This window comes from Pan troglodytes, chromosome 21 (genome assembly GCF_028858775.2).
Source record: "Pan troglodytes isolate AG18354 chromosome 21, NHGRI_mPanTro3-v2.0_pri, whole genome shotgun sequence".
NCBI classification, from domain to species: Eukaryota; Metazoa; Chordata; class Mammalia; order Primates; family Hominidae; genus Pan; species Pan troglodytes.
This window is the reverse complement of record NC_072419.2, coordinates 11872783-11944871: the sequence shown is the minus strand read 5'-3', so window position 1 is coordinate 11944871 and position 72089 is coordinate 11872783. Positions and strand designations below refer to the sequence as shown.

The window sequence follows — 72089 nt, the reverse complement described above, 5'->3', positions numbered from 1 at the left end:
AGCCCGGAATTTGAACCAAGGCACCCTCAACCCCAATGCACACATATTCCACCTCCCCCCACAGCAATAGCAGGGACCACAGCTCATCATCAATGTGTCCAGTCATTCATTTTGTATTTTTCCTCTGCAAGTTTCACTCAACTGATAAAAGACTCAGAATGTTGAGAAAAAAGTCTGGCTCTATGTTGAGGGAAAGGCACTTGTCTTGGAAAGCCATGGGGTTGAACAATTACCACCCTGGGAAAGTTGAGATCATGTCAGCTTCCTGGTGGTTTGAATGATACGGTATTTCGGAAGGTCATAAATGTTTTTAAAATAGATTAGGGAGGATCAGGTGTGCCATTTAGGGAGTGGGATTGCAATTTTAAATGGGATGATCAGGACAGGCCTTATTTAAAAAGTGACATTTGAGCAAAGATTTGAGGGAGGTGAGGAAGTTAATCCAGGGCCACCCAAGGTAAAGGTGTTCAAGAGCAGGGGCCACCAGTACAAATGCTCAGGTGCAGTGTGCCCAGCATGAACAACAAGCAGCAGGGGCTCAGTGCAGCCAGGAGCAGAGCCAGCAGGGCTGAGCGGTCAGGGAGGTCAGAGCCCACTGTAAGGACTTTGGCTTTTACTCTGAGTGACCAGGAGAGAGTTTGAAAGACGTCGAAAAAACTACATTTATGTTTTGCAGGATCACTTTGGATGCTGTGTTAAAAGCATAGGATAGAAGCCAGGAGACAAGCTCTGAAGCTAATATCAAAATTCAAGTGAGAGGTGGTGGTGGTTCAGACCAGGGAGCTAGCTGTGGAGGTGATGGCAAGTGAACAAATTCTGGATAGATTGTGTGTGTGTGTGTGTGTGTGTGTGTGTGTGTGTGTGTATTTTTAAGATAAGGTCTTACTCTGTCACCCAGGCTAGAGTGCAGTGGCACAATCATGGCTCACTGTAGCCTCAACCTCCTGGGTTCAAGCAATCCTCCCGCCTCAGCTTCCCAAGTAGCTGGGACTACAGGCATGCACCACCACACCTAGCTAATTTTTTATTTTTTGTAGAGATGAGGGTCTTGCTATGTTGCTCAGGCTGCTCTCAGACACCTGGCCTCAAGTGATCCTACAGCCTCAGCCTCCCAAAGTGCTGGGATTATAGGTGTGAGCCACTACCCCGGCCCTGGATAGAGACTTTAAATGGGGGCCCAAAAGGGTGCTCTTACAATAGGAAGTGGAATGTGAAAGGAAGACAGTAGACTCCAATTTTCAGGAATCTGAGGAAGTGGAAGGTTGAAATTGCCATCAACTGAGAAGGAAAAGTTTATGGATAAAGTAAGTTTTGGGGGGAAGATCAAGAGTTCAGTTTTGGACATACTGACCTTGAGATGCCCATAAAACATCCAAGCAGAGAGGCCCAGCAGGGCAGCTGGGTGTATCAGACTCAAGAGAGAGTTCTACCTGGAGATGGCAAATGTAGCCATGTCACCGAGGGAGGTGTAGGAGTAGAAGGGGTGCAATATCTTTTCTCCCCATCATAAAGATCACAGCTGACACTTTTATAACAAAAGACAGGTTAACAAGAAGAAAGAAAAACAGACTTTTTAAATCAAAATGTTACATGATACGGGGGCCTTCAGAATGAAGACCCAAAGACTCAAGGAAAAACTCCATTTTTATGATTGGACAAAAAAGGTATGATCTAATGGTAGATTGATGTGGGGAAAACCAGCAAAGCCTGTCTATTCAGATTCTTCTTGGCGCTCCTTGCAGCATTTCTTCTTCCAGGGTATGGGGCAGGACCCCACCTCGAATGAGGATCTTATGACCTACTATCAGACAAGGGTAGGTCAGAGAATTTCTTTATGGCCAGCTCTTACACAGAAAGGTGGGGGACAGTTAGAGTAATAATTCTAGTTGCTGTGGCTGACTTTGGGGAAAAAGCGTTCTAGTTTTTATGATATTCCTTGAGGAAAAAGAATTCTGATTTCTATGGCTTGCTTCCAGGAAGAATGAGGGGCAGGAGGGCAAGAGAAGGTCAGAGAGACTCTGGTTCTGAGGCTGCTTCTGATGTCTTCCAATGTCCTTTAGTTCAAAGTACTCAGCATGCCCAGGCACCATACTTTGGGGTGTCGTTTTTTTGAGCCCCAAACAAAGGAAAAAAAAAGATCAGGTCTAGCTTACAAGTGAAGAATTTGGAGGAGCTGGCCAGCTTATCTGCAGTGACAGGAGGGAAGTGAGATTACGAGGGTGGTGGGAGGGTGGGGGCACTGCTTGTGGAAATCTTTGGATTATCTCTGACTGCTTTCATTTTCTCATTGCAGTAGGAAACAAGGTCATGAGCTGAGTGAGAGTGAGAATGGGGTGGAGGTGATGGAGGTTATACAATGCTGTAACTTTCAAGTCTCACTCCTGTATCTTAATTTTGTTTTCCATGTCTTTCCCTATGCAGAAGTCCTTCATTTTTATAAAGTCATTTATGTTAACAATTTCCTTTATGGCTTTAGGATTTCAGTCTTATTTAGGAGGTCCTCCCTCAGACAAAGATTATAAAATTATTCTCCTGTATTTTCATCTGGTACTATTAGAAATCATCTAGATCTCTAATTATTCCTTAATTTAATTTTGTGCATGAGATACGGTAGAAACTGACTTTCTTTCCCTCACAGGAATGGTAAATTATCTAATGCCATTGGTTGAATGGCCCATCATTTTTCCATTGATTTGAAATATTAACTTTATCAGTTACTAGATTTCTATATATAATTTGGTCTATTTCTGAATTCTAACCTATTCTACTATTCAATCTGTATATTCTTAATCCAATACTATAACATTTTAATTATTGTATCTTTACAGGATGCATTAGTCTGTTTCTATGCTGCTGATAAAGATATACCTGAGACTGGGTAATTTATACAGGAAAAAAAGTTTAATGGACTTTCATTTCCATGTGGCTGGGGAGGCCTCACAATCACGGTGGAAGGTGAAAGTCATGTCTCACATGGCGGCAGACAAGAGAAGAGAGAACTTATACAGGGGAACTCCTCTGTATAAAACCATCAGATCTCATGAGACTTATTCACTATCACGAGAACAACATGGGAAAGACTTGCTCCCATGATTCAATTACCTCCCACCAGGGAAACTTGTGAAGTTTCATAAAGAACCTTGGAATGTGTATTAGTATAGCATTGAATTTAATATTAAATTTAGGAAAAGGGACAATTTTACAAAACAGGGTTTTCTCACCAACAAATATGCTAATATTCTCCAACTTTAAATGTCCTTTCTATGTTCATCTGAAAATTGTATAAACTTTTAATTGATCGAGACACAAAGGATTGCCAGCCCCAAACAGACTCCTTCACTCTCCTTTTTAGTCACTGCTCCCCCAAGCATAAACATGATTCTCCATTAGTAAATTTTAATAATTGCATTTAGTTAGAACTGGAATATTTTGTTCACATTTATTTTCAAGTAGTTTATAGATTTTTGTACATCTGGCAATTGAGATTTGTAAAAAATTAATTGCTATAATTGCTATGATGTATGGGAAAATCATTTTTTCAATTTTTAGTTTATATTTGACAAATATAATAAACTTTCTCAAAAGTTCTAACCATTACTGTTGCTGTTGTTGAAGTTATTGGTAGACCATCATGTTATCTGCAGACAGTGACAGTTTCAGCTCTTTGGTTCCTGAACAAAGCTCTCTGCTCACCAAACTTTACCCAGGCTCCTCTGAGCTCCCTTCTCAACTAAGCCCCCACATTGACACCTCTCCTGTCTTCAGCCTGCCTAGCCCATTTTTAGCAAGAATCCTGCTAATTCCGTTTAGAGAAAATCCCTCACCCTTGATAATTGATTATTCTGGCCTGTCTTTGGCAAGAATCTTGTTAAGTTGGTTCAGCAAGAATCCCCCCACCCTTGATGTCTCCTCTTAGTAATTTCCCATCTACTGACTCCTTCATGGTGCTCATCAGCTATAAATCCCCCTCTGTCTTTGCTGTATGTGGAGCTGAGCATCTCTCTCCCTGATTGGAGTAGTCTTAAATGAAGCATTTCTTAACATTTTAACAAGTGTCAGAATACTTTTTTCTTTAACATCCCTCATTTTATTTCACTAGCTAGACTGCCCAGTGAAAGCACCTTTGCAAAGATTATGGCAATGCAAGAAGTCTAGCATGGCTAACCCCATCTTGCCTCTAACCTCACAAGCTGGCTGTTTTCACTCATTACTGGGTGTAGGCCAAGTTAACTGTGGGAGGAATTTAGCTGATACTTTAACTTGAAAGCAAGGATGGTAATAATAGCCCCTCCCTAGAACTAACCCCCTTCTTGCTCAAGGACCTAAAACAGCCTTTGTAAGACTAATGAAAAGCCATAAGATTATGATTATGGAAAGGGCCTGAATTCTGCTAAAATGTAGGTATAATTTCTATAATCCCTAACTGCTCAGAAGTTATGTAGCCAGAGGTCACAAGATTTGTGACTTCCTCAGTTGTTCCTATAGATAACATCACTGCTGTAGACCTACAATTGGTCTTTTGAGATGTTTTTCAGATTTTTGCACTCTGGCAACCCCACCTGGATTCACATAACTCATGATTCAACTGGTCTTGTGGCCACCCCACCACCACCCAGAAGTGGGCTCAGTGCACAAGGACTGTTTTCCACACCCCTATCATTGAATTCCTAGCCAATCAGCAGCACCCATTCCCTATTTCCCCACCCACCAAACTATCCTTGAAAAACCCTAACTTGGAGATTTTGGGGAGACTGATTTGAGTGATAACTCCAGTTCTTCTACATGGCTGTCCTCACATTAATTAAACTGTTTCTTTACTGCAATTCTACAGTCTCAGTGAATTGGTTTTTTCTGTGCAGTGGGCAGGAACACCCCATCAGGCAATTACATCAGCATATTGATGAGCAGGGTCTGTGGACAGTGAGGTCCTTGTCTTATCATTACCTTTGATGGGGATAGCGCTACTGTTTCACTAGCATATGTCTAGGCTTGTTTCTTTTTCCTGATATTTCCATTTCTCATTTCCTCAGGTTGTGGGCTCTTTTTTTCTCCTCCTTTTGTCTTTCTTTCCTTCTTGCTGCTTGTCCTCCTAAAAATCCTACTTAAAGAATATAGAGGGGCTGGGCGTGGTGGCTCACACCTGTAATCCCAGCACTTTGGGAGGCCGAGGTGGGCAGATCATGAGGTCAGGAGTTTGAGACCAGCCTGGCCAGCATGGTGAAACTCCATCTCTACCAAAAAAAAAAAAAATTAGCCGGGCATGGTGGCACGTGCCTGTAGTCCCAGCTACTCAGGAGGCTGATACAGGAGAATTGCTTGAACCCAGCAGGTGGAGGTTGCAGTGAGCCGAGATGGTGCCACTGCACTCCAGCCTGGGTGACAAAATGAGACTCCATCTCAAAAAAAAAGAATATAGAGCTCCCATATTTAACACCCATATCCTTAAGCTTTCCCTCATATTTTCTTCCTTTTTTCTGGTTTATTGGTGAAGTTTATTTCTCATCCATTTTAAAAAAAATTTTAGCAACTGTATTTTTAATTAAAAAAAAAACCCTTTTTCTTATTCTCTGGTTGCTTTTTTCACAGTGGTTCTTTTTATATGAAATTATTTTATAGCAATAATTTCTCAAAATGTTCCCCAGGTAATTATGTGAATATTTTTTGTTTTGTTTTGCTGCATTCTTGAATAAACAGCGTGAGGTTAAACTAAGGCAGACAGGAAGAGTGGAAAGGAGATAAAGGATTTGAGAAAAACTAGGAAACTAGAATTAATGGTACTGAGGGAGGGATTGAGGTGAAGAGTGAAGAAACAGGGAAAGACAGTAAAGTTAGGGTTGAGGTTTTTTGTCTAAGCTATTGCTGGAATTCAGGACATGTGGCCCCCAAATATGACTGTAGGAGACCAGAATATGCCACCCCAAATATTCCTCTTCTGCATGAGGATTATTTTGAGTGGATTATTTTGAGAAACTACAGAACTACTATGAAAACAAGAACAGAAGTGTCACCCTTTTGTTAGAGATATTTACATGTATAAAGGAAATCTCCATTTATAATGGTGTCTCCCTCTCTGAACCAAGAAGAAAGGAATGATTCTAATTCCCTCGGAGCTCTCATCAGTGGAGAAGGCATGAGCTTAACTCCACATAACAAGCCTTGTTCATGTTTACTGAACTTTTCCTGGTCACCTCATCTTAACAAGGCTTTCCCCACACCCTTCTTTCTTTATTTCAGCAAATGATAGTATTTAAGGCTGGAAGTCAAAGCCACCTCTCTAGGTTCTACTTTAAAGATTTGCTAATGTTTCCCTGGGTATCTCCCATGGGAACATGTTATTCCATTCTGTTTGTTTTTCTTTTGTTACAAATAAAGGGAATAACTATTTTTCCTCCCTTATTCTATTTAGTTATTTATTTAATAGCTCCTGAAAGTAAGGTCTGAAAATTAGCTAACAATGTTTAGAAACAATTTTTTTACTCTCTGTTGTTTTGCTTTGATAAGAAAAAAAGTTTTCACAGATTTAGTGTAAAGATCAAATTGGCTATTATTAGGGATTCATGAACTAGGCAGCGTCTCATCTAAATATTTAGAAAGGGCACTCTATTGGGCATGGAAGAACAGTCAGTTTGCAACTGTCCAACACGTTCTTCCTGCCTGCTGCACAAATAAAGACCACGGCGTTGCAGTGAAGAAAGAGTTTCATTGACACAAGGCTGGCCATGCCACATGGGAGAAGTTATTACCCGACTCATCTCCCCAAAAATTCAGGGATCAGAGTTTTTAAGGATAATTTGGTGGGTAGTGGGTGGGAAAGTGGGGAGTGTTGATTGGTCAGCTTGAAGATGAAATCAGAGACAGCTGAAGCTGTCCTCTTGCACTGAGTCATTTCCTGAGTGGGGGCTACAAGACAAGATGAGTCAGTTTATTGATCTGGGTGGCATCAGCTGGTGCATCAGAATGCAGGGTCTGTAAACTATCTCAAGCACTGATCTCAAGTTTTACAACAGTGACTCTCAAACCTTAATTTTGAATCTTGTGACCAATTTGTTAGCCCTGCAAAGGCAGTCTAGTCCCCAGACAAAAATGAGATTTCTTTTGGTAAAGGGCTGTTATCATCTTTGTTTCAAAGTTAAACTATAAATTAAGTTTCTCCCAAAGGTATTTTGGAAGAAATACCTTTGTTTTTGATCTCTCTATTCTCTCTCTCTCTCTCTCCTGATTTCTTAAAAGGTCAGATGAACAAGTGACTTTTGGTTTGGCGGTATAGAACTTTAGCATGAGTGACTACATTTTGGTTTAATCTATTCTGTTGGAGCCTTGTGCAGGAGCTCAGTCCAAAAGAGTGAGCTCTCACAAATTTCACTGAACAATTTAAAAATATTTTTTAGCAGGGCAAAGCACTAAGGTATTGACTTCCTCGGTGAGGAACCTTAAGAATGAGGATGTCTGTGGCAGACAGCCTGTTTGTTTCATGTTGATGGCCGCTCAGTGCCCCCAAGCTTTGTCACACATTTCACACTAGAAATAAAAATAAAATCCTGAGCCCCCAGCAGACTGAAACAACCCCCTCTTGGCCAAGTGGACCCAAGAGAAACCTTGAAAGCTGAGTTCCTGGCCATGATAGGATGGGAGGTCAGACACATCTCATTATATTCTCACCTTTACTAACCACCATTAGTCTTTCTTTCCTAAGGGCTAAACAGAAACCAGCCCTTTGCAAAGACTTGCTCCACCTCTAATATCAACCAACTACCTGATGCTTCCCCTCCCCTTTGAGGTTACAATACAACAACCAACCAGCATTCCTTCCTGATAAGAAACCCCTGACCGCAGGGTGGTTCTAGCCAGTCTATGGAGAATGTGCAGTGAGGGTTTTCATATCCTCTGCTTCACCTTTTGATGTCAAAAGCCTGAAAACTGCATCCTTGGATCATGCTAATGCCACCATTTTTTGAACAGGGGACCCATGAAGATGCATGAAGCTCAATTGCGCATGTGCACGTTTCTACTTTCATAAATATTCATGACTCCTAAAGCTTATTAAATATGTATATTCAGGCACATCACTCAGTATAAATTCCTATTCCCTTTGTCTCTCCCTTGAAATGCTTGTTTCTGGCTTCTGGCTGGAGGCTACGATTCTCAGCCTGACACAATGGCCACTCTGCAGGCTGCAGCACTTTATGCAAAATAAAGCTCACCTTTCCAAATTTATGAACCTTGTCATCCTTCAGTTGACAACACTGTGGGAAGATCGAGTATTACAACATCAAGTTGGACACTTAAATTTGTTAAGAGAGTAAGTCTCGTGTGGTTTTTACCACAATTAAAAAAAAATACTCAGTCAATTGCTTTTTTTTTTGTTTTAAGCTGGGGTCTCACTATATTGCCCAGGCTGGTCTAAAACCCCTGGGCTCAAGCAATCCTCCTGACTCTGCAGGCGTGAACCACCTCACCCAGCCAGACAATTGCTTTTAAAAAAATCTGTGAACAGCCTCTATGTTTTTATAAACCAAAACTCATAATCTAAGGGAATCTTCATGGTATTGTGGAAAAGACACCAGGGGCTTGGTTTTGCTTCTAACCTTCTCCTTTGGCAAATTTTTTAACGACTGTGCTCAATTTTCTTATCTGCAAGATAGAGATCAAAGAATGCCCTTCACAGGATTATAAGTGAGGACTGATATAAGTATAACACTGATATACAGGCAAATATTAGTTATTATTTCAGTTATCTTGTAATTCTTGACAATAATTTCCTAGTCACGCTTTATTATTTCCATTTCTCAGTTTTTTTCTCATGTGGAATTCTCAGCCTAGTGTTTCTGTGAATTAACAAGCACTCTCAACAATAGAAAAAAAAACTAAAGGAAAAAAGGGCTCTTGAGAATTCTTTCTATTCCCTGAATTCTCTCATTAAGCCTTATAACAACTGGAGCATTTACCAAAATTGCTAGTTGACTCTAATTTAATATGCCTGCATGAACACAAATTCTTAATAATTTTGTGTTTGATTCCTGCTTCTCTTGGTAGTCTCAGGTGCTGGCTGAGAGCAATATTTCACAGGAGCACCAGAAAGCATCTGAAATGACACATCACTGAGCTCACAAGAGAGTCCAGTTCAAGGTTACTGAAGTCTGTCTAGACAAATAATTGCAGATGGTATCAGGAAATCAACTTTCCCCTCACCTTCTGCTGAAAAAAGGAACTATGAAAACAAGAGGATTGTTCATTGGGTGTGGTAGAAATGCTACATAGAATGACCATGGAAAGCTAAATATTATTATAATAATAATAGTATTGTAATACTATTACAGCTTGAGGTTGCAAAGCACCTTCCTTCAGACCGAAGTCTGCCTCTGATGGGAACAAATCTTTAGCATAACAAAGCACCAAATTTATGTACCCTCCAGTGGAGAATCAAGCATAGAATCAAGAACTACCTCACCATCTCCACCTCCCTGACACCAGATACCCCCTGGATGGAGCTAGGACCCTGGGGGAAGAGGGTTAGGAAAGAGAAGAGGTAGGGAAACCAGAGTCAAAAGGGACTATGGGTGCCATATGAGGCTCATAATTCTGTGAGTTCAGAGGGAAACCCAATGGGAAGAATAAGGAAATGTCTCCTGCCATCCTCCATATGCTCTGTGCTGTCATGACTGACTACCAATAGGATTGATTTATTCCTAATAAAGAAATCTATCATCCCACTAGGTATTCAAGGGATAACAATGGGATAATCGTATCAACAGTCACCATTTATGTATGCTTTCTCTGCCCAGACAGTAGATTAAGACTTCTACATTCCGTATATCATTTAATCCATTAAATTATGTATTAGTTATCTATTGCTACATAACACGCTACCCCAATAGTTAGCAGCTTAAAACAATAAACATTTATTGTCCAACACACAATTTCTGGAGGTCAAGAATGTGAGAATGGCTTGGCTGGTGGTGGCTCAGACTCAGAGGCTCTCGTAAGGTTCTAGTTAAGATATCAGCCAAGGATACTGTCATCAAAAGGCTTTACTAGGGTTCATGGATCTTCTTTGTATGCCTGGCAAGGTAGCACTGTTAGCAGGAGATCTCATTTCCCTGCCATGTGGGCTGTTTGAGTGTGGGGCTGCTTGAGTGCCCTCACAACATGGCAGCTGGCTTCCCCCACAGCAAGAGTCAAGAGAGAGCAAGTCAACATATGTTTTATGACCTAGCCTCAGAAGTCACATTCTGTCATTTCCATAACATCCTACTGCTTACACAGGTCAGCTGTATTCTGTGTGAGAGGGGACCACATGAAAGCATGAATACCAGGATGGGTGATCACTGGGGAACACTTTGGGGTCTGGTGACCTTGGGAGAGTGTGATTATTCCCATTTCACAGTAGAGCAAAGTGAGGCAAAGAAAGGTAAGTCCGTTTGCCCAAAACACACAGCTGGTGTGTGGCGGAGCTGGGATTTGAATCCCGGTCTCAGTGACTCCAACACCATGCAGAGGCAACACTGAAGCCTGAACTGTGGTTAAGTGAGAAGTCGGGTTGGGGCTTTAATACCATCAGGGCATGATGAGCATATGGGTTTCATGTATTGGCCTGGCAGTTCAACCTCCACTTGCAACATTGATTCCATGACAAAATAAACTCTAAATCCCAGATACACAACCTGCACATTTTGGAACCCAACCTGCTATGCTAGTAAAATGAGAATTGCCTGTGTCATCAATTTCCAAGCATTCATCTGCAGTAAATAGTTATAATGTGCACTTAAATGTAGAGCAGGTATCTCACTGATATATATCCACCAAATTGCTAACGGGTCAATTATGAATGTTATATTTTGGAGGAATAACTATGCCTGTCATTCTCTATTTATCAATAACGTCTAAAGTTTCTTCCAACTCTAAAATGTCCTGATTCTTTGATCACAAGAAATTAAGCTATTTTATTTATTCTCTACTTTTTAGTTTCCTATAAATATGCAAAACTACTCATTATCAAGAGAACTACTTGAGGACATTAAAACTGGAACTGTAAAAGCCCGAGAGAAGCTCATTTTATTCATTAAAATTCAGAACCTTATTAAATGCTCCTTGATTTTGGCATAAATACTTCATGTAATGGTTTATATGTCTTTTGTTGCATCTGCCAGCCTTTTCCAGTCTGCATTCTGAACACAATAAAAACTAATTTTTCTGCCATTCTGTTTATCTAGAGGAACACTTTCACATCTCTAAGGCAGTGGTAATTTGCATTCATAAGAAAGATTCCGGCTGGGTGCGGTGGCTCACACCTGTAATCCCAGCTCTTTGGGAGGCCAAGGCGGGCGGATCACGAGGTCAGGAGATCGAGACCATCCTGACTAACAGGGTGAAACCCCATCTCTACCAAAAATTCAAAAAATTAGCCGGACGTAGTGGCGGGCGCCTGTAGTCCCAGCTACTTGGGAGGCTGAGGCAGGAGAATGGCCGGAACCCGGGAGGCGGAGCGTGCAGTGAACCGAGATCGCGCCACTGCACTCCAGCCTGGGCAACAGAGTGAAACTCTGTCTCAAAAAAAAAAAAAAAAGAAAGATTCCAAGTTGTACAGAATCCTGAAGTGACTTCTAATTTGCCAATGGAAAAATAGTTATGTAACAATGTCAAGGTGACTTTGGTGTAGACAATAATTACTTAGTAACTTTAATCCAAATGCTCCATTCTTTACTTAGGCTAGACAATGGAAAATTTGTCATTTAAAAGGAAAATTAAGATTGTAAAATGTAAGTGACTCTCTCATCTACTTTCTCAAAGAATGACTTTAAATGATCAATTTATTATTCCATTTTCTGTTTTACTATATACCTCCTAACATTTAACCTTCTTGTTTGTGATTACTTTCCACTTTAAAAAGTAGGTAGATTTATAAAGGACAATTGCTTACTAGAGATTAATTAGTCAGAAAATGAGAACAGCTGAGTTTTCAACCAATTTCATAAATGCTGAAAGTTACAATAAAATGTGTTGGTGAGTGAGGAAGGTGAATTAATCCATCAGTCAAGAAGCAACTGTGATACTCTTACCATGGGCTAGGTCCTACATGAACCTTTCATAAATTCTGAGAGTCTGGAAGCCCTGGGGGCATGGCGGTCAACCAGGCCTCTTTTACTGCCATCATCCCTACATTTTAGAACATTTTTGGGCCATTGGTCTTCAACTTTTTTATTGTAAGCTCACCAAAGAATTTTGAAAATCTCTGTCTCTTCCTGGTATGATCAGAATGTGTGCGCCCCCCAAAATTCATATGTTGAAACTTAATTCCCAATGTCATGGTATTAAGAAGTGGGGCCTTTGGAGAGGTGATTAAGTCATGACGGTGGAGCCCTCATTAATAGGATTAGTGCCCTCACAAAAAAGGCCTAAGAGCTTGTTGCCCCTTCCACCATATGAGAACACCACAAGAAGGCACCATCTATGAAGCAAAGAGTAAGCCCTCTCTAGAGCTGGTGCCTGGAACTTGGACTTCCCAGCCTCTAGAATTGTAAGAAATAAATTTCTGTTCTTTATAAGTTACCTAGTCTAAACTCTTCTGTTATAGCAGCCCAAATAGACTAAGACACAAACCCACCCAAATATTGTTAAGTTGACAGACATCTCAATATTTTCATCCTAAGTTTAAATGGTTGAAAAACAATATAATTTCTGGCATATTGAAAATACGGATAGTTAAATAAAAGTGTTATACTTTTATAACCAATATCTATCTGTTCTTTTCTTTTCTTTTTTTTTTTTTTGAGATGGAGTCTCTCTGTGTCGCCCAGGCTGGAGTGCAGTGGTACGATCTTGGCTCACTGCAAGCTCCGCCTCCCAGGTTCATGCCATTCTCCTGCCTCAGCCTCCTGAGTAGATGGGACTACAGGCACCCGCCACCACACCTGGCTAATTTTTTTGTATTTTTAGTAGAGTCAGGGTTTCACTGTGTTAGCCAGGATGGTCTCAATCTCCTGACCTCGCGATCTGTCCGCCTCAGCCTCCCAAAGTGCTGGGATTACAAGCATGAGCCACCACGCCCGGCCTACCTATCTGTTCTTTAATCCATCCACTGCCTTGTCTGTCCTTTGATTAAAACATCACTTGCCATCCTCTAAAGAACTCACCTCTCTCTGCCAAGCTATCTTGTAAGAAATAACTACACACATGAGTAGATAAATATTTGCTCTTTATCTGAAGCCACACTTTGTGTCTTCTGATACACTCCCCTTCACTCACAATCAAAAAAACATTTGGCAGTCCATTGATAATGTATTCACATTGATGTCAGTCCATGACTATGCTTCTGAAACCTCTACCAGTACATTTCGAGCATTTTGGACATGTTGTGAAGTGCTCATTCAATTCTTTGCCCAATTTTCTGTTTGGGTGCCCAGTGTTTTCTTATCAATTTGCAGACGTTCTTTCTGTATCCTGGCTATGAGTTATTTGACAGACATGAATATTGCAAATATTATTTTCCACTATGAGGCTCAACTTTTCACTCTCTAAATAGTCTTTTGGTAAACAGAAATTCTGAATTTCAACGCAGTCCAAATTTTCAATTAGTATCCTCTTTAAGAAAGCTTTTCTAACCCCAAGGATATAAAGACAAAGACATTCTCCTACATTTTCTCCTACAAATTTTATTGCTTTAATCTTCCACATTTAGATCAACAATTTACCTGAAATTGATCTTTGCGTAAGGTGCAGAAGGTAAAATGTAATCACCTTCCACCTGAGTGTGATGGTGCAAATCAATGCCTATTGTTACACATGATTGCTAGCGATACAACTGGGTTGACACAGCACTCTGCTCCTCTCCTGATTAGGTGTACACTGGGTATTTCAGAGCTAGAACAAGCCATAGAGGACGTCTGTGAGTTTTTCTTTATTTGTCAGTTTCTAAAAGGAGAAACTGAGCATTGTGTAGGGGTAAGAGCCAGAAAAGGAGAACCTATTCATGGCACAACTCACCCACTTCCTAGTTTCAGCCCCAACTCTGTGAAATATAAGCTTTGCAATTAATGAGAGCAGTTCCCTTCAGAGGGGCAATTTAGTCACCATCAGTGACCAATGTAGCAGTGATTGGCCACATCTCTAACCTAAGTTATTTATGTACAGACCCCCAAGCCTCACAAGAGACCCAGCCATCTCAACAATGCATGCAGCACCACCATTTTCCCTCCTTCCTCACCATTGCACTGGCAAGGACTGGAGGGATGCTCCTCTCAACTATTCTTAGGAAAAACTATAAACTTATAAATAGGATAAATTAAGAGAGCTGATGAGGGAGGAAGAGGAGTTCTAGCTTGTGAATCAGGAGACCTTGATTCTAGCCCTGCTAGCTCAATACCAGTTCTGAAACTGTAGGCAAGTCACAAGCTCCCTGAGCCTCAGCATTCTTCACTGCAAAACAAAGGACTGGGCAGAAAATCTTAATGATCACTTCAATCTTGTGTGATTCTGTGAAACTCAAAATAACACTGAAGTCAAGCACAATGAAAAAAATTGTCTAAAAGGAAAGTAGGCTTTTTTATTTTTATATTTTTTCTTTATTCTCAGACCATTCTCCATAACAATTCAAAATAGGTTTTGAAGCACATCCCAAGTATTATGTATTATAATGCTGTTTCTCAAACCAGCAATCCACTTCCTATACACAATTAAAATAATAAAATTGGAGAACCACAAGGAATACCAAACTCAGTGTTTCTTTTTGATGACAAAGAAACACAGATTCGGAGAAATCATGAGCTAATTCTTGGTTGAGCCTAAGTCCTTTGACTCTGCCCCGTGCTCTTCGAACTAACCCAGCTGCCTTTATTAAACTGTATTTTCCAAATGGGCAAACAGGATGACAAAAATGTCACGTTTAAAGTTCTCTAGCTGTGTTCTGACATTTAATGAAAGGAAAGGATGATGTGAACTATGGTGTTTTTAGTCATTTTTGTGTGTGTGTCACCATGGTATTCCTGAATGCCAGAGAGTAGCATTAGCTCTGTAGCCTCCATAGCACTTCCTAGAAGAAGCCAAAGAAAATAACTTGCTGGTGGGTTTGTGGAGCCCTTCCCCAGGCCAGACTTGGAACCCACCAAAGGGTTGGGGACATGTTTCCTCAAAGGTAGACTTAGAGTGAAAAGATTCACCTTGTCACCTTTTACTGGTAAAAGCTCTGGTGGGATGCTAAGGACTGTTTTAAAGAATTTTCCAGGGAAATTGGGGTGGTATACAGCCACTGGCCACATATGTCAGTGAATTTCTCAGAGTGAAGGTAAGTGGTCTTATTGCAGGAAACACTGGTTTATGTCTAAAGCAATCAAGGAAAGAAATTTTGGCAGCTCACTCAGCAGAGCCATTTCTCATTGTATTAGTTTCCTATTGCTTCTGTAATAAATTACCAGACACTTACCAACTTAAAACAACATGCATTTACTCTGTTAGGGTTCTGGAGGTCAGAAATCCAAAATGATTCTTGCAAGGCTAAAATTAAGTTGTCTTCAGGGTTGTATTCCTTCTGGGAACTTCAGGGAAGGATTTGTCTCCTTGCCTTTTCTAGATTCCAGAGGTTTCCTGCACTCCTTAGCCCATGGCCTCTTTCCCCATCTTCAAATTGCGTCACTCCAACCTTGGGTCCCATCATCTACCTCCTTCTGACTTTTGACCCCCTCCCTCTTATAAGGACCCTTGTGATTACAATGGGTCCACCTGGATTATGCAGGATAATATTCCCATATCAAAATCCTTAATTTAATCACATCAGCAAATCTTTTTTTTAACCACACTTTTGCGTGGTTAACATTCACAGGCTCCAGGGATTAGGATGTAGACATTTTTGGGAGGAGGGTCGTTATTCTGTCTACTACACCCACTATACAGTCTCAGTCTTTAGAGGAAAATGAAATATGCCACAGAAAGTCACTACAATTACTCATGTGCTTTGGAAAGTTACTCCCTCCTCTCTCAGGCTCCATTGACCCATCTGTGCAATGGGCAAGTGGTAGAAGCTGCTTCTAAGGTCTCTTCTAGTTCCAGTGCTCTATGGTTCTAGGCCTGTGCTCTCCAGGACAGTAGCCACCAGCCACATGTAGCTATTGAGCACTTGAAATGCAGCTAGTGCCACATGTTGAAATAATAATATTTGGGGCATATTGAATTAAATAAAGGATATTATTAAAGTTAATTTTACTATCTTGTTTTTACTTTTTAAATATAGCTACTAAAAAGTGTAAAGTGCATGTGTGACCCACTTTATACGTCCATTGAACAGCACTGTTGCAGACCACCTGACCCAACCTTTATGACAGGAGTTTGAACATCTCGCCCAAGGGTAACAAACACATCATGTAGGGCACAACTCCCCCTCCGCTTCTGTGGCAGACAACACTTATCAACCCTACTCTTCCCCGCGTATCTGGATATGGCCTTTGGAATGCTCCTCAACACAGTGCTGGGGATAGTCACTAGCAATTAATTGGAATTAACACTCATATTATTTAAGACTCATTTTGTTGCTCTAACAGAAAACCCAACCCAAGGAAAAAATTTGGCTCATGTTATAAGAATTCTGAGTGGATCTGGCTTCAGGCACACACAGACCAGGCTTGCCCTCCTTCACTGACATCTTCCATGTCAGCTTCATTCTCAAGTTTCACTTGAGGGTTCCTGGCTACTCCTGGACCCCATTCTTATGACACCAAATCCCTCAAAAGACAGTCTGTTTTCTCCATGGCTCAAACAAAAGTCCTGGGTTGGATCTGGTTGGCTGCCCTGCTTGACCTGATTTGGGTTACTCTTTGGTTGTAGGGGTGGGGGAAAGTGAACCAGTCACTGTGGCCGGGGTGATAGCATTTACCAGTCAAATTACCCTCTGGATTTGAAAGTGGAGTGAACTTTCCAGAAAACACACGGCCTGAGAGTGGGGAAGGGAAGCCCCAAACAAAAGCTTGTAAGTGCTGTTGGTACAGGAAGCGGTAGTGGATGTCCATGTTGAAATCTCATTGCTGCTTCCTTCACACTCAGAGGCCAGTTATTCATGAAATGGAGTATGATGTTGCTAGATAACTCTGTTAGAAAAATCTTCCTTATCTTGAACCAAAGTCCACAACCCTATAAAAATGGCACACTCACCTTTGTCTACACATAGAACAATGTGGAATATGTTTATGTCCCCTGAATGTTCCTCCAGTAATACATTCCACAGCTATTTACTGAATGTCTACTCTTGAGGGCTTAGGGATCCAGAGGCAGACAACAGATGAAGTTCCTGTTGTTGAAGAGGTTATACCCCAGAGGCAAGAGAGAGAAAATGAACAAGCAAGGACAAAAATAAGCAAGAAAACAAACCACTGTTGGCTGCATTCCCAATTTGTATATTCCTATATTGTACAGTCTTGATATAAGGGTGTTTCCCAGTGCTGGCCTCCTCTGCCTCCTTCTGCATAGACAGGGTCCAGTATGTACCCTTAGACAGTAGGATGCTTACTTGTCTAGGACTTGAGCAAGTACCACAAACATGGAGGGGATATTGGGAGACCTTGGTGGCATTTGTAGGAGGCATTTCTTGGGTCCTGACCATGCCTACACTTCCCTTACTTTCTACCCAATCTTCCACCCCAGTCTCTAACTTTAACCTCTACTTGTGAAAGCCCAAATTCCCTTTCAATTAATGTCACTTTGGCTTAAGACAGCCAGCAGTAGTTTCTGCTGGTTGAAGTAAAATTCCCTGACTGGTACAATAAAATTATTTCCTGTGTGAGTCACCTTTTCTCTAGACTATACTGTGTTAGTGTGGTCAGACTTTCCTTGAATGAGTTGTTTTCCAAATCACTCTCCATCTCACCTTCTGGTCATTATATTGTGGATATAACTCACAAACAGCCCCCACACTTCTCCTCTTTGGTTATAGGGGTGGGGAAAAGATATGAACACAGAATTTTAAATTAAAATTTTTTTTAATTTAATTAAATTTAATTTTAATTTTTTAAATTTAATTAAATTTTAATTTAAAATTCTGTGTTCATATCTTCCCCCACCACTACAAAAGTAAGCAATTAACTTATTTGCTTATTATATAAGCAATTAATTAATTTAATTTAATTTACATTTAAATTTTAAATTCTGTGTTTGTGTCTTCCCCCACCCTACAACCAAAGAGGGGAAATGTGGGGGCCGTTTCTGAGTTATATCCACATTATAATGATCAGAGGGTGAGGTGGAGAATGATCTGGAAAACAACTGATTCAAAGAAAGGCTGAAGACACTAACAGTACAGTCTAGAGAAAAGGTGACTCACACAGGAAATATTTTATTTTTCTACTATTTGTTCTGGAACATATGCATTATGCAGGCAATAGGAAAGTGTTTATATTTTACTTTTTTAAAAATGATATTTTAATCAATCTATACTCAGTGATTCTATCCTATTCCGATAGAAACATGGAAAAGTGGGGCTAAGCCTCTTTGAGGACAGCAACAGATTTTAAAATTTTCCTTGTATTTCTCTGATAAACCACTGCATAATAATTGTGTTTTGGCTACACTTGTCTCCTGAAATATGTTTAGTGTGGTTTGAAAAAGATTAGACACAAAAAAATTATTAGCTCATAGACCTAGGGTTGAGCAGTTCAGATCCTGAGGGATGAAGATGCAGAGGCCTCCTTGACAGTGACACTATGTCTCTGGAATCCAAGCTTTGCACATCATACTTTATTTTCTGGGACATTGTCCCCAGCCCAGCATGTCCCCTGCTAAAGCCACCTCCTCCTGCCATTCCTGGCTTAGCTGGATCTTTCTCTGTAGCTTCAGTACCCTGCTACATACCTCTCAACGCCATGCATTTCCCCTTCAAGATGATTTATTCAATATCTGTCCTTGTTCATCACCATGAGAGTAGAGACAGTGTTGATCACAGCCAAATCCCCAACATCTAGCTATGTGCCTGGCAAGTGGCAGGCTCTCAAAACCTAGTGCACTGAGTTGAATTGGTAGAGAAAGATGTAAAGAAGAAAATCCACAGATTTTTCCAGAACATATGCATTATGCAAGCAATAGGTATGTCTTTATATTTTACTTTTTAAAAAATTATATTTTAGGCTGGGCGCAGTGGCTCACACCTGATATCTCAGCACTTTGGGAGGCCGAGGCGGGCGGATCACGAGGTCAGGACATCGAGACCATCCTGGCTAACACGGTGAAACCCCGTCTCTACTAAAAATACAAAAAAAAAATTAGCCAGGCATGGTGGCAGGCGACTGTAGTCCCAGCTACTTGGGAGGCTGAGGCAGGAGAATGGCGTGAACCCAGGAGGTGGAGCTTGCAGTGAGCCGAAATCGCGCCACTGCACTCCAGCCTGGGCGACAGAGCAAGACTCCGTCTCAAATAATAATAATAATAATAATAATAATAATAATAATAATAATAAAATGATATTTTAATCAAACTCTACTCGATATGATTTCGCTCTGTGTCCTCACCCAAATCTCATCTTGAATTGTACTCCCATAATTCCCACGTGTTATGGGAGGGACCTGATGAGACATAATTTGAATCATGGGGGCAGTTTCCTCCATACTGTTCTCGTGGTAGTGAATAAGTCTCATGAGATCTGATGGTTTTATCAGGGGTTTCCACCTTTGCATCTTCCTCATTTTTCTCTTGCTGCCCCCATGTAAAAGTGCCTTTCACCTCCCGCCATGATTCTGAGGCCTCCACAGCCATGTGGAACTATAAGTCCAATTAAACCTCTTTTTCTTCCTAGTCTCGGGTATGTCTTCATCAGCAGCGTGAAAATGGACTAATACAATACTCCAGTCTGAATATGCTGTAGGAGAAACAGTGAAGGAGGCCAGATTGGAATGCTCGAGCTTTCCAGTGTGAGCCTACCTCGCTTTGGAAAACAGCTTGAGCTGCTTTAGGTCCTCAGGCTCCCATCACTTCCCGACCCTCTCCACGGAGACCAGCTCTCTGCTAGACTTTCACCTTGTCCCTGGAAAAAGCCCAGAACTCCAAGTTCACAGCCAAGCTTTTTCACTAACCCAGCATACAGCTTTGGGGAGGTCACTTTAGCCTCTGTGGGCTTCATTTCACTTACCGTCAAATAGGCAGATTGTACAAAAGGACCTTGAATATTCCTCTCATCCCAAAACGCAGGAATCTAATTAGGATAGAGTTGCAGTGGGATTTTCCCATTAAACCCCAATCCGTGTAATGAAAATAAGACCAGGCCCTGCAACTGTCAGAGGGGAGCATTATTCTTTCCTAAACTACCCTGTCAATTATAACAGCAGAGGGGCTGCACCATGCCATGTGGGGTTTGAATAAATGCTGATCATGTTGGGTTTTTCTGTTGTTGTTTCTCCTTTGTGTTACTTATCTAAAATTCAGGTTAAGCCAGGCATATGTAATTAGTATTTGTGCTTTCTGGAAAGAAGCTGTAATGATTTGTGAATGTCTTCGTTATAAGTTTAAAGCATCTCCTAGAGGCTCATTTTACTCAATAAAATCACTTCCTCTAAAAGCTCTGCCCATGTATTTACCACCTTATGGAGAACAAATAATCACACAGACATTTTCTCTTTTATGAAATTCCAAACATGATTTAAGAGGGTCCTCTAGGGGAAAAAAAATGGTGAAACCAGTATTTTTTTAAAAAACAATCTGGGGAAGTCATTCATTAATTAAAAACTAAATTACACTGACAAAACTTTACCCTAAAACACTACCAAGATGTATTTTAAAGCACTTCATAAACTCCTAATCATTTGCAACTGTTAGCACTCTGTTCCAAGTGAGGTTTTAGAAATTAATCCACACAACCACATGGGTCACTAACGTTCCTCATCTCATGCACTGAAAGCAAGAGATGGACCAAAACCTCAAATTATAGGCTGTAAAAAAAATGCTGTAGGAAAATCACATCAGGATTCAAACACTTTACAACACCCACCAATACTTTTAAAAATTTGTATGGAAGTATAATAGCATACAGACAGAAAAGTGCAAAAATGGTAAGCTTACAGCTTGATACGTTTTTTACAAAAAGAACACACCACTATCATAAGCATTCACAGCAAGCAACAGAACATTACAAATGCCCGCTACACCCCCCATCTGTCTCCTTCCAGGAAGTACCCTCTCCTGTGTGACTTCTCAACAAGGTGATAGAGAAAGATTCTGAAAAAGCACATCTAAGGCCAGGCGCAGTGGTTCATGCCTGTAATCCCAACACTTTGGGAGGCTGAGGCAGGCAGATCACTTGAGGTCAGGAGTTCAAGACCAGCCTGGCCATCATAGTGAAAATCTGTCTCTACTGAAAATACAAAAAAAAAAAAAAAAATAGCCGGGCACTGTGGCGTGTGCCTATAATCCCAGTTACTAGGGAGGCTGAGGCAGGAGAATCGTTTCAACGCGGGAGGTGGAGGTTGCAGTGAGCCGAGCCACTGCGTTCCAGCCTGGGCAACAGAAAGAGACTCCATCTCCAAAAAAAAAAAAAAAAAAAAAAAAAGTACATCTAAGCTGAGAATGGCAGGGTGATTGGAAATCTAGACAGGGAAGAGCTGAGGGGACAGGGTGGAGAGGGGGAAATATCCCAGGGAGACGCAGCAACATGTGGAAAGCCTGACTTCTCAAAACATAGGTTATTTTTGCCTGTTTTTATATTTTATAGAAATGAAATCATACAGCATGAACTCGTTTGTGTCTGGCTTCTTTCATTCAACATTGGGTCTGCAGCTGTAAATCATTCATCTCCCTTGCTATCTTCCAGTGTGTGAATGTACCACAATTTGTTTATCCATTCTGCTGTTGTGGGCATACGGGTCATTTTCAGTTTGGAATCGTTACAAATAGAGCATCCCCACCAGTGTTATTACCAAAAGATTAGAATGACATGCCCAGGTCCTTTGCCCAGTAGTTCTGAAGATGAGAATCAATAGCGTAAAAACAACAGAGAAGGGCAGCGGTTCTCAGATGTTAGTGGGCACCAGACCCATCTGCTGGGTTTGTTGCAGTACAGATTGCCGGGCCTCGAGAGAATCTGATTTGGCAGGTCTACAGTGGGGTCTGAGTATTTGCATTTCTAACAAGCTTCCCGGAGATGCTGAAGCTGCTTGTGCAGACACCACACTCTGAGAACCACTGAACCAGAGATATTTGCAAAGCTTTGCCTTGGTGGTACCAACTATTACTGAAATCATACCAACTATGATGAATGGCACAGGTAGCCTCCAGCAATCCCTAACACCCAGACTCATTTTCAAAATATCTCCAGCTTCACAGAGCTCTTACACAGAAAATTATTTCTGCCTTCCATCAGGGAAGATCATTCAGGCTGCAAGAAACAGAGACCCCCGTCTCCTTCAGGTTCCCTCAAGTGATTCAACTTGTATAAGGATAAACAGGAGTAAGGAAGCTCAGGAAATGACACTGGAGCTACTCAGCCAGGCCTTAGACAGTTGTGCTTGTCAAACTTAGTGAGCAAATGAATCATCTGGGGATCTGGAGTCAGGAGGTGGAAGGCAGGGCCTAATATTCTGCATTTCTAATGAGCTCCCAGGTGATGCTAATGCTGCCAGTCCACAGATCACACAGTGTAACAAGGTTGTAGAGAATGGAGTAACCTTCATCCCTGTTGCTGACACCGCAGCAGCACCGGGTCTCTGTTGGTCCCTTTGAGGATCCTATAGCAACCCAAGAAGTCTTCCAGGCTCAGACTGAACACCTGCATTTCTGCTTTTCTCCGTAGCTCCCCCCCACTTCCCCACCACTGACTTCTCTGCCCCAGACCTCGCTCTCACCCATGGCTTCTCCTCCTTTGGGCTTTTCCCCACTGCCTTCTCTCCATTTCTCTGCCCCTCAACTGTCTGCTAATATTGTATGATACTTTACATTCTAATTTTCCAATACAGAAGATCTGATTGAGTCACGTTGGGCACAGTTATTGAACTGTAAAGGCGGGTCATACCTACCTTTGGGTTACGTGCCAATCACTGGCCTCATTAGGTGTAGCCTGGGAAAGGTGGGTCTGGGGTACAAGAATAATGACCTGTATCAATGGTTCACAGCCTTGGCTACACATTAGAATTACCCGAGGGCATTAAAAAATGCCCAGCCCAAGGCTGAAACCATGGAAATTTGATTTCTGTTCATCTAGGATGGAGGCCCAGGCATTGGTATTTTCCAAGAGCTCCTCGAGTATTTCTAAGTAATAGCCAGTGTCACTGACTGTATTAGGTTCCAAAGGCTGCTGCAACAAAGTACCACTAACTGGGTGGCTTAAAACAACCGAAATTTATTCTCCTGGTTCTGGAGGCTAGAAGTCCAAAATCAAGGTGTTAGCAGGGTCATGCTCCCTCCAAAGCCGCTGTAGGAGGAGACTTCCTTGCCTCGTCCAGCTACTGGTAGCTCCAGGCATTCTTTGTTTGTGGCCATACAACTCCAATCTGTCTCTATCTTCACTTGGCCATCTGCCCTCTGTGTATGTACCTGTGTCCAAATTTCCCTCTTCTTATAAGAACACAGTCATATTGGATTAGGGCCCACTCTGGTGATCTTATTTTAACTTGATTACACCTGCAAAGACCTTACTTCCAAGTAAGACCACATTCACGGGTACTGGAGGTTAGGACTTCAGCATATCTTTTGGGGGTACACACTTCAATCTACTGATCTTCATGTGGGAACCTTTCAGGAGGGGGCTATGGCTTAGGTGGTCATGTCAAGAGTGTTCTAAAGGGGACCGTGTAGGAGACCATCACCTTGCATGACCCTCCCACATGATTCCTTCCCACATTTCCTCTGACCTACCCCAAAAATTATGCTACCTTGGGAACTGGTAGTCTTAGTTTTCCTGCCCAATTTTGAGAGAGTCACTCATTCCACCCACAGTAACCTCAATGCTCAAGAAAACAAAACTCATAACCTTGGCATCCACATTTGGAAGGTGGTTACTCCCACCACCCTAATTTATTCTCAGACCTATTTACAAAATTGCAAAGAGACAGCATTTTGCTATCGTATAATTAACATCACAGAGTCTGTAAGAAAATCACAACTCTTTGAAATACCAGAAAAAATAGATCAAGCCAAAACAAAATTGTTATGACCAGAAAAACCTGGCAGGTTTGTCGGGTTTGTTCCATAAATGACAGGACTTTACAGTTCGTGGGGGATTGCGTGCTCCCTCCACTAATATAAAAACATAAACATGGGCAAATTCTTCATGTCATTGACACTTCGATATTGACATTCAAGGCATTTGTAAATTATCTGAGAGGTAAAAGAATGTTCAGATATTCTCTGAGGACTGCATGAATAATACTTCAAGTGTAAGTACGATTACTACTCCCCATTTTTAAGTTTCAGTGATGTAAGTAGTTGTCCAAAGCTGATTCCAAAAGTCTAAGAGTGATTTTGGTTTAGAGGTGGCTGGGCCACAAGAGTACCCAGTCGCCACAAAATTAGCATTTACAGGACAAAAAAGCAAGTTTTAGCTGTGGTTCTGGCCAAACAACACACTCTACATGTTCAGTGGTTACTAAGCAATCTGGTCCTGTGTATACCGCCCATCACCTTTAGGGAGACCTTGTAAGATTGTGGTCATCTGAGCACACCCGGGAGTAAGACAGACCTGTCTCAGCTTAGCGGTTCATGAGCTGTGTGTCCTCGGTCACATCACTCACTGCCTCTGAGCCTCGGTGTCCTCAGTTGGAAACTGAGAATCACACTGCCTCTCTCATAGCGCTCTTTTGAGTATGAATTTTAACAATGAAACAAAGTGCTTAGCAGTGGCTACCACAAAATAGACATCTAATAAATATTACTACTCTTATGGACTGATAGACTGTGTCCCACCCCCAAAATTTGTATGTTGAAATCCTAACTCCCAATGTGGTGGTATTAGGAGGTGGGGCCTTTGGGAGGTCATTACATTATAAGGATAGAACCCATATGAATGGGATTAGTGCCCTTATAAGAAAAGCTGCTTACAAGAAGAGACCCTGATAAAAAAGCACTTGCTTCCCCTCTCTCTGCTCTCCACTGCGGGAGGGCACAGAAAAAAGACAGCCATCTGCAAACCAGGAAGCAGGCCCTCAGCAGACACTCGACTTGCTGGCACCTTGATCTTGGGCTTCCCAGACAGCTGAACTCTAAGAAATAAATTTCTGTTGTTTAGGCCACCCAGTATATGGTATTCCATTATGGCAGCCTGAACTGACTAAGGCAGCTGTTAATCGGCTGTCATCATCACTGAGGTAGCAGTCTCCATTTGTTCACATAATCTATGTCTGTACATGGACAGTGTATCCAATTATCTGAGAAGGCCCCATGTTCCCCATTCTTTCTTCCTGAACCAGAGTTCTGTTTTTGCTCTCTGTGATGAATTTCTAACACTTCTTCATATATCAAAATCAACCAACCAGTAGGCCATGAATTTCTTATGTCTTGTAATGTACTAGGACCTGTGAGAAGTACAAAGAAATGGAGGCCACCATCAGGGCCTCAAAGAGTTTACAATCTTGTATGATCAGAGCACGAAAGAGGGATGGGTATATCCAACTAAGGACCAAAAGAGATTACACAGAAAAGGAGTTATTTAAGTTGAACTTTGGAGGAGTTGGGGAAGGGTAGGTTTGGTGGGAAGGACATTCCAGACAGCGGAAACAGCATAGGTAAAAGCCCAGGTTATAGAAAACAGAAACAGCAGCCTTAAACCAAAGGAAGTAGAAAGGAAGATAATTCAAAAACAGGAAAAATAGTGCAAAAATATTATTAATATTTGAAGAGAGAACAGCTAAGGATTTCTCAGCATTGAATAGGGACTGAAATCCACAAATTAAAATATTCTCATAAAGATTCAGTAAAGTAAGTCTGGTTTTTTTAAAAAGGTTTACACATACATGTATCACGGTGAAACATTAAAACAAAAGAATATCTGAGTGGTGGATCACCTGGCTGGTGTGTCGATGAATGAAGGACTCAGCTAGCTGTGAGAATTAATGTAAATGGCAGGATATCTTGATCACCAACACTTTAAAGACACTTGCAGCCCTGGGCTTCTCCTAGGGATTTTTTTTTTAAAGGATAAAGATAGAAACCAAAAGTAATTACAGTGGAAACCAGGGAAGCTATAACAGATCAAGAATAAGACTGACTCAGGTGTGTCTTTAGCAACCTGGCTGTAAAAGACATGTGTGTAATAAACATATTCAGAGAGCTAAAAAAAAAACTTTGAATCAAAGTGAAATATTGTACAAATGGCTTCATTTTGACCATCTGACCCTTTGCCAACTCTCGATTTTTTTTCTTGACAGAGAATTCAACCAAAGAGTGGATATGAATCCATTCATGACTCCCTCTCAGGGTGAAACACTTGACTCTCCAGCTATCAAATGTGGTGTCTGGTTGACTTCATGTCTGACAAAGTGCTGAATGTGGTTCTTCTGAGAGAATCCTCTAACTTCTGTCTTTGTGCCATCCAAAGATGCAGATTCACCCAAAAAAGCAGCCAAATATTGACTGCCATTCCCACTGTGTATTGTGAGTTGGAAATCTCTAATTTTAGAATGACCAAGAAAAGAAATTAATAGGATATGATGGCACAACTTCTCTATCTTTGAGCCTTGACCAGACTGCATAAAACATCATCTCAGTGAGTGAAACAATTATTTTTTTTTTTAAAAAAAAGCATCATGCCCTTGTTATATTAAGATTGTATTGAGTCATTTCTTCTTAATTTACCTAAAATCACTGGTCCTCTGGAGTAATGGTATCTAATAAATGATCCACAAATGACAAAAACAAAAAACTACTGACTTAGGGAATGAAGTCTAAATTCCTTAAGGTACCAGGAGGTGAGATGTCCTCTTTGTATTAGCTTTCACTGCCATGCTCTGCCTCTTACCCAACTCTGCAGCCTCACCTATGGTTCCCAGGATGTGCCATGCTGTATTATAGTTCCATACCAGTGGTCACCAGCCTACTCATTCCCTTCCTTTCCCTTCCCTAGGCCACCAACTTATCATTCAAAACCAGTTAAGAGTCACCTCCTCTACCTAGTTTTGCTGACAAGCAAAACCTGAGGGAAATGGATTCCCTCAGCTCAGGGCCACTTGTGTTCAGATCAAAATGGCAGGCAGTTACCATACATGCTTTCTGCTCAAAGGCAATGGTTACTTAGTCACATTTAGAGCATTCTTATACCTGTGTAATAAAAGATTTAAGCTTGGCTTGAGGAAACAGCTCCCACAAAGGTGTCTTCTCTGGGCACTTCCCCTACAGCAAGAATTTTAATACCCTGCTGTAGGTGGGGACAAGCTATTTTGTTTGACTGGCATTATACTGTGTTGATTAAAACAATGAGTGATTAAGAAAGAAAAAATGTCATTATTTTGGCTCAGAATAATCAGCAGTGATTTGCTTGGTGATGAGTAAGTTCTATTACCATATGTTTATTGGGTAATTTTTAAACTCCCTTTATAATTGAAATTCTTCAGAAAAAAAAAATATGTACATTTCCAAGCCCTTAACATACTTCTATTGAAATAATTATTTTCTAACACAATTTTTATAATCCAAGTCATCTTAGGAAACCAACTCTCATGTTATGGCAGAAAAGATTAGGTGGGCAAGAATGTGGAGTGTTGCAGTGTGGGCCAGCAGAGAGGATGCAAAGATAGTACTCACTCTGAGGGCATAAATAAGGCCAGCGAACCTTTAAAACTTAATCTGCTTAAACTCCCAGAAACGCTAGATGGTTATGAGCTTTATTTCTAGAAACTTCTAGTTCTCCACTGATGAGATGTGGAAAGGGGGGTAGATTTCATGACAACAATTTGGGCGATCACCATTAGGTACCCACCACAGTCAGGCTTCCCATCGTTTGTCTCCTGCTTAGAGGGTTGTAGCAAGGAATTTACTGCAAGTGAGTCCAACGAAGCTCACTTTTCACTAGTTCCTTAAATTGAACATGGAGCACTAGAGAGGACAGATAGCTCTGTTACCCTCTGGCCACATAAAAGAAGAGTAGGAGTTTCCCAAAGATAGATGGCAACGCTACTCAGAAGCCACATAAAGAGTTGGATGGTGGGTGCGAGAAGCCCCTAAAGTAGCAGCAGCCCAGCTTTGGAAATTCACCATGAGAGCCTAGTGGATAGGAAGAGGAATGATTCAGCATCAGGGGCCCAGAAGCCCAGCTGGGTCTGGCTTTGGAAGGCACCATAAGGAGGGAGGAAAACTTTTTCCACTTTTTTTATTGTGGTAAAATACACATAACACAAAATTTATCTTAACCACTTTAAAGTGTCCAGTTTAGTGGTATTAAGTACATTCAAATTGTTTTCCATCACCACCATCTATGTCCAAAACACACTGCCTTGCAAAACTCAAACTCTATGCCCACTGAACAATAACTCCTTGTTTTCTCCTTCCCCCAGCTCCTGGAAACCACCATTTTACTTTCTGTCCCTAGGATTTTGACTGAGTACCTCATATAAGTGGACTCATACAGTATTTGTCTTTTTCTGACTGGCTTATTTGCCTGGCTTGGTGTCTTTCTAGTTTCTCCATGTTGTAGCATATGACAGAATGTCCTCCGTATTCAAAAATGAATAATATTCCATTATACATATCCACATTTTTGCTTACCCATTCATCTGTGGATGGGCACTTAGGTTGCTTCTTTGTTTTAGCTATAGTGAAAAGTGTTGCTAGGAACATGGGTGTACAAATGTCTCTTTAAGACCCTGCTTTCGGTTCTTTTGACTATATACCTAGAAGTGTAGTTGCCAGATCATATGGTCATTCTATTTTTAATTTCTCAAGGGACTGCCATACTATTTTCCACAGCAGCTATACCATTTTTGCATTCCCACCAGCAGTTGGCATAAGGGTTCCAATTTCTCCATATCCTCACCAACACTTGTGATTTTCTGGCTTTTTGATAATAGGTAGCTAATAGGTATCAGATGGTATCTCATTGTAATTTTGATTTGCATTTGCCTAGTGATCAGTGATATTGAACACCTTTTCATATGTTTGTTGGCCATTCGTACATCTTCTTTGGAGAAGTATCTATTCATGCCTTTTTAATTTAGTTGTTTTATTGTTGAGTTTCAGGAGTTCTGTACATATTCTGGGTATTAATACCTTATCAGACTTATGATTTGCAAATATTTTCTCCAATTCTGTGGGTTGCTTTTTTTACTCTGTTGATATTGTCTTTTGATACACAAAAGTTTTTAACTTTCATGAAGTCCAATTTGTCTATTTTTTCTTTTGTTGCCTGTGCCTTTTGTGTCACAACCAAGAAATCATTGCCAAATCCAATGTTATGAAGTGTTTGTCCTATGCTTTCTCCCAGAGGTTCTATAGTTTTGGGTCTTACATTTAGATCATGGATCCATTTTGAACTAATTTTTTATACAGTGTTAGGTAATGGAACAACTTTATTCTTTTGCATTTGAATATCCAATTTTCCCAGCACTATGTATTTTTCAGACTGCCTTGGCCAGGCATGGTGGCTCATGCCTGAAATCTCAGCAATTTGGGAGGCTGAGGCAGGAAGATCACTTAAGCCCAGGAGTTCAAGACCAGCCTGGGCAACATACTGAGACCCATCTCTACACACACAGAGACACAAAAGCTGGGTGTGTTGGCACATGCCTGTAGTCCAAGCTACTCGAGAGGCTGAGGTGGGAGAATAACTCGAGCCCAGGAGGTTGAGGCTGCAGTGAGCTGTGATTTTGCCACTGCACTCCAGCCTAGGCAAGAGAGAGAGATCCTGTCTCAAAAAGAAAAACACAAAAACAAAAACAAAAGAACAGACTGTCTTCTCCCCCAGTGAATGATAGGCATTCTTTTCAAAACTCATTTGACCATATGTCTGAGGTTTATTTCTGAACTCTCTATGTCTGTATTTACGTCAATAGCACACTGTTTTGATTACTGTAGATTTACTGTAAGTTTTGAAATCAGGAAGTGTGAGTCCTCAAACTTTGCTCTTCTTTTTCAAGATTGTTTTAGCTATCCTGGATTCCTTGAGATTCCATATGAATTTTGGAATGGATTTTTCTATTTCTGCAAAAAAAAATTATTGGCAGTTTGACAGGTATTGCATTAAATCTCCAGATCACCTTGGGTAGTATTGACATCTGAACAATATTTTTTTCCAATCGATGAACATAGGACATCTTTCTAATTATTTATGTCTTCTTTAATTTCTTTCAGAAATGTTCTGTAGTTTTCATTGTACACGTCTTAATTGTTTAAGTTAATTTCTAAGTATTTATCCTTTTTGATGCTATTGTAAACGGAATTTTTAAAGTTTTCTTTTCAGATGTTTATTGTTGGTGTATAAAAATGCAACTAACTTTTGTGTATTGACTTGTATACTGGCACTTCACTGAATTTATTTGTTCTAACAGTGTTTTTTTGTGGAATCCTTAGAGTTTTCTACATATAAAATCATATCATCTGTAAAATCATATAATTTTACTTATTTTACAACCTGGATGACTTTTATTTCTTTTTCTTGCCTAATGGCTCTGGCTCAAACTTCTCATACTGTGTTGAGTAGAAGTGGGCATCCTTGTCTTATTCCTGATATTAGAGAAAAGAATTTCAGTCTTTCACCATTGAGTATGATGTTCATTATGAGTTTTTCATATATGGCTTTTATTATGTTGAGGTAGTGTCCTTCCATTCCTAGTCTGTTGGGTGTTTTTATCATGAAAGGGTGCTAAATTTTCAAATGCTTTTCTGCATTAATTGAGATGATCAGGTGAGTTTTTTCCATTCTTTCTGTTAATATGGTGTATTACATTGAGTGGTTTTCATATATTAAACTGTCTTGTATTCCAGGAATACATCCTACCTGGTCATAGTGTATGATCGTTTTAATATGCTGCTGAATTCAGTTTGCTAGTATTTTGTTGAGGATATTTGCAACAATGTTAATAAGGGATATTGAGCTGTGGTTTTTTATTTTTTATATGATGTCTTTGGCTGGCTTTAGTATCAGGGTAAAACCGATCTCATTAAATGAGTGAGGGAGTGTTCCCTCAAATTTTGGAAAAGTTTGACAATTGGTATTAGTTCTTTAAAAGTTTGGTAGAATTTCACCAGTGAACCCATCAAGTCCAAGGTTTTTCTTTATCGTAAAATTTTTGACTACTGATTTGATCTTCTTACTAGTTATAGGTATATTTAAATTTTCTATTTCTTCAAGGTTTAGTCTTGGCAGGTTTTGTGTTTCTAGGAATGGGTTCACTTCATCTCGGTTATCCAATTTTTTTTGCCGTAATATTGCTCATAGTAGTCTTATAATCCTTTTATTTCTGTAGAATTGGTAATAATAGCTCTACTTTCATTTCTGATTTTAGTAATTTGACCCTTCTGTATTTTTTCTTGTCCATCTAGCCAACAGATTTTCATTTTGTTTATCAATTTGAAGAACCAATTTCTGGTTGTGTTGATTTTATCTATTATTTTTCTATTCTCTATTTCACTTAGCTCTGCTTTACTCTCTGTTACTTCTTTCCTTCTGTTAGCTTTGGGTTTAGTTTGATCTTCTTTTTCTAGTTTCTTAAGGTGTAAAGTTAGATTATTGATTTAAAGTCTTCCTTGTTTCTTTAATGTAAGCATTTGTAGTGACAAAGTTTTCCCCTTAGCACTGTGTCTGTAAGTTTTGGTATGTTGCGTTTTTGTTTCTATTCATCTCTAAGTATTTTCTAGTTTCTCTTGTGATTTCTTCTTTGGTCCATTGGTTGTTTAAGTGTGTTGTTTAATTTCCAGAAAATTTGTGAATTTTTCTATTCCTTTTCTGTTACTGACTTTTAACTTTATCCTATTGTGATCAGAAAAAATACTTTATATGATATCTATTTTTAAAAATCTATTGAGATATGATTTGTGGCCTAATGTATTGTCTACCCATGAGAATGTCCCATGTGCACTTGAGAAGAATGTGTTTTCTTTTGGTGGGTACAATGTTCCATATATGTCTGTTAAATCTAGTTTATTACATTGTTCAAGTTTTCTATTTCCTTACTTACTTTCTGTCTGGTTGTTCTGTCCATTATTGAAAATAAGATATTGGAGTCTCCAACTATTATTATATAACTATGTCCCTCTTCAGTTCTATTCATTTTTGCTTCCTATATTTTGATGGTCTTTTATTAGGTGTATAAATGTTTTTAAATGTTATCTATTCTTGCTATATTGAACCTTTTATTGAGATGTCCTTCTTTGTCTCTTGTAAGCTTTTTTGATTTACAAATTTTATTTTGTCTGATATTACTACAGCCACCACTGTTCTCTTTTGGTTATTATTTACATAGACTATTCTTTTTCATTCTTTCACTTTAAATCTATTTGAATCTTTGAGTCTCTTGAAGGCAGCATATAGTTAGATTTTTTTAATCTATTTTTTTGATCTCTGTTTTGAAGAGTTGAATCCATCTACATTTAAAGTAATTACAAATAAACAAGGACTTACTTCTGTCATTTTAATATTTGTTCTTTATAGGCCTTATAGCTATTTTAGCCCCTGTTTCATGCATTATTATCTTCATTTGCATTTCATTGATTTTTTTAATAGTAAAATCTTTTAATTCTTTTTGCATTTCCTTTTGTGTACATTCTTTAGCTCTTTTCTTTGAGGATATATTGCCATGGGGATAACATTTAACATCCTAAAGTTATAACACTGTAATTTGAATTTATACTGATTTATCTTCAATAACATACAAAACTCTGCTTCTTTAACAGCTCCATCTTCACCCTTTTCAGTTATCACAATATCTTTATTCATTATGTGTCCAAAAATATAAACTGATAATGTTTTTGATTCATTAGTCTCTTAAATCATGTACACAACAAAATGTGGAGTTACACACCAAAGTTACAATGATATTAACTTTTAAACTAAGGATTTTTTTAAAGTGTTGATGTCTTAAATCATGTAGAAAATAAAATGTGAAGTTACAAACCAAAGTTACTATATTAGCTCTTAGACTAATAACTTTTAATGTATTAGTATCTTAAATCATGTCAAAAACAAAAAGTATAGCTGGGCATGGTAACTCATGTCTGTAATCTCAGTACTTTGGGAGATTGAGATGGGCAGATTGCTTGAGTACAGAAGTTGGAAACCAGTCTGGGCAACATGGTGAAACCTTGTCTCTACAAAAAATACAAAAATTAGCCAGGCATGGGGGCCATGTCTGTAGTCCCAGCTACTCAGGGTGCTGAGGCAAGAGGATAGCTTGAGCTCAGGAGGTTGAGGCTGCAGTGAGCCAATATCACACCATTGCACTCCAGCCTGAGTGACAGAGTGAGACCCTGTCTCAAAAAAAAAAAAAAAAAAAAAAAAAAAAGTGGAGTTATATACACCATTGTTACAATAATACTAGCTCTTATAATTACTCATGTTTTCACCTTTACTGAGATCTTTATTACTTCATACAGCTTTCAGTTACTGTCTAGTGTCCCTTTGTTTCATCTTGTAGGACTCCCTTTAACATTTTCTGTAGGGCAGGTCTAGTAGCAATGAATTCCCTCAGCTTTACTTTTTCTATCAATGTCTTAATTTCTCCATTAATATTGAAAGTCAATTTTGTCAGATATGGAATTCTTGGTTTATAGTGGTTTTTTTTAAAAAAAGCATTTTGAATATATAAGCCCAGTGCCTTTTGGCCTCCAAAGTTTCTGATGAGAAATCTGTTAATAATCTTATTGAGAATCTCTTCTGTGTGATGAATTGCTTCTCTCTTGCTGTTTTCAAGATTCTCTTTGTCTTTGTCTTTCAACAGTTTGATTATAATGTATCTCAGTGTAGGTTTCTTTGAGTTCATCTACTTGGAGTTTGTTGAGCTTCTTGGATATTTACATTCATGTCTCTCACCAAACATGGGAATTTTTCAGCCATTATTTCTTCAAATGTTCTATCTGCCCTTTCTCTCTCTGTTCTCCTCTGGAACTCCCATAATACGTATTTGGTCCTCTTAATGATGTCCCACAGGCCCCTTGGACTCTGTTCACTTTTCCTTAATCCTTTTTCTTTCTGTTGTTCATACTCAATAATTTCGATCGTCATATCTTCAAGTTCACTAATCCCTTCTTCTGCCTGTTAAAAACTTGCTTTTGAAACCCTCTAGCGAATTTTAAATTTCAGTTATTGTACTTTTCAATGCCAGAATTTCTTCTTGGTTTCTTTTTAGGTTCTCTCTCTCTTTACTGATGTTTCCATTTGGTTCATACGTCAGTTTCTTGACTTTATCCATGTCTTTCTTTGGTTTTTTGAGCATCTTTAAGACAGCTGTTTTAAAGACTTTGCCATCAGGTATTTTTCAGGGATAACTCCTGTTGGTTTGGTTTTTAATCTTTAAATGAACCCTACTTTCCTGTTCCTTTGTATGCCTTGTAATTTGTTGTTGTTGTTGAAAACAGGACATTTGAATCTAATAATGTAATTCAGGAAATCAGATTCTCCCTTTTCCTTAGCATTTCTATTTTTATTTCTGTTTCTTATTTGCATTGTGGTAGCTGTCTCTGGGTTAAAGATCAGCCTGAGGTATAAACTTAAAGTCTTCTCAGATCGTCTCTGAGCCTATGTCTTTCCCTGAACCTGTGTGGTGACTTTCTAATCCCCCCATATATGCAGTTGCTTCTGAATGTCCTAGTCCTCACTGTCTGGTTCCCAAAAGGGGGAAAACAAGAAAAATGAAAGGGTAAAAATAAAGGATGCTGGCTCTTTAAACCCTCAGGAAGTTGCTTCAGCCAGAGAAGGCAGGGCTTGCAGCAATGGGGGAAGGTGCAACAATAATGGGTGCCACCTCTTTGTCTACATCTCTGTGATTGGAAGCAGCAATCAGCAATGAGAGCATGGATCCCCAATATTTAGAGAACAAGGTCCTTTTTGTCCACTCCAACTTCCAAAGGCTGCATGCAACCTGCTCCAGGAACATATGCATGGCTGCCTGCCATGGGGCTTAGGGGTGGATGATGGGTAGCTACTGTGCTAAGAGCTAAAATTGGCCAAAACTAACTGCAATTTATCATCTAAAACCTTCCCCTGGAAGTGGAAAGCCTTCAGTAGACTCCAGAGTTCCAAAATAGTTATACCAGATAGATTCTGCCAATGCAATTGTTACCTAGGTAGGAAGACAGATTTCTGGTGCTTCCTATTCTGCCATCTTCCAGAAATTTTTTAATTGGAAATTTCAGATCTTGCTTTGGAATAATTTTTGTAAGAAATGCATGCCTTCACTTCGTGAAATAATATGTGGACCTTGAGTTGATCCGTGGAGCCAGCCAGAGTTTCACCAAACAGCATCCACTTTCTGTTGGATACTGACTCTAGGATGAGTGGTTTGAGAAGCAGAGGGATTGAGGAGAGATAATGACAGTTCCTGTGTTCCCTGTGGCTTCATGGAGGAAGGCACAAAGCACCAAAGCAACATGACCCCAAGACATTCCCAGAAAGGGCAATAGAAGGAAGCACAGAACAGCTTCTGAGGTAAAACTCAAAACCCAAAATGAGCTCAGGCATAGTGGTCTGCACACGGCAGAGAAGTCCTGACTTTAAACAGAAAGATGCCCCTGGGAGGGATGGAGCAAGTCTTTTGGGGGTGGCCTTTCCCCAGCCTCCTAGGAGAGTTGTGCACAAAGACATCCTGACATGTGATACTTCTTCACTTCCTCAGAGGAAAACTCTGAGGTGTTTGCTCTTGTTCTTGTTTGTTGTTGTTGTTGTTGTTGTTGTTTTGCCTACAGGCAAACTCAGAAAACTCAGACCCTGATCAATAATGAAAGTCTATCATTTAAGCCTTAGTGCAAATATCCAAAATATTTTCCCCAGTGTTTTATCTTAGAATGTTAAACCATTAGAATTAAAAGAATAGTATAATGAACACCCATATACCATTTACCTAGACTCACCAATCATTTTCATTTTGTCATATTGACTTGTTTTTCATGCTGAAACTCATTGAATGTAAGTTGCAGACATCATGACAGTTAACTTTTAAATATTTAAGTATGTATCTTCAAATGGCACTGTCCTACACAACCACAATATCATTAGTACACCTTAGAAAATTAATATCAATTTAACAGTATTGAATATACGGTTTATATTTAAATTTTCCCAGATATTCCCAACAATATCCTTAAAGTTTCTTTTTAAATCCAGAATCCACTCACATATTTTACTTGATTTTCATCATGTCTTTTTAATCTAGAATAGTTCTTCCATCTAGAATAGTTCTCTATTAATTTTTGTCTTTCATCATATGGGCATTTTGAAGGGTCCAAACCAGTTTTTGCATAATGTACTCAACTGTATTTGTGTGGCTTTTTCCTCATGACAAGATTCAGTGTATGTGTTTTTGGCAGGACCTGCAATTGTACCCTTCTCAGTGCATTACATCAGAGGCCACATGATGCCATGTTCCACAGTTGGGAATGCAAAGTTTGACCCCTCAGCTAAAGCGATGGCCTCTAGATAACACCCATATAAAGCTACCTTTCCTCCTTTATAATTAGCAAGTAATCTGAGGGCTGATACTTCAAGGCTGAAGTCTGGAAGGAGAAGAGCAATTACTGGTGGTGGAGTGAAACCCATGGTTCATTCACAATTCTGTGAAAGAAGAAAATTAATGCAAGAATATTGAGGAGAAAAATAAGTGTTCCAGCAAAAGAAAAGATCATCGGAGTAAACAGACATTCTACAGAATAGGAGAAACTTTGCAATCTATCCACCTGACAAAGGTCTAATATCCAGAATCTACAAGGAACTTAAAAAAATTTACAAGAGAAAAGCAAAGAACCCCATAAAAAGTAGGCAAAGGATATAAACAGACACTTCTCAAAAGAAGACATACATGCGGCCAACAAACATATTTTTAAAAAAGCTCAACCTCACTGATCATTAGAGAAATGCAAATCAAAACCACAATGAGATATCATCTTATGCCAGTCAGAATGGTGATTATTAAAAAGTCAAGAAACAACAGACGCTGGCGAGGTTGTGGAGAAATAGGAATGCTTTTACACTGTAGGTGGGAATGTAAATCAGTTCAACCATTGTAGAAGACAGTATGGTGATTCCTCAAAGACCTAGTACCGGAAATACCATTTGACCCAGTAATCCCATTACTGGTTATACACCCAGAGGAATATAAATCATTCTATTATAAATAAAGATATATGCACACATATGTTCATTGCAGCACTATTTACAATAGCAAAGACACAGAATCAACCCAAATGCCCAATTATAGACTGGATAAAGAAAATGTGGTATATATACACCATGGAATACTATGCATCCATAAAAAGGAATGAGATCATGTCCTTTGCAGGGACATAGATGGAGTTGAAAACCATTATCCTCAGCAAACTAACGCAGGAACAGAAAACCAAACACCACATGTGCTCACTTATAAGTGGGAGCTGAACAATGAGAACACATGGACACAGGGAGGGGAACAACACACACTGGGGCCTGTGGGGGGTGTGGCGGGAGGGAGAACATCAGGATAAATAGCTAATGCATGTGGGGCTTAATACCTAGGTGATGGGTTGATAGGTGCAGCAAATCACCATGGCACATGTTAACCTGTGTAACAAACCTGCATGTCCTGCACATGAATCTGGAACTTAAAATAAAATATTAAAAATATAATAAAAATAAAAAGAAGTGCCCCCTATCCTGCATCACTTCCTTTACACACCACACACACACACACACACACACACACACACACGGACCTTTGGAGATACCAGGAAGGGGAATAAAGGGATACCCAGAGTTTATGAGATGAAGGCTTGAGCCATTCTATTCTCATATTAAAATAAAAGGTAACGCAGAAGCTGGGAGAATTGGTGGCATCAAGGTGGCAGACCCCCCTGGTAGGCTGTTTGCAATAATGAATCTAATTTGTTTAGGGCCCCAGTACCCCTCGTTCTTTGGCAGTGCGTTCTAACATGGACCCTGAACTTGGCCATATGGCTTGCTTTGGCGGATGGGACAATATCAAAGGATGCAAGTGGAGACTGAAGAAGTGCTTGTACATTGGGGCTGCCGTCTTGCTGCTCTTGAAACCTTAAGACCACCACGTGAGTGAACCCAGGCTAGCCTGCTCAAGGATGAGACTACATGCCCAGTGGTGTTTGGATCATAATCCCCAAAAACACAATCCCAAATGTCATAATCCCAAGTGTTAAAATGCTGCAATATCAAAGTTCCTAAAATCTTAATCCCTAAAGTCTAAAATCCTTAACGTCTAAAATCCCAAAAATCACAATCATGGGATAGTTGCACCATCTTAGATGAAACTATTACCCTACTATTGTTTTCATTTGGAAATTAAGTATGGTTTAAGAAGATACATATGGGTGCCAATTTGCAAGGGATGGATTTTTGGAATTAATTTTGGGTGCCAACTTGATCATAGAAGTGAAAATATAGGCGAAAAATATAAGAAATCTCCCCTGCCAAATTATTTAATCATGTATGATTTCTGCCCCTTCACGCATAGCCTTTTTAAAAAATGCCCTTCATCAGAAAATGAAAAAGAATTCAACAAGCTCAGTGACCTTCTGAACCAAAGACACTTCCTGATATTGCAGTTCCTCCAGAGTTAACATGTTAAATGGTAATCTATTCTTGATTAGGGATTTGACTGTTGAAGAATCTAGACTTCTTATATTTACCACTAAATGTAACATAGAAAAACTAGCACATAGTTCATTTTGGTGAATGAATGGCACTTTCAAAACTCTCCTCACTGTTTTTTTATCAACTGTATACAATTCATGCTCTTTTGGATTCAATAACTCTAGAACTTGTTTGCTTGTTTATATATTAAGGACTGGGAAAAGTGAAGTACTTTATAAGTATATATTTGAAGATTTGAAATTTGCAGAAGAAAATGGATTTAGAATTAGATCTGATCAAGGCTTCTAAAAGTGAATTTCAAGGTGTTACCAAAAAGTTTGTCTTTTCCATTCAGCACAATTCAATCAGCAGAAAGTTCAGATGAGTGGATTGGCCACGAGATACAGCAATGACAAAATATTTTACATTTTATTAAGATAAGTTCCTATTTAGTCTTTCTGTTTTTTAAGACAGAGTCATGCTCCATCACCCAGGCTGGAGTACAGTGGCACAGTTACAGCTCACTGTAGCCTTGAACTCCTGGGCTCAGGGGATCCTCCTGCCTCAGCACCCCAGAGTGTTGGGATTATAGGCATGAGCCACCATGCCCAATCCTGTGTTGTCTTTATCAGGTTTTTTGTTGCTTAGGAAAACTAAGCTTTAAAAAGGCTAAGGTTTACATCCATGTAGTTTTCTGTATTGTCTTTGAGGTCTTTTGATTATCATTCTTGGTTAAATGAGTAACTATTATTTTACAATGACCTGTGATTCTGTTTTGATGAAATGTTTTGAGGCTTTTAACATCTTTGACAAATGTCCTCAAAATTAAATCCTAAATTAAGTCTCTAACTTACACTTATTGCTGGGAGCTGAAAACATTTAGAACCTTTTTTCAGTTTCTAGTCAGGTCATGAACTCCAGTATCACCACCTCCAGCCCGATGACTACATACACTGTAAGAGACATCAGTTAAAGCACTCCTTCCAGTACCACCAAAAGGGTCCTCACCAGGTGCTATTAACTAATCCTAGTGCTGCTAAGTTACAGGGAGTTGACTCCTGGGTACACATATCTTATCTGAAAGTGTACTGACTCGTACCTAATCTCGAATATTAATACCGGTATCTGACACCAAACTCAAATGAACCAAAACCTCATCTTCAGACTCGGAAGAAGGCAACAATCAAAATGAACTGCTGTTATGAGACACAGGGCCAGGCCTGGATTCAAAGATATTAAGACTTTTTTTAATAATTTTGCCTTTTTTCTAAATTATTACAATTTGTTCTATGTTTTGATGTTACATAATTCAAATGCTTAGCTAGCTGTGAGCTTCCTTTTCTTGTCACTGTCAAAACTAGACAAAGCTTATAACTTTTTGTTGGAAATGTTGCTGATTCTTTATGTTTTGTTTTCCAGAGTCAAGAAAACCTTTTTTAGCCAGGTGCAGTGACTAACACCTGTAATACCAGTACCCTGGGAGGCCGAGACAGGATGACCGCCTGAGCCCAGGAGTTCGAGACTAGCCTGGGCAACATAACAAGACCCCATCTCTAAGAAAATAATAATTTTTTTTTAAAAAAACACCTTTTATCTTTTGAGCTAAACAGAGCTTACAGCAAGGATCCCCAAGCCTTAGCCCACCAACTGATACCAGTCTGTGGTCTGTTATGAACCGGGCTGCATAGCCAGCAAGCGAGCATTACCACCTGAGCTTTGCCTCCTGTCAGATCAGCCCAGCCTAGATTCTTACAGGAGCGCCAACCCCATTGTGAACTGTGCATGCCAGGGATCTAGGTTACATGCTCCTTATGAGGACCTAATGCCTGCCTGATGATCTCAGGTGGAACACTTTCATCCCCAAACCATCTTCCCCACCCCACTGCCCGTGGAAAAATTGTCTTCCATGAAATCAGTCCCTGGTACCAAAAAGGTGGGAGACCACTGGCTTACAGCAAGTAGATAAAGTAACAAAGTTTACTTTTCTCTCTCTACCTCTCTCCAAAATTTGAAAACTATTCAATCACGCTGGACCCAATATGTTATCCATTGCCAACACACTGCTATTAATGCTATACAATACCAAGTACCCTCCCTGTAGGCCCAGGGACTATCATGAAAGAGATGGACACATGAGACTCCAGTTTTGAGGGGTAAAATTAGTTCAGACCCTCCAAATCAAAAATAGGCACACAGACGTCTAAATAGCTGACAAATTGAAGGACTTTGCCTCCTGGGCCACTATGTGGCCTCTTTCCATCCATCCTGACCATAAAGAATTTCCTGCTTCCCATAGACTTAAAGAAGAGTTACCAAGACGACATTGAGATACCTGGTGACAAAGCCTACTGGTGTAGGTGTTCCTGGTTATGGGGTTTATACAAATAGAGATATGATAAAAAAAAATTTATCAGTCACTTAGAACAAATTACTAAAAAGATCACAGAAGTCATTGCGGCACAACAAAAAATCTCTAAATTCCTTAGCTCAAATGGTTTTAACAAAACGCTTCTGTTTTATAAAGCTAATTGCTACAAGTCTGGCTCGATGAATAAAACTTATAGATAAGTTAATTTTATAAGTTTGCTTTTTTGACTTTTAGTTTTCGGCTCTTACGCTGCTTAGAAAATTTAAGGGTTTAAAATTTAAAAATTTTAATAAGTGCCTGCTCACCTCCATTCCCATATGGCCTGGAATGTGAATTGGCTGTACATCTTTGGCTGTAAGTCTTTTGAACATAGGGGTCCCACCAACAGAATGGATGGACTCAGAGCAGGTGGCCACACCATCCGGGCAATGATATGGAACAAAAATAAAAGTTTGGCAATCAATCTGCTTCTGAAAAATCTCAGCCAAAAGGGGGAAATAAGAAATAAAAATAAAATCTAAAGCCCCCCCAACCAACTAAATGGACCCCTTTTGGCCAAGGGAACCCCAAAGAAACCTTAAAACCTGAGTTCCCAGCTGTGATGGGATGGGAAGTCAGTCACTCCTCATTCTATTCCCTCCCTTTGGTGGTTTGGAAACAACAATTGACCAGCATTAATATTCAAATAGGTATCATGAAACTGACAGAATGGACTTTTTGTGGCAATAAGATACAAATTATTAACAAGACCTGAGGCCATGCCAGGCAAAGGTTACATCATGGACCTCTCCCTACACTTAAAGAATAAGCAATTTCTAACTGCCACGAGGTTTTTCTTTTTCTCTAGCAGCTAAATGATCACTGGCCTTGAGATAAGCAATATTAAAACAATGTGCAGCTCATCCACCACCAGACACTGACTGACTAACCCCCTATTCCACAAGCCATAACTACAGCTTTGATGAGACAAGAGACTGGTTTCAGTAACCTCGCCCTGCAAGAGACCACTGACTACGGACTGGTTCTGGCCGGTTTACAGAGGCTGCACACGTGAGTGCCTTCATGCCTCTGTTTCACCCTTTGATGGATAGTGCCTAATTATAATGCACTTATATGTTAAGTCTCCACCTCAAAGTGAACATGGGATGCATGTAACACATATGTTTGCTTATCATGCATGAGTTACGACCACCTTCATGTATATCCATAGTGCCTCCCATAACCTGTTGAATGTGTATACTTGGCCAGCCCATTCAGCATAAATTTCTTTCTCATCTTTCTTTCCCTCCCATGAATTGCCTGCCTTTGCTTTCTGCTGGAGGCTGTGCTTCCCAGCCTGTCAGAATGGCCACCCTGCAGGCTGTAACCCTTTATAAGAAATAAAGTCTCCTCTCCAAATTTAAGACCACCTTGTGATTTTTCAGTTAACATATCAAACTTAAAATCAACATCTTGTGAATTTCTATATACATACTTATTTTCATACAAGAGGCATATGTGCAGCTGAAAGATACATTGGAACTTCTAAATCTTCTTTAGTTGGGTTAACATAGACACACTGTTTAGTAGAAACACCAGGTTTCGGCCAGGCACAGTGGCTCATGCCTGTAATCCCAGCACTTTGGGAGGCCGAGGTGGGTGGATCACTTGAGGTCAGGAGTTCGAGACCAGCCTGGCCAACATGGTGAAACCCCATATCCACTAAAAATACAAAAAATTAGCTGGGCGTGGTAGCACACACCTGTCATCCCAGCTACTCGGGAGGCTGAGGCACGAGAATCACTTGAACCTGGAAGACGGAGGTTGCAGTGAGCTGAGATCACATCACTGCACTCCAGTCTGAGACAGCAAGACTGTCTCCAAAAGGAAGAGAAAAGAAAAAAAGAAACACCAGGTTTCAATGAAGACCAATCAAGCCAACCTCAAACACATTTGTTGAAAAAAGTTGTAAGAAAATCTCATATAGGAGAACTCAGATTTTGCTCCATATTAGAATCATTTGAAGAAGCTTTTAAAAATCCCCAAATCCAGGCCACACTCCAGACCAATTAAGTCAGAATCCCTGGGATTACGCTCCAGATATCAGTGTTTCTTTCACTGCTCCCTGGGTGACTGCAACGTACATCTAAGGCAGAGAACGAGACCCACCAAGCGTGCCTATTTGTAAGCGTGTTTTTAGGTGTAAGATGTAAGTCATTTTGCAGCCTGAGTAATTGAGAGAAATAAGAATAGAGAAGCATAAGAAGACATGTTCACTCATCTCCAGTTTCTACTCATAACAATTTCACATCCTAGTGAGGGTAATATAAAATGAGTGCTCTGATGACCAACCTTCACAATTGTTCAATAATGCTTCATTAGATTATTTCTTCTCTTCCAGGGTGCCTCCTAAACTCTGGACACTTACCAAAACACTCCAGAAGATTTCCAACTGTGTAATTAGAAGATTAAATGACTGAACCATTTTCTCAATAACTCTCTCCAGTCTGAGGATTCTCTATTCTATCACTTCCTGCCTGGCAAAAAGCATTTTTAAATCTCTTCATGAATGTTATTCTTGGCTTGCTATTCTGAGTTCCTTGGACTCTACATCCCAACAATTTTATGGCTCAACGAAAAAACTCCTAAACTGTGTGTACGAAAGTCATGGCGTCTACATTGTGACTTTCCCATAAGTGTCTTTTGTTGCTCAGGGATTTCGTCTGCATTTTACAACCTGGCTCCTACAAAACCTCCACAGCTTTTAAAACCAAACATCTCTAAAACAGGCCAAACTATTTTTCCCTCTAGACTTTTACAACCTTCCAAGGCACCACTGAATAGTTAGATGCCTAAGTCACATCACACATACAATGTAAGACATGATGTATAGCCCGATATGCTCTGAGAAAGAAAATAACACACTAGGGTGGGAAGTTAGAAGAAATTTGGAAACTTTGCAGACGCTTTGCTCCAAATAAGATTGATTCGACCAATTTCGCCCAAGTTGCTAGTGTGACTATAGATATTCCCTGCCAGGAGTGTCCTATCCAGCCCAGAGGTGAGCCTTAAACTGAATCAAGTTAGTTATTTTTGTAGCAGTAAATACACAATATAATCTGAAATAGAAAACCTAGGAGCATCCATAATATCTCAAAAAATAGTCTAAGGTCAATTATAAGTATATTGACCTCCAACTATAAGAAGGGAAAATGCCTTGTCATTTCACAAAGGCTAATAGGATGACATTTTGAAATACGTGCCCAGCAATATTGGGTCTAAAGGAATGGTGAGGAGAGGAGGGAAAGGCAGTCAGTGGCAATGGAAGTTCCATGTCACCAGAACAGCGGAGAAAAGAAGCCCAGTCACTGGTCATTGTGTTTCTGCTCCATCCTTCTCTTTCCCTGCCTCAAACCCAGCTTGGCCAGTCTTCCTAGTTTTAAAGTGAATAATGACCCATCAGGCAAGCCTGCTCTTGCAGGGAGAGACGAAAAGAGAATCAGGGGCCCTTGACACAGCCTGGAGTCTCATCAAGCACAGGAGGGGGAAGTGAGGCCTGGGTGATGCAGAGGACACCAGCGGGTTTCTGGAAAAATGCAGATGGGTTTTTATGTCTGATATGGGAACAAGGCTGAAAATTACAAACAGATTTCAGAAAGCCATGTGCCACTTTATAGGGAAGGGCTTCTAACAGAGTTCAAAGACAAATAGTCTTTCTCTGAGCTGGATATCCTCATTCAGGGTAGGGAGTGGGGGCTGGAGAAGCCATCTAGACATGCTTCCACCTACCCCTGCCCCTCTCCTGGCAGACAGGACCCTGTGCCTTCCTAGGTGTTTCAAGTTTCTGAAATGAAATTTCTCAGAGAAGAATGTCTATTCCTTCCTATAATAAACCACTTGTTTTTCAATGGTAAGTCCCAAAAAATTACCTTTGATTTCACTCATTTATTTGATGGTACAGATTGAGCCCATATGAGCTCTGTTTTTTCCTTTAGCTATACATAGTAACACATTTATCTATGATTCTATTCAATCATATCCTCCACACTTACAAAAAAGGTTTGCAGTTTCTTAATGGAATATGCCAGGACAGAACACCTCCAGCCCCACAGTAGCATGCTCTGCCTGAGAAGGGTAGGGGGGAAAGTTCTAGAGCTGTTTCTGTTCACGGGAATGGAGGAGAGAAGTGCTGCCCTCCCCACCCACCTGCATAGAAGACACTATGTGAATCTGCCAGCCTCTACCCCAATTAGCCACAGCTGATTGGATCAACAATGGACAAGCGTTGTCATGGGCTGTTGCCTGGGTTGTGCTCTGCACAAGGAGAGGAGTGGGTAGGTGCAAGAGAAGCCTAGGTTGTGAGCACTGGCTCAGGGCTGCATCTGCCTGGTGAAAGGGTGCCCTTTTCAAGTAACACAAATGCACCCTGTGGGCTACTGGCTACCCGGGTAAATGCTTGACCCAGCTGGGTCAGTTAAATTCTCTCTCTCTCTTAGGCATGTCAGATTCCTGGGCTTTAAAACTAGGAAGTCTGTCCAAATTGGGTCTGGCGCAGGGAAAGAGAAGGACAGAGCAGACACAAAATGAAGATGTAGAGAACCAGGCAGAGCCCCCAGAGGGGGGAGACACAAGCAGCTAGGATGACCCTCAAGCTGTGATTCTGGGTCCCCAAGAGTCCTGACTTGGGTTCTGTGATACACACCACAGCTATCTACCCCAAATTCCTCTCCCCAGCTTGGATTTAAGTGCATTTCTGGTGGTTGCAAAGAAGGATGCTTCCTTGAGGCAAAGGTTTTGTGAAAAGCTACTTTCCAGGCATCTTTGAGATGGACTGCCTGCATCCTATGCCTGGTCAGTATAACCCCACTGATGGGGCCCCCTGACTTATGGAGGGTTCACCAGTATACTCAGCTGTTTCTTCAAGGAGACTTTACACTGGTTAACCATTTGACAAGATGGCTCTTAACCAGTTGTTTGGCTATTAGAAAATATTTGTTCAAAACTACCTGGGGTTTGATCATTCCCCAGTTAAATTTTCAAAGGCATTGAATGTGTCAAAATGAAATATGTTGTTTACAAGGTATCACATATCTGTCTAACTTTTGTTTTTGTTTTTTATGTATGCAATCTTTGTTACACAAGTAATTCATGACTTCTGTGCATCAATTTAAAAACAGGAACATTAAAAATTCCTCCATAACTCCACCACCTAGAAGCAATCACTGCTAACACATTGCAGTTTCTCATTCCAAGGTATTTTTCACTTGTCTAAGTATCTAGACTTTAACCACCTTTCTGTTACAAGAATTGCCTTCTTGGAGAGCCTGCCTGCCTTGATGTGCCATGTTCATTAGTAACAGTTTTTAAGGTGAGGCTAAAAGAGCTTAGGGGGAAAAATAATAACTACAGTAGCCTATTTGAGCGACCATCAGGCACAGATGACAGACCCTATCATTTAGTTCTGGGAGTTGCCAGACTTTTGTCTAAACCAATCCAATTGCCAAATTATCCCCCTTAGAGTGTTAAAGTGCTGCCTGCAAACGAAAACATGGAATTAATAGCTGTCCCTTTCTTTATTTTTTATTTTATTATTATTATACTTTAAGTTTTAGGGTACATGTGCACAATGTCCCTTTCAAGAGCTGTTCCTGTCTGCTTTAAGAAAAAGAGCAACAATCACTACCTCAAGACATAAAATAGAAGTCAGCCCCCAGCCTGTAAAACTTGAACCCACCAGACAGGTCTCAGAAAGGTTGTGATATTAACTAGCCTGGGAAGGTGCACAGAAGTAAATGGGGAGATGCTGACTTCAGAACTCTCTGAAATTCAATATCCAGAGACTCAGATTTAGTTAGTTGGCATTAAATAACAAGGAAGTTGCAGTCTAAACTCTAGCTTTGCACGTCATGATGCCAAGAGCATTCTGTGGGAATGAACGTGCCATGGGGAAAACAGTGAATATCAGGGAGGGCTTTTGCTGTTTAAAAAAAGAACCAAAAAACAAACAAACAGGCCGGGCGCGGTGGCTCACGCCTGTAATCCCAGCACTTTGGGAGGCCGAGACGGGTGGATCACGAGGTCAGGAGATTGAGACCATCCTGGCTAACATGGTGAAACCCCGTCTCTACTAAATGTACAAAAAATTAGCCGGGCGTGATGGCAGGCGCCTGTAGTCCCAGCTACTTGGGAGGCTGAGGCAGGAGAATGGTGTGAACCCGGGAGACGGAGCTTGCAGTGAGCCGAGATCGCGCCACTGCACTCCAGCCTGGGGGACAGAGCGAGACTCCGTCCAAACAAACAAACATTGAGGAGGTGGTGGCATGGAATAGAACCAGAAGAAGGGGCAATCTTGTGGGGCAATCCAACGTGGACAATGTCAGTGGAGGGCTCACTTCTTCACTTCCTACCTTTTGAGGTTTTATAACATGGTTATTTATAATGTTTCACCTCAGCCATCTCTCATCTACATTTCCCCCTCCTTTCACTCCACCCTCATCTCTAGCTGGGTCTCTCCGTTACGAGGCTGGGGCTCAGCAAATAAAAATGTATGTCTGTGGAATCAACCTAAATGCTCATTAATGTCAGACTAGATAAAGAAAATGTGGTACATACACACCATGGGGTATGTACCATCTTTTATGCAGCCATAAAAAAGAATGAGATCATGCCCTTTGCAGGGACATGGATAGAGCTGGAGGCCACTATCCTAAGCAAACTAACACAGGAACAGAAAACCAAATACCATGTGTTGTCACTTATCAGTGAGAGCTAAACAATGAGAACACATGGATACTAGGAGGGGAACAACAGATACTGGGGCCTACCTGAGGATAGAGGGTGGGAGGAGGGAGAGGCTCAGAAAAAACACCTACCGGATACTTATGCATATTACAAAATTATCTTTACACCAAACCCCCGTGACATGCAGTTTAGCTATACAACAAACCTGCACATGTACCCCTGAACCTACAAGTTAAAAAAGACGTTTGCCTGTGTGGGGCCTCCTTCTGTCCCCAGTCCTGCTTTTGCTGTACAGAAACCCAGTGGCCCCCGCTGGTCCTACCCATAACGTATCCTCATCCTCCCTCCTAAAGGGTCCCCTTGGGTCACAGATGGTGTTGTGTGGTGAAGCGGGTGCATGTATCATAAGATGTGGCTGGAAGCAGGTGTGCAATTCTGGTTCACACACCCTCTCCCCAACTCTCATTTACCATTTCCCTCAAAGGATAGCACAGCACCAATGTCCCATGGCCCTGGATGCCTTTGTCTAGGGATATCTTTTATCTCTTCCACTGAGGATGTCTGCGATGGGAACAGTAAGGTTTTGGAGCTATAGGCTTTATTCCCAGTTCAAACTCAAATGATACAGAGGCCAAAAATGTGCCACCAGCTGCACAATGTGAACTCCTGAGGCTGCAAGCCACCCCAGCACCTCCCAGCTCTCATCCCTACCAAAGGATTTCTGAACTTAAATGCTAGACACCTTCTGTTTTAAAAGACTTGCATGTGTGTGATTCAGGCCATTTATTGGGCATGTAGTTTCTCAAAATCTACTCCCAGTTCCCTGAACAAGCTACGCCTTTGGATAACCTGGCATCTCTCATCTCCCCATCCTTGCCCCAGATCAGCTACGCCCCAGCCTTCACTTTTCAAAGTCTTGCAAGCCACGTGTGTTACACAGAGCTGGTCCTCAAAAACAGCATGATGAACTTGTCACTGCTTTTCACTTTCTCTTCCCAGCTTGTGTGTGTTTTTAGTGATGTTTTCAACTGGTAGAGCTTCAAAAAATGTACAAACTGAATTAAATGTAGGAGAAAAGCCCCAAAACCGAATGTTTTACTTTTAAAATGAAAGAAAAGCAGTCACACAATCTTGGCTGATACACAATATTACAAGAGAGAAAACAAAATGCCCCTCTGTTGGGAAGATGTTCTGCTGTTTCTAGGCAGGATTCATTAAGGTCCATTTCTTCTAGTCAATGATTTCCATCAGAGTGTTTTTAGTTTTCCTTTTTTTTCTTTTTGATAGGAAACTTGGTAAAGAATGAATACTCAAAGAAGCCAAAAAAGTGTTATTGATAAGTGGAATAAGAATCTCCCGGCATGGGGCCAATGCATGTGTATTTTGAAAAAGGTCTCAAAACACACACCAGTTTGAGAGCCGCCATTACAGTCTGTCAATACCAGGCCATCTGGGCTGGAATGCCCTTGGCCCCAGGGGCAAGTGTGGGTCTTGGGAAGCTTATTCATTCCTCTCCCATTTTTTTCCAGTTCTTGCTTCAATACCACACTCCTCCTGAGGCAGGAAGATTTCATTCAAGTTAGTGCAGTAGAAGAAGCCTAGATTTTGGAGTCTGGTTTGAATCCCAACTCTACCACCCACCAGCTGTGTGACATTTAAAACTTAACCTGTCTGAATCTGGATCTGTTAGGATTCCTTGAGCGTAAGCAACAGAATTCAGCTCTGAGTAAATGAAGTTAAAAAGAGAAATTACTGAAGAAATAAGGTGGCTCACAGAATCAAAGCAATGCTGAAGGAGCAAGGCAGGCAGCTCTGGGATCCAAGACGCGGGAGCTAAGTGGGGGGATTGCATCATTTGGACCCATTCTTCACCTCTCCCCACATCCATGCCCTTTGCAGGTCACTTTGCAGCACCCACCCATCATGGGTGGGGTGAATTGCCCCAACCCATGACTCTAGACTCAGGATGTAAACCCTAACCCTACTCCCCGCCCCACAACAATAAACACCATCACTCAAATCTTTGTCTCAAGATCTGCTTTTAGGGGAATCCAACCCAAGACACCTCAGGGCACAAGCCAAAGTCACGTTTTTCAAAATATTCAAGTTAATTAACTCAGAGTTCTATGTTGCTCATAGTGAAAATGGCTTTCTCTCTCTCCTGACTCCTCCCATAATGAGCCCAAGCATACACAAAGCCCGTTTTGTTTGCGTTGGAACTTATGTAGTAAAGTCCAGGTAACTGGGTCACCTCTCAGGGGCCGCATTGTGGAAAGCGGGCAAAGATTTTGACTTTTTACTTTCCAAATGTCTACACTATGTCAATTTTTTCCACCTGAGTGTTCCCAAACCCCCCTGCCCCTGACCTCAGGTGAAGGAGGGGGTTCTCATCCTTTCCTGAGCTCGGGGCAAGACAGCATGTGAACACCTGGAGAGAGGGGCTTCAGCTGGAAGAGGACAAGCCAGAGAAGATGAGGCTTAACATAAACTGACATCCAAGTGCCTCCTTATAAAACTAAACCCTTTCTGGCCAGGCGCGGTGGCTAACACCTGTAATCCCAGGACTTTGGGAGCCCGAGGGGAGCGGATCACGAGGTCAGGAGATCGAGACCATCCTGGCTAACACGGTGAAACCCCGTCTCTACTAAAAATACAAAAAATTAGCCGGGCGTGGTGGTGGGCGCCTGTAGTCCCAGCTACTCAGGAGGCTGAGGCAGGAGAATGGGGTGAACCTGGAGGCGGAGCTTGCAGTGAGCCGAGATCACAGCGCTGCACTCCAGCCTGGGCGACAGAGCGAGACTCCGTCTCAAAAAAGAAAACAAAAAACAAGCAAACAAAAAAAACCAAACCCTTTCTATAATCTACCAAACACGGATCGGAACTTGGAAGCCTCAGTCTTTCTTATTAGTTAAAGCACCGTCCTGTCCTTCATCTGCCCTGCCAGTGAACAAGGTCGTTTCCACGAAGGGATTTCATTAACTAAACTCGCCATCATAGAATCCAGTTTTGAATGCATCGAGGAGCTGCTTCTTGCAAGAACTTTGCTCTCTCAACCCACCTTCCTCCCACCACCGCCTCTCTCTGAGGGCTCGGAAAACTTCTTGAAACAGTTTTAACAGCAATTACAAATTTCTGACCAAAAGCTCTCTAGCTTTCATGTAAGCTTACCTTTTTCTTGGGTCTTTCTCCATAGACAGGGAGCATGGCTGGCGGGCACTGACCCTGATACCTTGTCTCAGTCTTGACTATCACCTTCCTCTCCTAGAGGCAGATGGAAGCCGAAGAGGAAAAAATACCTGGGCCAGGTGAGTCAGCAGGTGTATCCTACAGAGTCACTCTGCAGAACCCCATGAAAGCCAGCTGGATGGAAGGAAAGGTAGTGCCAGGGTCAATGCACCTTGAACCATTAATTAAGCTTCTCCTTTTCCACCTAGGATTCGTAGAGTTTAATTACATTTACTTTCAAAGTTAAAAAGTTTACCTAACGATATATCTGTAGTCAATAACAAGGGCACATTCTTGATTTGCTGATTAATTACTCCTGGAGAGACACATAGACACGCACAAAAATCACTTGAGGTCATTTTCTTGAGAATAGTGTTGTTTTCAATTTCTTGTTATCCTAAACAATACTACTATCAATATCCTTGTAGAGAAATCTTTACCTGCTTCATTCGTTATCTCCATAGAATAAAGTCATAAAAATAGAATTTCTGGATTAAAGATTAAGAGAGGTATATTTTTAAGACTTTTTTTTTTTTTTTTTTTGAGACAGGATCTTACTCTGTTGCTCAGGCTGGAGTGCAGTGACACGATCATAGCTCATTGCAGCCTCAAACTTCTGGGCTCAAGTGATTCCACCTCAGCCTCCCAAGTAGTTGAGACCACAGGCATTTACCACCATGCCCAGCTAATTTAAAAAAAAATTTTGTGGAAACAGGGTCTCACTATGTTGCCCAGGCTGGTCTCAAACTCCTGGCCCCAAACCATCTTTCCACCTTGGCCTCCTAAAGTGCTGGAATTACAAGCATGAGCCACTCTGCCTAGCCTCAAGGCTTTTTAATATGTATTGGAAAATCAAGCTCCAGAGAATCTGTATTCATTTCTTTACAATTAAAAAAGTTTACATATAAAACCTTTATAAACCTGAAGATCCATGTGGCTTTGTCTTAGAAAGGAGTCACTTTCAAGAAACATAAATCAAATGTCAAAAGTAATTTAGGGGCCAGGTGCTGTGATTCACACCTGTAATCTCAGCATTTTGGGAGGCCGAGGCAGGAAGATCGCTTGAGCCCAGGAGTTCAAGACCAGGCTGGGCAACATGGCAAGACTTCGTTTCTTGTTTTTGTTTTTGTTTTGTTTTTTTTTCTAAAAATTAAAAAAAATAGCTGGGCGTGGTTTTGGGTGCCTGTATTTCCAACTATTAGGGAGGCCAAAGCTGAAAGACTGCTTGAGTCTGGAAAGTCCAGGATGCAGTGAGCCACAAACCACTAGTGCACTCCAGCCTAGGTGACAGAGAGAGACCCTGTTCCCAAAAAGTAAAAATAAAAAAAAAATTTGGGGTCAAGTGCAGTGGCTCGAGACTGTAGTCTCAGCTACTCAGGAGCCTGAAGTGGGAGGATCACTTGAGCCTGAGAGTTTGAGGCTGCAGTGAGCTATGATTGTTCTATTGCACTCCAGCTTGGGTGACAGATTGACACCCTGTCTCTAAAAAATAAATAAGTAAATAAATAAATAGTAAAAGTAATTTAAAAGAAATTATCTGAAAATCAAATTTACCTGACACACCCTGAGTTCTCTGTCCCCTTTATACACACACTGACACATATTCTGAGTAGTGCAGTGGGAGAGGGGATCCTAAATGTGGTTCCATCTGGCAATCTCAGGCTGACCCAAAAATTCAACCCTCCCTTTTAGGGAGTATCTTTGAGAGATGTTATTCTGAGGCGGCGTTAACCCACTCCAATTTCCTGGATTTATACTAGTGGAGTGGCTGCCATGGAATAGGATTCGTGGGGGGAATAACAAAAAACATTCAGATTTAATGTTGTCGAAATATTATACCTGTTAAATTTTTATTATTCGTGTCTCTTGAGTGGATTCAAACATATAATCTTCTGGCTCTGTATCAAAGTAGCCTTACCTCATCCATTTTCTTCACATCCAGTTGTTTGTAGATAATGCCTCCCCTGAGGCTCTGCAGCAACTCCTGCCTGCATGGATTTTCTTTCCTCCCCTTTCCCTTTTCCCCTCCCTCAGCACTTTATCATGTAGTTCAGCTAAGCCTCTCTCACCCAGAAAGACTTCAGAAAGAAAACTCTTTCAGAGACGAGAAGAGACTTTGGACTTGCAATTAGAGAAATCTCTTTGACTAGAAGGGGAAGTCATCTCCATTTCCCCAGTTCTCGCCAGCTGTGTGAGCCCAAGTGGGGATGTAAGTTGCCTCCAAGTATATAATGCAAAGTCTCCAGCCCCTCTCAAAATCCCACTCAGCCCACCCAGTTTCTCTGGGTTCACACCCAGTTCAGTCTATGAACTCCAGCAGAAGTATGGCTCCTGCCTGCCTCATCAAAGGCAATGTCCCCTCTGCTGCCCTCCTGTAGCAGATGTGAGCGTGACGGCCTGCCCAGAATCTCCTCTGCTCACCTGCAGATGCAGTTCCAGGCACCATGACACCTCCCATCCAAGGCCTGAAGCTCTCTTCTTTTCAGCCTTGGGCTTTCTGCACCACACCGGGACACAACACAAAAGTGAGGGAAATTCTGGCTCTCAGGGAATCTGTCCATCAGTAGGGGGTAGGAATCGATGGCTGAATGTCCAGCCTCCCCGCGCTGCTGTGAACAACCATGAGGCATGTTCTACACGGTCTGCAGGTCAACTGGAGTGAGCCGCAGTGGCACCCGGCTCGTTAGCATGTCGCGTATGGGCCCTTCTCCCTTCCCTGCCTCACTTCCCCTCCACCTGTGTGTGCTTCCCGGGATCTGCTCCCAATAAACTACCTGCACTCAGGTCTTTGTCTGGGAGTCCCCTTGGGGGAAACCTAAACTAAGACAACTCCCCGTAGCACTCTGTTGCACTGTTTTCTAAGCACCCACTGTCTCCCTGGGGACCACATGTCCATCCCCAGAAAAAGCTCCTACTCTGCTGAGGGTGGTCAGGACTTGGAGTTACTACAACGACATCTGTGGGTCGCCAGATCTGTGTGGAAGCAACCATGCCTTAACTCATCTCAGAGGATTCCATGAAAGCACCAGCGGGCAGATGGTCCCAGGGGTCTGTTTGCCCCCATTGAATAGGGCAGGCATGGTCCATGAGCGAAGAAGCCTCTAGCTGAAGTTGGTAAGTATGCACTATCCCAAAGAATGTGTCCAGGGCGTACAACTGGCCACCCCATCATCTCCCCCACTCAAGCAACAGAGCTTTTTTGCCTCCGTATCTGGAGGTTGCCCTGAGCATGTAGAACACCTGCCCAATCGCAGCCCCTCCCCAGGAGGAAAGCAAACAGCTGGCTCTCTTGCCTTTGATCATGCGGGAGAGATGCTAAGAGGTGGGGAGAGTGGGGTCAGGTTCCACATAAGGTGGGAAAGGCAGAATCACAGAATGTCACAACCTGAAGGAGTTTGAAGTTCATTTATCCAAAAATTTTTAATTGGCAGCCTTGTGGACTGTGTTCAGTCTGAGACAGGTTCTCTTTGGCCAAAACAAGATTTTTGCTTTAACAAACCCAAAGACTATTTTTAAAGTTCTCGAATTCCAGATTTTCTTGAAAACAATGGGAAGCTCTGACAAAGTGGAGTCCATGTTCCCACCTGCCAATAATCCGCTGGCTGGGGTTTAACGATGGGGAACACCTTTTTAGACCTTCAGGGTCCTGCCACAGGTTCAATCCTGTATGCCCAGAGCTTCCTGGGCACCGGTCATTTGAATGGGCAGTTCCTGTGTTTTAACCAGGAAGGTCGTGGGAGGAGTTCGAACCTGTCAGAAGCAAAGTGAAGGGCTCCGGACTCTCCGGACAGATGGGCTGAGGCACTCCTGGGATTGTCTTTATACGGCCATGGAATCTGATAGTGGTGGTCATCGCAAAGTTTGGGTGAGGACTTCAGGGGCTTTGAGCAGAGCAACCTGTCCCCATCCCCAGCTTCCTCCTGGGGGCCTCCTCCTTCACCGCCATCTCCAAAGGCCCACACCGCACTCGTCGGAGCCGGGCTTTCCTTGAAAGGGTCACCTTCTAGTGGGCGCGGACGCTGGCACTGGGCACCTCCGGAAGACAGGAGTCTCCCCTCCTGCGCGGGCGACCCGGGTGCGGTGCCATGACTGGCGGCAGAGGGCGGTGCTCACCGTTCCCAAGCGTACGGTAGAAACCCAGCTACTGTGTGGTCCGATTCAGACGGGATGCGAAGGCGCTGAAATCCGTGCGAGAGGTGCCCCCGCTGCCGGGGACTCGCGTCAGCGCGGCCGGAGCTACGGTGCCCGCGCCCTGGACGCACCAGCCCGAGAGCACGCGGTGGGGTGCGGGAGGTGGGCACCCACCCTTGGCCTGGACTAGGAGGCAGGCGGGGACCCCGGGGCGGAGTCCAGCGCGGGGCGGGGCGCACAGGTCCTAGACGCTGGAAAGAGCTGTGGGGGCGGAGCGCCAACTCCAGCTGGAACCCAGAGACCCTGACACGCCGGAGGAGCCCGCCGGGGCGAGGAAAAAAGAGGGACATCCCCCGCGCAGCGGCTCTGCAAGTGCAAGTCCGGGTCCTCGAGGTGAAAACCGAGCGGCCCGCCTGCGCCCAACCACGCTGTGACCCTCGATCCGGCTTCCGGAGCCGCAGAGCGCACAGAAAGGAGGCGCCGAGACAGGTAAGGGCTTAGATCCCTGCAGTCCCGGGACTCAGTCGGTGCGGTGGGGGAGTCGCTAGGACAAGGGCCTCTGACGCCCACTTTTTTCTCCGGCATTCTGGCTGCTTTGCCTCCCGCCACTCTCGAGATATGCGTCGGGGCTGGCTCCAAGCAGGCGAGTTGGTTTCAGGAGATCCCCTCTGGGCCCTCTAGGACCGGGTAGGGTGCGGTAAGCGGAGTCTGTGGTGTGCGGGCGCGGGCAGAGGGAGCCAGCGGGTAGCTGAGCTCGCGGACGAGCTCCAAATTGCAGGGGAGGGTGCAGGTAGAGGGGCACCTTCCTGAAAGGTGAGCAGAAAACAGCAAGCGTCCGTGGGGAAATTCCCGCGCACCGCATCCTCCACCCACCCGCCGTTTTCCTCCAGCCAGGAGGCACCGCAGCCTTTGCTTCTAGAGCCTGAATTTCTGACTTGATTCCTGTCTTTGCCAGGATGTCGCCTCTAGACGCCGACCGTGCGGCCGCGTTGATGGGGCGGGAAGGGGGCTACTGGAACGGGTCGCTCCCGGGCGGGGAGTGCAATCTACGAAAATGCGGCTGGGACCTGTCCCAGCCCGGGCGCGCGCCCTCTTGTCTTGGGTTAGGGGGCTGGAAAGCCGAGGAGGGGTAGCACTCCCGATTCTTGGTCCCAGGCTGAGCAGAGGCTGCGGGGATCCGGGTGTCGCATGAGACGGAGGGGCGACCTGGAGAGAAGACACCTCCGGGTGTGGACGCCACTGGGATTTGCATCTCGCCTCTTGGAGGTTTTCACCTTGGGAAAGCAGCTGGCGGGCGCACCCCAGGTTAGGGTGTCTTTTGCTGGCGCGCAGTTCCTGTCCCTCGGCGTTCTCCTCCCCTCGCAAGAGTGGACCAAATGCATTGTTCAGCTGGGTCATCTCCTTGCTACCCAGCATCCCGCGGCGCCCACATGTGGAGTCGTTTCCAGGTGTGCTGAGAGGCGAGGGGAAGGCCACTCACAGCTGGACAGCCAGGGCCCCTTTCTATAGGTGTTGGGATCTGGGCTCTTTTTCCAGCCCCTCGGTGAAGGCTTGTACCCTGGGGTGCCCTATCTCCTGCGGGCTGAGGGCTTCAGAGACTATTTTCCCTATTTTGAGACCTTGGTGACAGGACATGGTGCCTTTCAGGCAGGGTTGACTCTGGGTGGAGAACTAGGGCCAAGTGAAGGAGGTCAGAGAGCAGATCCAAAGTTGGAGTAGGGTGGGAAGGGCGGCAGAGGATTTCTTTCTGGAGCTGGTTCCCAAAGAACGGGGAGCAGCAGGGGAATTCCCCTCCCCCACCCCACCACCACCTCCTCCACCTACAGCGCCCTGGTCATGCACTCAACAGATGTCTGTCCAGCCCCCACTATGCACCAGGCACTGGACTGGGCAGCAGGAATTTGGTTTACAGGAAGATTAGGACTCAGAGAGCATAAATCACTGGCCCAGGGTGACTCAGTCTGTCCATGTGAAAGTGAATTTGGTGATTTCCAAGTCTATGGCTTGGTCAGTACAGAAGGAGTGGTGTCCTGCTTTGGAGAGAAGACCCCGCAGCATCCTGGCCCTCCTGCTTCATTGTCCCTGGCCAACAGGTGCCACAACGTGGTGACAGCTGTAGGAGCCTGGCCAGCTCATGGGAGCATCCTTGGAAACGTTCCTGAAGCCCCTGTGGGAGCTGATGTGTTGGGGGCTGGAGGATGTGACTGGGCAGACAAAGAGGCCCTGGCCCCTGGGCAAAGGGCAAAGGTGCACATTCTTCTTGAGAGTTCTGGAGAGTCCGATCCATCCTATGCTGTCCTTCCTGACAGCTGGGCAGCCACGGAGGGTTTCCCAACTTACAGATCTCAGGTCTCCTCTCCTGCATCCTGGGTAGTTCCAACTGGTTAGGCAGTGGGTCTGGTTGGCCTGTACTTGGGGAACTCAGGGAATGTGACCAGATGTTCTCCTGCATGTTGCCCACTGGTTGTGCCTCCTTCCAGGATCCAGGATGGAGAGTCAACTCTCCCCAAGGATGTGGGCAGGGTGCTAGGCTCACTGACCCTGAAAGAGCAGAAGGTCTGGACCCTCACCCCTCGCACCTCCCTCACACCACTTTTCTTGCAGACATCACCATGGCAGCCCAGAATGGAAACACCAGTTTCGCACCCAACTTTAATCCACCGCAAGACCATGCCTCCTCCCTCTCCTTTAACTTCAGTTATGGTGATTATGACCTCCCTATGGATGAGGATGAGGACATGACCAAGACCCGGACCTTCCTCGCAGCCAAGATCGTCGTTGGCATTGCACTGGCAGGCATCATGCTGGTCTGCGGCATCGGTAACTTTGTCTTTATCGCTGCCCTCACCCGCTATAAGAAGTTGCGCAACCTCACCAATCTGCTCATTGCCAACCTGGCCATCTCCGACTTCCTGGTGGCCATCATCTGCTGCCCCTTCGAGATGGACTACTACGTGGTACGGCAGCTCTCCTGGGAGCATGGCCACGTGCTCTGTGCCTCCGTCAACTACCTGCGCACCGTCTCCCTCTACGTCTCCACCAATGCCTTGCTGGCCATTGCCATTGACAGGTGAGGATGGTGGGTGGGGTGAGTGGTGGGGCTGGGCCAGGCTGTCTCTTTCCTCATTTAGGCTCTGACAGGCTGACATTGCTCCAGATAGGAATGCTCACCAATCTTTGGAGGGCAAGAGGAGGTCTTGTTTCTCCAGTTGTGTTCTGTTCCCCCAGATGTGAGCAAGACTGGGGCTGCTGAGTGGCCCATCTCTGGGCCATGCCCCCAGATACCACATGTGCTTCAGATACAGGCATGCCACATGACAGTATGTAGCATCAACACAAAGGGAAAGCAGAAAGGGCAGGCAGCTACTACCTAGAAGCCACATGAGAGTTAACTAGGGCAGCTTCCAGTCAGGAAAACATGTACTAGGCTTTTCCTGTAGCCACCCTCCAGGTGGAGATGTGAAACATTTCCATCAGCTAGAGAACCTTCTGTGCTCCTCACCAGTCAATCCTCCCCCACCAGGCAACCACCAATCTGATTTCTATCACTACAGTTCAGTTTCACCTGTTCTTTAACGTCATAAAAAAATCATACCGTATGTGCTGTTGTTTCTGATAGACTTTGTTGCAGAGCTCATTTTAAAAGAAGATAACAGGGTTTGTTTGTGCAAAAGAGGAAAGGACACGCTTGCTTTTGCTTTTCTGCATATGTTGGTGTGCTCATTTGCATACATTTGCATGAGATATTTCCAGAAGTCCTTGTTCTATTTTATTTTTTCCTTTCCTTTATGTATTTATTATTTTATTTTTTGCTTTTATTATTTTTAATTGACACATAATAATTGTAAATACTTAATGGCATACAGAATGATATTTCTATGCATGTATGTATACAATGTGTAATGATCAACCAAGGTAATTAGCATATCCATCACCTCAAATGTTTATCATTTCTTTGTGTTGGAAACATTCAAAATCCACTCTTCTGGCTATTTGGAAATTATATAATAAATTGTGATAATTATATTCACCCTATAGAGCTGTAGAACACTAGAACTTATTCCTCGTCACCAGCCCTTGCTCTATTTTAAATTTATAAAGTAAAATGTATAATAGCAGTTTATGACAAATCTTACACACATTTTGTTTATGTGAACAGCTGCAGGCCAGCATCGGGCCATCACTGGCTCTGTTCGAGGGGGCAGTGGTCACCTTCTCTTGGTTGCTGTCCACCATTGTAAGCTGTGCTCATTAGGATGATCTGCTTAGTCATCTTTTTTCCTTTCATCTTTTCAACTCTTAAATTTTTCCCCTGTTCTCAGTGCTGCTTAGATTTGTTCTCTTTATTCAACCAGTTTAATATTTTTCATTTTAGTAATAAAATACACAGATGGGTGTAGGAAGCATCCTCCTTCCTTTGTATAACATAATTTCTGCAGGAAAAACGATTTTGCTACAACTCAGGCTCACCAGCCCTGAAACCATCCCTTATGAAATGTGTACCTATCAACCAACTGCACACAATTCTCCAGGGAAAATGGTGCAAAGTATCATTTGACGGAAAGACACAAAGTCAGCCCGGGTGCAGTGGCTCACGTCTGTAATCCCAGCACTTTGGGAGGCTGAGGCGGGTAGATCACCTGAGGTCAGGAATTTGAGACCAGCCTGGCCAGCATGGTGAAACACATGACAAGATGGAAACCCAAGGTGGTATAATAGGATGCTTAAGAATAATAACAGGCCACAAGTATTTATTAAACGCCTACTATACACAAAGCATTTTACAAAAATTGCCATATTTAGTGTTCACAGTAGCCCTGCAAAGTAAGTATCATCTTATTCCAGGTTGCATTTGAGGAAATAAATCTCAGGGAGATTGAATAATTCATCCCAGACCCCAAAGCCAATCCAGGGAAAACCCAGGATTTATTCAGCCTGTTTGACCCAAAGCCTGTGCTGTTTTCACTAAAACACTTCGCTATGCCAAATGATGTTGCTAAAATAAGATGAAGCTTGTTAAAGCTGGATAACAAGTACATGAGGATTCACTGTGCCACTGCTTTAGTGTATGTTTGGGGTTAATTACAAACTAACGTTTCCAAGTATTCATCATTACTACTGTTGGCTTCCCTCCCCCACCAGATATCTCGCCATCGTTCACCCTTTGAAACCACGGATGAATTATCAAACGGCCTCCTTCCTGATCGCCTTGGTCTGGATGGTGTCCATTCTCATTGCCATCCCATCGGCCTACTTTGCAACAGAAACCGTCCTCTTTATTGTCAAGAGCCAGGAGAAGATCTTCTGTGGCCAGATCTGGCCCGTGGATCAGCAGCTCTACTACAAGTCCTACTTCCTCTTCATCTTTGGTGTCGAGTTCGTGGGCCCTGTGGTCACCATGACCCTGTGCTATGCCAGGATCTCCCGGGAGCTCTGGTTCAAGGCAGTCCCTGGGTTCCAGACGGAGCAGATTCGCAAGCGGCTGCGCTGCCGCAGGAAGACGGTCCTGGTGCTCATGTGCATTCTCACGGCCTATGTGCTGTGCTGGGCACCCTTCTACGGTTTCACCATCGTTCGTGACTTCTTCCCCACTGTGTTCGTGAAGGAAAAGCACTACCTCACTGCCTTCTACGTGGTCGAGTGCATCGCCATGAGCAACAGCATGATCAACACCGTGTGCTTCGTGACGGTCAAGAACAACACCATGAAGTACTTCAAGAAGATGATGCTGCTGCACTGGCGTCCCTCCCAGCGGGGGAGCAAGTCCAGTGCCGACCTTGACCTCAGAACCAACGGGGTGCCCGCCACAGAAGAGGTGGACTGTATCAGGCTGAAGTGACCCACTGGTGTCACACAATTGAAAACCCCAGTCCAGTACTCAGAGCATCACCCACCATCAACCAAGTTCATAGGCTGCATGGGAAATGACATCTGTGTTCATGCCTCCCCCGTGCCCTCAACAAGCCGAATGCTGCAAAGTCGTAACATACAATGAGACTAGACATGAACCAAATCAGCTGACATTTACTGATATCCGCTCGACACCTACTGTGTCCACAATCCCAACAAGGAGATTAGACACAAGGAGCAGCAACTGACATGGACTGAACATGTACTGTGTGCAAACCACACCAATGAGATTAGACAGGGACAGCAGGAGCTGACATTTACTCATCACCTACTGTAATCAAAAACACTTGATTTGATTACAATCAAAAACATATAAAAAACATAACAAAATAGCAGAAGCTATTGGAGTTTCCAAGCTATCTCCAGATATATAGATAGTTCACCCTCCATCTTCCCTAATTCTGTATCTTACCAGTGCAGGAATATCAAAAGGCTATAGGCCAGGCATGATGGCTCATGCCTGTAATCCCAGCACTTTGGGAGGCTGAGGCACGTGGATCACTTGAGTTCAGGAGTTCAACCCAGGCTGGCCAACATGGTGAAACCCTGTCTCTACTAAAAATACAAAATCAGCTAGGCGTGGTGGCGGGCGCCCGTAATCCCAGTTACTCAGGAGGCTGAAGCAGGAGAATAGCTTGAACCTGGGAGTTGGAGTTTGCAGTGAGCTGAGATTGCTCCACTGCACTCCAGCCTGAGTGACAGAGTGAGACTCTGTCTCAGGAAAAAAACAAACAAACAACAAAACAAAACAACAACAACCAACGGCTATAGAAGAAGACTCTTAGACACAATGGAAATGTAACGATAAGTTTGTCAGTGCGGGGTTTACAGCATCATGGGAGGTGCGTTAAAGCCATCATACTGAACTTTCCCACCCACCTCCTACTGCCTCCCAGGGCATTCTCTAGGATTTTGGCTTCAAGAAAAAAAAATTCTTATAGTCAGCCCAGCCTTATGTGGTTATCCACAATGGTGTAATTTCAAAGGAAAGAACCTAAAAATCACTTTCCCACTGATGCTTGAAAGCTTATCATTTCATTTGGGTGGAGATGGGTAATCCTGAGGTGTCAATTTTTGCCTCCTCAGTGCAAAGGATTTCAGTGGCTCTGGGGTCAGGGGGAAAGAGGACAGAGAAAAAAGTGGAGGTTGCCACTGGCAATGAACAAAATCTCTGTGGGCATTTTGCTAAGGACTGGACCACTTTCTAGAACACTCCCTCTTTTACAAAAGGAACTCTACATAGAATCCAAAGACCTGGGTTCAGGTCCTAACTCTAAGACTCAAGTCCTAAACTCATGATGTTTTCTCTCTGTGTCTCAGTTTTGCTTTAATGAAATGGCGATGATGAAAATATCTGCTCTTCATACCTTGCAAGACTGTTGGGAGAGCCCATTGAGGCCATGGTTTGTGAATGTGCTTTTCAACTGTGCACACGATAAGAATGGAGAAGTGATATTGAACAGTTTATTTGGAGGGAGTTTATTTGGAAACCCCATCCACTGTGATTTATTAGAGAAATACCCACACTTTTTCATCCCTGTTCTTTGGACGAAAGACTCCTGAAGACTTCACAGTGTACCTTGTCTACAGTGGGCCAAAAAGGGATCCGTGTTCTTGGTTATAATCTGGGAAATTTAACCTCAGATTCTCAGTGACCCCAAGACTCTCAGCATCCCTGCAGTCTTAGAAGTGTTGACAGTCTTCCCTGCATGTTGCAAAATAGCACCCTAGTGCTGCATAAATATCACTTCTGAATCTGTTTGTATTATTATACATTTGTGGTAACTGTAGGTACACGTCTTCATTTCTTCTTGATTCATTTTGATGTGGTAGCTATATAAATGGTACCTGGTTTGGGACTGACCCATCCATATTTGACCAATTCCTAATTTTTTATAGACAAGGAATTAATTGTTTGCTTGTTTGATTGTTTTTATTATTTGTTGATTTGTTTCTCTGACTGAAGTTTCAACCAATGTTTCTTTCTATCACCACCCAGCAGACTCACCTTCAGCCCAATCATTGTACTCTCAGAAAATGCAGGCCAGCACGGTGGCTCACATCTGTAATCCCAGCACTTCGGGAGGCCAAGATGGGCAGATCACCTGAGGTCAGGAGTTCAAGACCAGCCTGGCCAACATGGTGAAACCCCATCTCTAGAAAAATACAGAAATTAGCTGGCGTGGTGGCACATGCCTGTGGTCCCAGCTCCTCAGGAGGCTGAGGCATGAGAATTGCTTGAACCCCACAGGCAGAGGTTGCAGTGAATTGAGATCGCACCACTGCACTCCAGCCTGGGTGATAGAGCAAGATTCCATCTCAAAAGGAAAATAAAAGAAAATGCAAACACACTATAATATTAGCCTAAGCAAAACTGTTAATTCTGATTTACAAAAATTCTTACTTGCTTGGCTCTGAAATGCATTGTGTAATAATGCATTTCAAAGCCAAGCAAGTAACAATTTTAGGTTATGTACATTTCTATAAATATAATAATTGTATTTTTATTTATTATTCTATCCTGGCTCTTAGCCGAATCAGGAGATTCTTTAGGAATGGACCATGTACCAGTCAAGTCTGTCAGCAGGATTCATCGCCCTGTTCCTTTTTGTCCTAGAATATACCAACTTCCTTTCATTGAAATTTAACTGAAAAAACTTTTGTAAATATCAGTGTGTATTTGTGATTTTCCAGGGATTAAAGTGTAATGTTGTTATCCAATTAAATCATTAACATGTGGAATTTAGTCACAGGTTTCAAGTGCTTTCTCTGCTGATCTTTTAAGCGTGTTAGTATATTTAGATATGAGTGAAGTAATAGCTACCTAAACAGTCCCACCTTGAAACAGAGAAGGAACTTACTGAAGGCATTTTTAGAACAGTGGTAGCTCATAGCATCAATCAGCCTCCTCTCGGTTATGTCCTTCAAGCTAATGGCCCCGGAGTGTATTCATGCGTGCAAATAAGCAAGGAATCATGGTCCTGGACTGATGCGATGCCTTCATTCTAAAACAGTCTTGTTTGTTCCAATGAAAGCTGCTGATTGCACCGTGACTATTCATCCCTCCAACTGGTAATAAATTAATTACACTTGTATTTAGTCTTTTCTTCTCAAGACTAATTAATGGTAAGCTTAAGACACTTTTAATATGCTAAGATGTACACATTTATGCCTATGATTATATACATTGAAAAATTAATCTCATTTAGCAAAACAGATCCATTTCCTCAGCCAGAATAAGAAAAAAGATGGCTCTGTAATGAAGCTATTAAAGGCTTTTCTATCAGCATTCAACATTTAAAATAAGTTGCTTTACAAATTGAAGAAATCAAAAGATGGCTTCAGGCCCTCAGTCATGAGAAGCAATCCAGACTTAAAGAGGAAGAAAGAATGTGACATGTAGGAGGTAATTAGAAAACTTAAAGTGAGTTCTATTTCTACAGGAGAAATGATGGCTTTGAAACATCCTTCCAATTTAACAGCTGTCTCTCCTTTGGCTCAAGAGGATGGGTGCACGCATGCACACACACGCACACACACACACACACACACACACACACACCACAGACCAGGAAAGGCCTTATAAGGGCATATAATTCAACTCACTCCTTTCTTAGGTGAGGAGATCGGAGTTTCAAAAGGAAATGCCTTGCTTAAGGGTACAGCTAATGCTTGCTGGAGCCAAGATATTGCCCCAAGATTTTCACTCTGATGCAGCGAACTGCACTCGGGGACTGCACTCCTGACTCCTAAGGAGTGGACCCTCAGCTGGTTTCTGGCCTCCCGGCAGAATCTTAAACTGCAGAAAAGATACTGTTCCTCCCTCTGGCAGGCCAAGAGCACATCCAATCCAAGGGACCATAATTGACACTCCAGGATTCCAGGGAAACCAGAGAGAATCACCCCAGAATCATCCTAGTGCTCCTGCCTTTCTTTTCTCCTATTGAGATAAATGGGCGTGGAGGGGATCTTAACACATTAGACTCGAATGCACATGGAGCTGTTTGCAAGTGATTCCGGAGCCAAATGGGAAAGCAGGTTGTGCTGAGAGGTAACCCGGCCCCAGGAAAAGCAGGTGGAGGGGAGGGGGTTTGCTCGCACTCCAAGACAAGGCAAGTACAGGGCCACCCACAACACAATGTGCAGTCTTCACCCAAGCCACTGCTGGCTGACTTAGCTGTGGTTGTGCTTTGTGCCTCCTAGCAGCCAAATGCCTTCTAAAGAAATAAACATCAAACTTTTAAAGAGTTCAAGTTGGTTTTATTCAGAAGTCTGACTAAGGACTATAGCCCAAGAGGAGTCTTTCAGAGAGGTTCTGTCAGACACCTCCAAAGCTATGTTTTAGTTCACAGTTTATATGCAGGTGATGAAGGTTTAGCACGTGTACAATCACATCAAAGCTTGGGTACAAGAGTACATCTGGTTATAATTACAGAAGCATAATCATTAACCCTGTCAGATGTTATATTATGTGCAGAAAAAGGCAAGGGCTAGGGTCATTCATCTTTTGAGAAATATAGTGACTCAGGCAAGAGGCTTTGTGAAACTTTGCTGGCAAACGGAAGTGAGCACACGTGGCTTCTTACATTTGCTACTTTATCTCACATGGTGATGTGAAGCAAATGCAGCAACTCCTGAGGTGCACCAACCAGGGACACATCACCTCCTGGGATTGCTGATGCCATCTTTTTATAATTTTAATTTTTGTGGGTACACAGTAGATGTTTGGCGCCCTTTTTTTTTTTTTTTTGAGATGAAGTCTCGCTCTGTCACCTGGGTTGGAGTGCAGCGGCACGATCTTGACTCACTGCAACCTCAGCCTCCTGGGTTCAAGAGATTCTCCTGCCTCAGGCTTCCTAGTAGCTGGTATTACAGGCATACACCATCACGCCTAGCTAAATTTTGTATTTTCAGTAGAGGCGGGGTTTCACCATGTTGGCCAAGCTGGTCTCAAACTCCTGACCTCAAGTGATCCACCTGCCTTGGCCTCCCAAATTGCTGGGATTATAGGCATGAGCCACCACGCCCAGCCTCATGCCCCACTAAATAGCAGCACAAACACAACTTTTATCTGTTTCTTTCCTGGCAGAAGTTTGGATAGCTGTACCCTAGAAGGACATGGATACAGAAACCCTGAGTGTCCAGTGGCGGAACTACTATGTGAGGAACACATTTATTTAATCAACATAACTTTTGCTAAGCAAGGTCTTCACTTTCAGCCCTCGGCTGGGAGAAACCTCGCTGCTACATGGAGCAATTCATTAGCAAGGCAGCCTGGATTCCCATAGTAAATGTCTTTGTTTCCTTCAAGCACAATTTAATCTGACTCCTCCAATGGTAGGAATATGACCACATTAATTGGCAAAGATCCCTACCCTGATCCTGCAAATGACTGCCTCAGAGGCTCTCTAGATCCATCTGCCTTCAATGTTTTACTGTTGAGTCCCTTTATCATTAGGCTATGGGTCATGCCAATAACTTCAAATGCAATATCAATAACAATAATAAATCTTGAGGTGGGGCATGGTAGCTCACACCTATAATCCCAGCACTTTGGGAGGCTGAGGCAGGAGAATCGCTTGAGGCCAGGAACCTTGGCAACATAGCAAGACCTGATCTCTACAAATAAAAAAATGAAAAAATTAGCCAGGTATAGTGACACATACCTCTAGGTCTAACTACTCAAAAGGCTGAGGTGAGAGGATTGCTTGCCCAGGAGTTCGAGCCTGTAGTGAGCTATAATCACACCACTGCATTCCAGCCTGAACAACAGAGTGAGACCCTGTATCTAAAAAGAAGGAAATAAACAATCTTGAAATCTTGAACCATGTACTACTATACAGATGTTCAAAGAGCTCATGAAACAGGACAATTTTTTTCATTTTCCAATAATGGGTTTGGCACTTTCTTCAGATAAAACAAATTGAGGAGCGGGGGTTGTTTTACTGGAACTTAGAAAAAGTTATCACTAAATAGGGAAATAGGCAGAAGGCTTTGCCTCCAAGAAGCAGGGAGGAAACCCAGAGATGCCCTTAGAACAGAAAGCCATGCAGACTCAAGGTCGTTGTATCCCTTTGGTGACTTCTTAGACTGAATTTCCACATGTGAGTCACAGACTGAGACGAAAGAATTAGTCTCTGGAGTCTCACCTCATGCCAACCTCGGATTCCCAGCTCTGGAACCAGCTCCTAGGCAAGGTCCTAACATAAGCCTTTGCTAAACTCTGCTGCAGGCATGGCCCAGTGTGCAGAGAAAAGGGTCTTCTACTCACTCATGCAGCTTCTGCCCCAGATGCTGTGGAGAAACAAAGAGGATGGAGATGCAAGCCTGAATCTCAAGGTGATTCCCGAGATAATGTGTGACTAATTCCACGTGAAAGTTGAGACACTGGAGAGACACTGCAAAGATAGAGTGAATTTAGACACAAATACCTTCTGGCTGTGGGGATCAGAGAAGGTTTGGGGCCATGGGGAATGGTGACAGGAGGGTACCCCGGGAAAAGGGAACAGAAGCAACAAAGACCTAGAGGAGGGAAAATTAGACGGACTGTAAGTGGAACAGCACGTAGCTTGGTTCGACAGGCACATCAGATTCAGAGTGTTTAGGGGAGAGCCGACTGGGCAGCTGATGAGCTGAATGAAGAAAGAGGCTGATGAGCTGAATGAAGAAAGAGGGGTGGGGACAGGCAGGATGGAAGGGCCTGGGGTCCCAGCCAGCCAGAATTGTGGTCAAATAATAATTCTTTATTTAACCATGTGAACTTGAACAGATTCTTTACCTCCTATCCAGACCTTACTTCCTCATGTGTAAAATAGGAATCGTAATAGCACTGACATCATAGGATTGCATGTGGATTAAATTATCTTAGAAAATGCCTAGCATATCATAAGCAGACAATGGTTATTTTTGTTATTTGTAATAGTTATTTTGTTATTTTTGAAATGATTACTTCCAGGAACAGAATTTCTCCTAGATGAATTCAGAACATTGTGTCACATGTAGTGGATATGTTTTGGGATTATCAAACCAGGGTATTTTTATCTCCTGTGGTCTCAAGTCCCTAGTCATCTTGGACTTCCTATCATACCTGGTCAACTCAAATCACAGAGTTTCTTCCATCATGTAACAGAAGATGCTCTTCCACCATTAACACTGAACCAGGAAGCTTAATGGCCCTCCAAAGGAGGCTATGATGTAGAGGAAGTCCTTTCTATACAGGAAGAAGAAAACAGAGCCCATCCCTTCTAGCCTCAGTGGATGGTGGAAAAGAAAGAAACAGAAAATACTTGAAGGCTGAATGCATTTGTCCTTGCTTTCTCCTTCAGGAGCTAAATCTAGGTGGTGGAGGTGGGGAAGCTATAGAAACATCTAAGTGTAGAGAAGCCTGAGATCATGGGGCAGGAAGGCAGCAATGGGATGCTTCCCTGGGCTCACTGAGGAAGGCCCCAGACCTCTAAGAGGAGCCCTGCAGGTGTTCTAGAGAAATGGTGATGCAGCCACGGGAGGAGGCAGAGAGATGGAGGAGTCTGACCAATGCCCTAATATGCCACAGCAAACGGTGAGGTGCAGGGATCCATAAATTCCTGTATGCCCTACTTAGGGATGGCAGATGGGCAGAGGCCCAGAGTAAGGTCAAAGTGATCATTATGTGTGGTGCCTTTGCTATCAAGGACAGGTGGCCAAGACCACAGACTCCAAAAGACCAGATGGGGCACATTATTCCTCAGCAATCCATCCTGAAATCCATCTTGCAGCAGAGCCAGCAAGGATCCAGAATTCTGGAACAGTATATGATTCTGATATTCCTCCTCCCCTCCTCCAACATGCAGTCCCTGGAAGCTCAACCATATTAGAAAGTAGCAAGGGAAGGGACTGAAACCCAAAAGATTTCACATGTCCAGAAATGAGTGATTTCAACTGAAGGGAGTCTATGTACATTCAAAAAGACTGTATATCATGAATAGCTTCTCCACCTCCCATGAGATGGGGGCTCCTGAAGATTCAATCAATGGTAGAAAAATCAAGAAGGTACAGTTTCCCTGTACATCCAAGTATAGCGTCAGCCAACATTACACATAATTATGATGAGAGGCAGCCGGAGACTGGGGACTGGATTAGGGAGAAAAGAGGAAGAAAAGCTGTCACTCTGGAGATGTATGATAGAAACTGGAATTGTCACACAGGAATTCAGTCCTTCTAGATTCAGTCCTTCTAGAATGGTGCTTGAAACAAAAAGAAGTTGGTATGTCTTCACTGTGGACAGTACAGAGATGTGTAATTGATATAACATATGGTAGCCCTTTATATCAGCAGCTTTGCTATTTGTGACTTTGTGAGCAATCTCAAAGATCCGTGATGTGGTCAGTCATTTGTTATTTTGGGAAGTGTAAGTTTCCATCTTGCACCCCAGCAGCTAAGCCTACCCAACAACAAAGCAGCCCCATTTCAATGAGGCTTTCTTGTTCTTTACTCAATATTGTATTTAATGCTCTCATGAAATAATAAAAAACTATATTCCTTTGCGGGGGGAATATGCCCCTAAAAGGAAGCCATCCAGCAAGTCTGCCAGGCTCTGGGCTGGTACTGGGGGTTGTCTGCACAGAGTCCTATGATGTGAACCATCTGTGGGTCTCTCAGTTGTGGATACCAGCACCTGTTCTGGTGGAGGTGGCAGGGGGGTGAAATGGACTCTGTGAGGGTTCTTAGCTTTGGTGGTTTAATGCTCTATTTCTGTGCTGGTTGACCTCCTGCTGGGAGGTGGCGCTTTCCAGAGAGCATCAGCTGTGGTAGTATGGAGAGGAACCTGCAGTGGGCAGGACCCTAGAACACCCAAGAGTATATGCCCTTTGTCTTCAGCTACCAGGGTGGGTAGGGAAGGACCATCAGTTGGGGGCAGGGCTAGGCATGTCTGAGCTCAGACTCTCCTTGGGTGGGTCTTGCTGCGGCTGATGTGGGAGATGGGGGTGAGCTTCCCAGGTCAACGGAGTTGTGTTCCTAGGAGGATTATGGCTGCCTCTGCTGAGTCATGGAAATTGTCAGAGAAGTGAGGGAAAGTAACCAGTCACAGGCCTCACCCAGCTCCCATGCAATCAGAAGGGCCAGTCTCACTCCTAACATGCACCACCTAACAGCACCAAGTCTGTTTCCAGGCTGTGGGCAAGCAGGGCTGAGAACTTGCCCCAGGCTACCTGCCTCCCAGCTGCAAAAGAAAAGAGCTTTAGTTCTTCCCTCACCTGTGGAGTCTGCATGCCAGACTCAACGCCCTCCCTGGGTTCTGGCCAGAAGGCTTTTCCACTGGTTCGAATTGTTACAAAGTTCAGCTGGAGGCTTCCTTCTCTCTGTGGCATTTTCCCCACACCTCTGGCCGTCCTACTGAAGGATCCCTGTGATGCCAGGCAGGAATGGCCTGCTTGGGAACCCAGCAAGCTCCCAGGGCCTTTCCCGCTGCTTCCTCTACCCCTGTATTTTGCTCAGCTCTCTAAATTGACTCAGCTCCAGGTAGGGTTGGAATCTTCTCCAGGAAACTGGACCTTCAGTTTCCCCAGTGGGGGGTGTGTGTTCAAGGGTGGAGGAACTCCCTTTCCCAATTCCATGGTTTGGGCACTCACAGTATTTGGGGTGTCTCCTGGGTCCTGCAGGAGCAGTCTGCTTCCTTCAGAGGGTCTGTGCGTCCTCTTGGGATTCCTTATTTATTCCTGCAGTCATTCTGGAGCTAAAAATTCACAATGCAAGCCTCCACACCCTGCTCTGTCCATCCGAGTTGGAGCTGCAATCTAGTCCTGCCTCCCGTCCACCATGATGATTGACACCTTGATTTTATCCTCATAAACTCATTTTGAACTTCTGACCTCCAGGACTGTAAGAGAATAAATTTGTGTTGTTTTAATCCACTAAGCTTGTGGTGATTTGTTACAGTAGCAATAGGAAACTAATACACCTGGGTACCAATTTCCTTGCTACCTTTGAGGGTGAATAGTCAGAAAGCACTTTGGTCCTCCCCAAACTACATCCCTCTGGCTGGACATATATGCTCCTGTCTTAACATCAGCGAGGACAGAGATAGAATGAAGTTGGTGTGGAGGGCACATAACAGGTGGTCCAGAAAAGAACAGGGTGATTCTCCCAGGCAAGGGTTGAATCTACAGACAGCAAAAACTAAAAGCATGGAGGAACTCACAGAGTGCAGGAGGTCAGATCACAAACTCAACACTGAGGAACAAGACTGACATGCTCAGCTCCTAAGCCAGCAATGGCTCCCTCCTCTGTCTCTGCTTTGCAGGTCAATGGGGAATTGTTCACAATACTTATTTGCCACAGAAAGAGGTTAAAACCCCGCAGGAAAAACTTTGTATTAGGCTGAAATCAAAATAGAACAAAATGGCTGCATTCCCTTCCACCTGGACATGCTCATTAGACTTCTGAGGCCATGAAGATGTCAAAAAACACATTTGGGACCAAGTATTTGCCTCCGTGGCCTTCCCAAGATCTGCTCTTATGTACTAAACCTAGGATGCACTAAACTCTTCTTTGGAAACTTAGAAATTTCTTGGCCAGAATGGTTCACTTACACCCTCCCCACTCCCAACTATGCTCTTACCATTTTGGCACCTCTCTTAAGTGAAGAAAGAAGAGAAAAAAATCAAATGGGAGAAAGGATAGGAAATAAGAACACACCTGCACTGTATACCTTCTTGGTGCCAGGTTTCATGAGGCACATTTGACATATGGAACCATGTTTAAACCTCATTTTCACTTGATCATTTAAAAGTGGTTAAATCTCTTCACCTGGAAGCGTTTGATATAGGAATGAAGGCGATGTGCAAAGTAAAGTGTAGATTGTTAACAGGGTCCCCTTGTAAGTAGCTGTCGGAAGCACACGGCACTTCATCTCCAGGAGATGTTCAAAGAATAACGTCTATTTCTTTAAAATAAGTATTTATTTAAAAGCTTTTACACAGTATTTTAATAGATGTTTTCTCATGCACATCTTTTCTACATATAGTTGGAAACATATAGTTAGTACATAGTTTCCTCATTCTTGAATTCTGTATTTGTGAATTTTCTTATGAACTA

At 42.6% G+C, this 72089-nt stretch overlaps 1 protein-coding gene and 1 long non-coding RNA gene across 2 annotated transcripts; both read left to right on the top strand.

The window, feature by feature from the left end:
- The first annotated feature begins 45327 nt into the window (after positions 1 to 45327).
- On the top strand, positions 45328 to 49770 carry LOC107969892 (uncharacterized). The gene is made up of 2 exons (XR_001712021.3): positions 45328 to 45457; positions 49280 to 49770. It is a non-coding gene; the product is annotated as an uncharacterized LOC107969892 (long non-coding RNA).
- Positions 49771 to 54987: 5217 nt separating this feature from the next.
- Positions 54988 to 65163, top strand: PROKR2 (prokineticin receptor 2). Its single transcript, XM_001165973.7, has 3 exons — positions 54988 to 55595; positions 57711 to 58176; positions 60249 to 65163. Exons 2-3 carry the CDS (start codon positions 57719 to 57721, stop codon positions 60943 to 60945), a joined length of 1155 nt encoding a protein of 384 aa, XP_001165973.3. The 5' UTR covers positions 54988 to 55595; positions 57711 to 57718; the 3' UTR covers positions 60946 to 65163.
- Positions 65164 to 72089: the final 6926 nt, after the last annotated feature.

What these genes read in the sequence shown, in the direction of transcription:
- PROKR2 (XM_001165973.7), top strand. Translation starts at nt 57,719, where the DNA reads ATGGCAGCCCAGAATGGAAACACCAGTTTCGCACCCAACTTTAATCCA. An exon ending in CTGGCCATTGCCATTGACAG is followed by an intron (nt 58,177 to 60,248) that starts GTGAGGATGGTG and finishes CTCCCCCACCAG; the next exon opens with ATATCTCGCCATCGTTCACC.